This window comes from Natrix helvetica, assembly GCF_964273705.1.
Source record: "Natrix helvetica genome assembly, chromosome: 1".
NCBI lineage: Eukaryota > Metazoa > Chordata > Lepidosauria > Squamata > Natricidae > Natrix > Natrix helvetica.
Genome location: NC_138548.1, coordinates 279590326 through 279656604, shown reverse-complemented (window position 1 = coordinate 279656604; position 66279 = coordinate 279590326). Strand labels below are relative to the sequence as shown.

The following is a 66279-nucleotide window of genomic DNA, read 5'->3' as shown; positions in this document are numbered from 1 at the left end:
AAAGGCTGCAAAAGCCAAGGTATCAGATGAAAAGATAATTAAAAACACAGAAATTAAACTGCTTAATAGCAAAACAGAGCGGAAATATATGAAAAGGCACACTGGTCTAATAAAAATAAATAAAAGACCTGCTGCCAGCAAAGTAGGCTTTAAGTGGATCTCTTTTGGAGAGACACTCCGTATCATAGAGAGTAAAGGAAGTGAGAACATTCTCCTCTCGGACAACAACAATTTCAAGGCTTGGGTAGAATTGCAAAAAACCGGGAGAGATTTAGCTGCAGATTTTACCATAAATACCCAACAACGTGTATTTCCATCCATTTGAGAGGCAGTAACAATTACTGCTAGTCCTGTCAGAATTAGGCTTCAATTAAAAGCTAGAAAATCTGTTTCTATCAAAGAGTGCTTGAACCTCATGAGCTGTCACCCCACTGGAGTATCTTGCCTGGTCAGGCTTTCCTTCTTTTACTGAAATCCTTATACATGATAAAGCTGCCACCTTCAGACTCAGCTGTTGTGAGTTTGGAAGCAATATCAATGTGTAGAAGTATCAACCAACTGAAGTTAATCCGGCATGTTTCTGAAAGTCCTTCATAAATAAGATTTTTGTAGGTTATCATATCCCACATCCTTTCAGTATAGAATCAATGAACAAGTATACAATTCTCATGGGCCGGCAAGGGCATTTCTGTACAATTGATAAGCTGAATATGACTTAATCCAAGAGTTCAATAAATATACCAAAAATAATAATAATGCTTCCTTAGATTGTAGAATTTTTTTGGAGGAGATTTGAGGACAGGTCTCTCAGATTATATATATATCACTCAGGGCAGTGTTGCCTCCTTTAGATGAACAGTTTATTATTTTGAAAAGGAAAAAAAAGAGTCTGATTCCACCCTTCAAAAAAGTCATCAATATATTTATGTGCATATACTATTTCTGATTATTGGTGTTACATATTATAACTAATCTATCATATTACATATAACTAATATCAGGATCATAACTTGTGCCCATCAGCTTTGAACCATGTCAGTTTTCTCAAGTATCCTCCACACCGGGGGTGTCAAACTCCCAGCCCGCGGGCCAGATGCATCAATTACTGGCCACCCCCACCCCCATTTTAGCCAAGGAGAAAAAGTTGTGATACTTCACGTGACGACAATGTGTCATGAGTTTGATACTCCTGCTCTGAACTGATTTCGTGCAGCCTCAAGTTGTTTTCTTAAGCCACACTAATGGATAATTTTTTTGGTTCAATGCTATCCAGCCAGGCCAGGATAACCTGGAACATGCGCAGGCTGGGCCATGGAATCATACCAGGGTCTGAGGGGTCTGGGATCAGGAGTTGAGTGGTTCACCTGGATTCATCCCAGAGGGACTTCTGGCAGCATGGGGTTCAGAGTTGATGCCTTGAGGCCTATTCTGAGAAAGTAAGTGCTGTTTTTGTGGCTGGTCTGGGTGTTTGGGCAAGGGTAGAGGCAGGCAAAGTTTAGCCAGGAAATATGGGATTTCCCCATCCTCATTTGATGGATTTGCTAGATTGTATCATTCATTCTGGGTAAATCTTGGGGAAAAAACAACCGAGTAATAAAACCAAGTCTAGAGTCTCTGGTTTGAAAAATATTGCTAGATATCACACTAATATACTTTTCATTTTTCACCCAGTAGAGCAGTTTCTGAAACTCAGCAATTTTTAAGATGTATGGACTTCAACTCCCAGAATTCTCCAGCCAATATGGCATCTGGGGAATTCAGAGAGTTGAAAGCCTTGTGTTGGATCTGGGCAACGAGAGACAGACTGCCGAATTCCTGGGGTGGATCAAATCCGGAGATTCTGGAGGTAGCGTTCTTCGTCCTATCTGCCTCTCGATCCCACCTTCGTCGTCAATGTTGGATCTGGGCAACGAGAGACAGACTGCGGACACGAAGTGACTTAACAGCTCTTTATTAGTAGTAGTAGTGATCCAGCTTGCTCTGTGGTCAGAGGGTTCCCCTTTTATAGGGATCGGGTACGCCCCTCGACCAATCAGAACGATATCTGTTTCCCGCTGTAGCAGCGGACCAGAGGGGAGACTTACTACGATATATGCTAATATCTAACACCCCTCCCCTCCTAGATGGAACGTTGCGGTAGGTAACATAGTCTTTTAGGTATGTTGGTGTTTGTCTTGCTCGGGAGGAGCGTCGTAGTTCGGGTTGGTTAGAAGTGGTTGCAGGATCGGGTGCTTTTCCTGTTTCACGTTCGGGAGGTTTTGTGCCTTCGTTGCTAAGGCATTCTGGAGTCTGCTCGGTTGCGTTGTCTGGGGTTTGCTCTGCTTCGTGCGTGTTTTCTTGTTCCAAGCTTGGTTCGCAGGTGTCGTAGTTTTCTATGATGGGGCTCTCGCGTGGCTGACTTTCTGTAGGCAGGGAAATCTCGTCTTCGTTTCGAAGGTCTGAGTGTGCTAGGCGACCCCGAAGTTGATCGATGTGCCTTTTCCAGTTCCGCCCATCTTCTAGTTCCAGCAAATACGATCGTGGACCCGTGATGCCAATGACCTTTGCCGGCATCCACAATGTTCCCCCTGCATAGTTGTGGGCGTATACTGAATCCCCTATGCTGAAAGACCGAATTTTGCTTGTGGAGTCTGGGGGAGCTGTGGCAGAGTAATTTGGGTGAAGACGGTCCAGGTGAGACCGTAGACGGCGGCCCATGAGTAGTTCAGCGGGACTCCTACCCGTCGTTGCGCTTGGGGTAATATGCTGAATTAGGAGGTAATGGTCAATGCGTGTTTGCCAATCACCTGGACCCATCCTAGCGAGGGCCTCTTTTGCGAATCGCACCATTCTCTCCACCTGTCCGTTTGATGCCGGATGGAATGGCGCGACGAGGGCATGCCGAATTCCCTGACCTGCTAAAAACGTTTCGAAATGCATGGCCGTGAATTGGGGCCCGTTATCGGAGACTAGGAGGTCGGGCAGGCCATGAGTGGCGAAAAGTCGCCGTAGAACCTTAATGACTGCCTCTGCCGTGGTTGAAGTCATTAGGACTACATCTAGCCATTTTGAGTATGCATCCACAACTATAAGGAAAGTCTGACCTTGGAATGGCCCTGCGAAGTCGATGTGTATTCGCGACCAGGGTGCTTTAGGTTTCTCCCATTCTGTGGCGGGCGCTTCCGGGGGTGCTGGTCTCGATTCCTGGCATGGGTCGCAAGTGGCCACCCACTCCTCTATTTCTTTGTCCATGTTTGGCCACCAAACGTAACTTCTTGCTAACGCCTTCATTCTAACAATCCCCGGATGACCCACATGTAAAGCATCTAATACATTCCTACGTAAAACATACGGAATAACAACTCGATCCCCCCACAATAAACAACCTTGTAACACTGAGAGTTCGTCCCGTTTTGACCAAAACATTTTGAATTCCGGGCCCACGTTTCCTTTCGGCCACCCCCTCCAAACCCAAGTTTGAACTTGCTTTATTACATTGTCTTTAGAGGAGAACCTTGCAACGTCGTATAAAGAAACCGGTCCAGAGTCCAAACAGTCAATGAGCAATACCGGTACTTCTGGAGTGGGGTCTGGCAGAATGTCAGGTAATGGGCAACGGCTGAGTGCGTCTGCGTGTCCGAGAGTGGAGCCCGGTCGATGAATCAATTTGTATGAATACGCAGCCAGGAAAACAGTCCACCTGGTCATGCGTGGAGAAAGGGAGACCGGGGTGGGGCGGTTTCCCGCCAAAAGTCCCAACAACGGTTTGTGATCTGTAATTAGTTCAAAATCGCGGCCATAGAGGTATTCGTGGAAACGCTTTACTCCAGCTACAGCAGCCAGCGCTTCCGTCCATTTGGCTGTAATTCCTTTCGGCCGATGAAAGAGTTCTGGAGTAGAAGGCGATGGGTGCTTCTTTTCCGTCGGGCATCCTGTGGCTGAGGACTGCTCCAACTCCGAAGGGTGATGCGTCGCAGGTCAATACCAGCGGTAGGGTCTGGCTGTATTGAACAAGCAGTGAGTCAGTGGTGAGCAGGCGCTTTACCCCGGCGAAAGCTGCAGCTTCGGATCGTCCCCATTTCCATGGTGCGTTCCTCTGGAGTAGACGGTGTAGTGGCTCAGCAACGGTCGCCTTCTGCCTCAGAAAAACGCTGTAGAAGTTAAGTAATCCGAGGAAGGCCTGCAACTCGGTCTGATTTCGTGGTGTGGGGGCGTCCTGGATCGCCTTAATTTTCTTTGAAGTGGGGTGTATTCCCTGACCATCGATTCTATAACCCAGGAATTCTACGCTAGGCACGTTAATTTGGCATTTTTCCTTTTTAAGGCGGAGACCCTTTTCTCTGATTCTGGCCAAAACAGTTCTGACTCTTTTATTTAATTGCTCCTCGTTTGCAGCGGACACCAAGATGTCGTCAAAATAGGGGACGACTCCCGGTATCCCTTGCAAAAGTCGTTCCATGACGCTCTGGAACAATCCTGGGGCAATGCTCACGCCGAATTGTAGCCGGTTGCATTTGAATGCTCCTCTATGCGTCACTATAGTTTGGGCCTCCGCTGTGGCGCTATCAACTGGCAGTTGCTGGTAAGCTTGTGCCATGTCTAACTTAGCAAATACCTTTCCTGGCCCCAACGAGTGCAATAAGTGTTGTACTACAGGCACAGGATATGCGCTGTGTTGTAGCGCGACATTAATTGTGCATTTATAGTCTGCGCAGATGCGGACTGATCCGTCTGGTTTGACTGGGGTCACGATGGGTGTTTCCCAGCGCGCGTGATCTACCGGCTCAAGGATTCCTTGCTCCACTAACTTATCTATTTCCTTATCTATTTTTGGGCGGAGTGCAAAAGGCACTCGTCTCGGTTTAATTCGGATTGGCGCCACTTTAGGGTCTAAATTGAATGATATTGGTTTACCCACATACTTACCAAGACCGGGGCTGAACACATCCTCGAACTCCTTAAAAATCTGTTCAGCGCTGCTGTTTCTCACGGCGTTAATTCCGGTGACTTCTAACCCCAGGGCTTCAAACCAATCAAGCCCCAGAAGGTTCTGTAATGGTGCGCTGGCGATGGTCACGGGCAGCTGGGCTTCGATGTCCTTGAAATGGATGTGGAATGTGCCTTGGCCCACGATGGGGACTTGGTTCCCCTGGTAGTCTCGCAGCAGGACGTCTGGAGCGCGTAGTTGGCTCTTTCTGAGGCTAGGGATAGCCTGTTTCATGGATGCCCATGAAATAATTGTCAGGGTCGATCCTGTGTCAACTTCTAGCTCGCAGGGTGAGCCCTCCAAGAGGACTGTGACTCTCAGCCTTTTTGGCCGCTTAGGGCGGACCTGATGTATTGTGGTGAGATACGTTCGCAACTCCTCTCTCTGGGTAAACTCTATCTCATCGTCTACATCCTGAAAATACTCTCGTTGAGCGTCTTGATAGAACGCTCTTTCAGCTCTTTGTGTGTATTCTCTCTGGGGATACGCTCGCTCAGCTCCTTGTGAGTAATCTCTCTGGGGATACGCTCGCTCAGCTCTTTGGGAATTTTCTCTCTGGGTATACACTTGTGGATTTCTCTCTGGGCGCCCTTTCTGATTCCGCCAAGCCCCTGGGTTGGGCTTCTGTTGGCGGTACATGGGTGGCTGCCATGAGGCAGGGACTCCGCTCCGGCACACTCGTGCGATGTGCCCAAGTTTGTTGCAGTGCGAACAAACAACGTTCCTGAACCTACAAGTAGACCTGGGGTGATTCCCTCCGCAACTTGCGCAGGGCGGCAAACGGGATCCGGGTCTCCCCCCAGGCCTCAAGTGACTGCTCTGCATCATGTGACTGTCCTCGAACTCGGGATTCTCGTAGTCGGGGCTTGTGTCCTCGTAGTGTACTCTGGTTTGCCTTGGTGCTGGCTGGTTTACGTTGGCCCCTCGTTGTATGGTCACCGATGATTTCTCTGCTGACTCTGACGCTCTTGCTTCGTTTAGCGCTATCTGTAGGGTTAAATTCGGGTTTTCCAACAGCTTCTTTTGTAGAGAAATGTCTCTTAACCCACAGATGAGCTGCGCTAAGATGTGCTCGTCCAGATCCCTGAACTCGCAGTGAGTTGCTGCTTTTCGTAGGGCTGCAACATATTGATTGATGGATTCTCCCGCCTTCTGGTTCCTCGTGTTGAATTCCTTGCGGCAGACATGGCGGGAAGGTTTTGGCGCGTAATGAGTTTGCAGGGCCTGTTGCAACGCCGTCCACGATACTGCCTGTATTGGAGTAGGCGCGGTGAGGTCTCTGGCCGTATTGAAGACTTCCTTTCCGCAGTAGCCGAGGAAGATGTTTTTCTTCCTCGCGTCGGTGATCCCCGTGTATTCGTTCGCTTCGAGGAAACACTCGAAACGAATCATGAAGGCTTCCCATTCGTCGTTTGCTGGGTCGAAAGGAGCGGGAGGAGCATGCATCGCCATCTTCTCTGTTTGAATTTGCCGCGCTGCGGTGATCTGAGATGGCTGCCGGAATTTCTGCCGAATTCCTGGGGTGGATCAAATCCGGAGATTCTGGAGGTAGCGTTCTTCGTCCTATCTGCCTCTCGATCCCACCTTCGTCGCCAATGTTGGATCTGGGCAACGAGAGACAGACTGCAGACACGAAGTGACTTAACAGCTCTTTATTAGTAGTAGTAGTGATCCAGCTTGCTCTGTGGTCGGAGGGTTCCCCTTTTATAGGGATCGGGTACGCCCCTCGACCAATCAGAACGATACCTGTTTCCCGCTGTAGCAGCGGACCAGAGGGGAGACTTACTACGATATATGCTAATATCTAACACCTTGCATCTTAAAGTTGCTGAGGTTGAGAAGGATTGCTTTAGAGACTTGTAACAATATATGAAAAAGATTCAGTCTTGCAGCCTGATGGACTTCAGGCTAATGAACTAATTCTCCTCCAGCACTTGGGTGGATTTTAGATGGACAGCCCTGCTTGATGTCAATCTGCCAAATTCTCTATAGAAAACTAATAATAGTACATCCAGGTAGATGCACCCTATGCCTCTTGGGTTGGTCAGCATATGCATATCCCCTATACTGTGGGAGACTATTAATTTAGGTTTTCCTATTGAACTAAAAATAAAAATCCTTTGTGGCAATCCTTTTTTTCAGTCAGTTCTAATAATATTAGTTCTGACTCAAAAATCTGGTGGTATAATTAATTAATATTAAAAGTGTCTCTAGAATTTTTAGTTTGCCCACTGTACATTTTTGTTATACTCAGCTGCAGATTCTAGGCATATACCAAAATGTTGATTTTTAACACCACCAGCTACAGACAAATGTAAAACTCGTCTCATGGCTGTAGCCATATGAAGGGTTAAACTCAATGGAAAACCAAGCTTGAAACATTTGTTTTAAAGAAATCTGTTCAAAAGAAACTGCTTTTCTCGCCTTCTACAATACAATATAAATAAGCATTAAGATTATTTTAAAGCAAGTCATTGTAGGTTGTTGGGGTTATTTCTTTTAACTATCTTGTGCTTTTGAATAGAGAAGACGTCATCTGTTCCCCTGCTGGCACACATTACATTTAAGTAGCTGGATACATACAGCATGAGACAGTGGAGTCTCTGCAGCAGCAAACAAACAATTAAATATTAATCTACTGCACTTTTCATGGTAATGCTTGTAGCTGAATGGAGCCAGAATGCAGTTCCTTTTTATTTTTTAAGAGAAGCTTGTTACAAAATGGACTCCCAGTCTTGCTCAGCTATTTAGGATAATTGGCTGAAGCACAAAATCAGTAATGCTAAACTCTTCAACCTAGTATCAAAATCTTCTTTAAGGATTATATAAATGTTAATTTCTTTATGCACATGCCTGGTGGCAGCTGCAGTTCAATATTTATGTTTCTTTAAAGAAGTCTTTAATATTTATGTTTCTTTAAACAAATATTTATCTTTACAAATCTCTGTTCCTAAATTAATGGCCTAGATAGAAATGTGCATGTATATAAATGATTGTTCCAAAGAATTTGGTGAGATTTATATAAATAGACAGCTATGTTAGTTTATGATAGCCAAAAAATCAGGAGGAATCTGGTACTCCTTTTCAGACCAACATATCTTAATAAAGGGCATAAGCTTTCATGAGCTGTGGCTCACTTCACCAGATATATTGGGTGAGTAAATTGATCAATTTTGCCCCCTGCATATGATGAAATGAGCTCACAAAAGCTTATGACTTTTAATAAAATAATTTAATAAGATATTAAAGGGCTACCAGACTCCTCATGACTTTATACAAATATAGAATCCTGGACAATATGCCTGTTTGCCAGAGCTAGTTTGGTGTAGTGGTTATGGCATCAGGCTAGAACCAAGGAGACTGTGAATTCTAGTTCTGCCCTACACACGAACCCAATTGAGTGTGTGTGACCTTGGGCCAGTCATTCCCTTTCTGTCCACTCTAGGAAGAAGGCAAAGACAAACTGTTTCTGAAAATCTTGCCATTAAAACTGCAGTTCTAGTCCAGACAGTTGCCAGGAGTCAACACAGAATTGAATAAATAGATACCTGTTTTCACACCAAATTGCATTTACATCAGCAGAATTCATTTCCATATAACTATGGAGCATTGTAGAGGGAAGTGATTACCAACTCATAAGTACATGGTATTATCAGGCCAATGCAGAAATACTTCCATACAGACGAGAAAGGATGTAGACTATCCAAATTTTGCAATACTTCATCTTGAATTAGCATAGTTCATAAGCTACTTTATCTGATTCTGGATCTAGTTCATGAGATGAAGCTGAACTTAGTAAAACTGCTTCAAGGACTGAGAAAGGCTGTGCTTTCAAAGTGTCAGAAGGCAGCATACTGGCTCAGCTTGTATAAGACTAAGCAGCTTCTTTAAGGCTATATTGCAAGCCAGTTCAGTGGAAGATACTGGTAGGCTACTGCCTCTACAAAGGTCACACAGAACAGGCTCAAGTCTAAGTGGGGGAGATGTTCCTGGCTTCAGAATGCTCAAAGAAGTTGGTTTCTGAGATAAGCAAAAAGGCTGGCAAGTGAGGGAAAGAGATCAGATCTGGTTCTCCCCTTGAGTCTGCAAGACTTCAGCTATGGATGGATAGAAAAAGTAGGAACTATCCAAGAAGAGATGGAGAGATGAGGTTTTTCTTCTCATTTTATATGAGATTTCTGTACTGAAGCAAACATATTACTAGTTCAGAAAATCTATTCTTGGGAAAACTGGAGGACAAACACACAAAAAGGGAACCAGAACCATTTCCATCTTCCTTTTTGTTACTTAAGAAATTTCAAGGAAGAACAGATGAATTATCAACAAGCTTATGCCTACTGCTCCAATCAAAAATTATGACTCTGAAAATATAACCTCAGTAGATACCTCTTTTGCTATATTTACTATTTTACCAAGGTCCAACGACCAGTACTAGACTTTCCAATCTTCATTTAGGTGGTCATTCTTGGAACCTATTAAAACCATTAGGCTTTTCTTCAAACTGGAATCTTTTCCAAGACTCCTTGTAGCTCATAAATGTACCAGTTTTACTGAGAAGAGGAATTATTCCAGCAGTGTTTTTGACCATAATATTAAGTGTACGTGTGTGTGTGTGTGTATAATTGCTCTTTGTAATGCTGTAATCTAAACCAAATACTTGATTTAAAAAATTAAGATTTGGAATAGCAATGCCATGGTTGCCTTACCTATATTGGTCCACTAAATAATAGAAGCAATATAAAATGGTTTCAGTGAAACCTACTTTTGTACTCCATAATGATTTTGTTAATTATGTATGAGATTTCTTTCTGCCTCACTGATTTTAATCTCTCATCTCTGGCGTCCATTGAAGGCTGCAGCAAAACAGCAAGTATTCAAATCATACTTCAGTTGAATGTGGAGATAGACAACTGTGCCTCTTAGAAACGTGCTAACCTTCCCGTACAGTAAATATAAATCTGTAAGCTGAAAGCTTTTTAGAGTTTTTCCTTTCTTGTAAGACTTGGACCACCTTGTATATTATAATCATGGAGATATTTTCCTTTTCTTAAATAAAATGTACTTTTAACTGCTTCAAATGTCAATAAAAAATCAATACCAGTTACTGAAAAGCAGCTTCTTTAATGTTAAAAAAAAGTGATATTTTCATCATCCTGCAAATTTCTGGGCCTGGGGGGGGGGGACTTCTCCTTACAACCAGATGTTGAATTGACCTTCAATTTACCACATCTCAATTTTAGTTTTGAACAGTTGTTTACCTACAGTAATACTGGTTATGTACCATGAAATGAGTGTTGATTCTTTTATCCACCAGTTTCTCCAGGATTTTGTGATATTATCAAAATGCATTTTCTTCAGGAAACTCTTCTACAGTCTGCTTTTTTTTTACTCAGGATTACCTTGAGATAATTAGCTATATATACACTAAGTTTCATAGACTGAAATTTTATTTTCAGTTATTTCTGAAAATAAGAAAGACAGTGCAGATGCCCAAATGTACAGAAAATTTATTCATTAAATGTGAAATCCAATATATAAAGGTTCATACATGACTACACTATTTCGCTGTATTTTATAGGGAATATCCAGATATTTTTGCATTTCATTTTAATCTATCAAACTAAGGAACAAAAATACGGATCCAGAGTTACTATCCCCATAATTACCATTTATCTAAAAGCAATCTGAAATGCATAATATTGTATCAAATGTCCCATAATATTTTTCCATCGTTAAAATATATTTTTTCAGTTAACTGTGCTGAACAGAAAGGCATTCTTCCTGTCCTAAACTAGGGTGAACCAGCAGTTAGAATTTCTTCTACAAAAACCTACCCTTTAAGAACACAAAGTTGTTTAAGCAGATACCATATTTGGAAGTGATCTTGGTCAAGAAAAATAATCACAAGAGCAGCACATTCCTTTTCACTCATGTGACTGGGAAAAGTAAGCAAGCAAACTTGTCTTAAAAGGTGGGGCAGAAACAGATCATACAAATCACAAATGTGCATGCACACACAGGCATCACTTCTCTTACAATGTTTAAAAAGTCAAATGATCCCTGTAAGGGGAAGCAGGATAACATGAGAATATATCTACAGAAACTTCTAAGTCTAGTCACTTTACAAAGGTCTTGTCTGACGAGTTACAATCTTAGGCAAAACACAGCAGGGAAAGAGACTGGAGCAAAAGGATACATATTATATGGGATTAGTTAGTAAATGCCATTGTAAAGATTCCAAAATCAGGGATTTAATTTATGTAAAAAAGTGCACACCTTGCCCTTACCCAGTAGCTTTCAGTGGAAGCCTTGTCCTTACTTATGCACATAAAATTTCCGTACTGGATGTGGCTACTACCTCTCATAAATATGCAAATAATTCCTGTAAGCAGACATTTTGATGTTTATTTAAAATATTTTTATTCCACTTTTCTAAAAGTATTCAAAGAGACTAAATCAATTGAGTAAACAAGGTCTAACACAGTCTTGCATTCAAACACTCATTTGCAGATGACGAAAGAAAATACAGTTTAAATAAGTGTTAAGGTTTCTAGATTGCAGATTGTATCCAATTAGGCTGATTGTTCTGTAAACCATTGAGTCTGTGTTGATTTAGCAGTATATCAGTAGAATGACTACAGTACATTTATTTCTGCTATACAAACAAACACTTCTCCCAAAATTTTAATTCAATGGAAACTTCCGTGAACAGAAAAATAGGTGTTTTCTGCAAATTTCTTTTCCTATTTAACTTTCCACTTTGTTCCAAAATTTTCTCCAATTCTTTGGAGTACATTTGGAGAGAAAGAGGTTTGACGGGTTGAAGCACCAAAAGAGAATTAGCAAAAATGCTTCCTTGTATCTCACTAGAATCTCTGCTGAATCAGAGCTTCCCATTAGCAGAACTGGACAGATATGAAACCAGTGCTTACAAATTTATCACTGAAGGTTTTTAAAACCAACAGACTTCTTTAATGAAATGGTTATGTATAAATAATAGTCCGTGGCCATGAAAGCAGGATAGTTTTTTTCTTATTCAATATGTACAGAAAAGAATTAGACAATTCTATTTATTTAATGCAGTTAGAAAACATGTATATAGTGAAACACATTTTTTTACAAAGACTTATATTCCTTCTAAAACTGATTTTTTCTGATTAGCTTCATACAACTTCAGCTTCATACAACTACAGCTTCATATTTTTCTGATTAGCTTCATACAACTTCTTCTCCAGAAACTCAAGGCAGACACCTAATAGTCCCATTCCAACTTTTCCCCCTAACAATAACCCTGTGAAGAAAATTGAGTTGTGAGAGATAAGACAGGGAGGGGGAGGGAGAATCTACAGCTGAGAGTGGATTTGATCCGTTTCTCCCTGGTCCCAGCCAACAACTAAACCACTGCAACACATTTTTAAATATAGTTAAGAATTAATTTTTGCCCATGTGGAAGTGCCATCAGAGTTTTTCTAAGAAATTTCCCAACACAAGAGTATTTCAAATCAAAACCATACTCTTACTTTTCTCTTTCCAGTACTTCAAAATTAAAGGTCAGCTTTAAAACAAAAACATAAAAGCGCCACAATATACCACAAAGAAAGGTGTCACTGTCTAAAAATGAAACAATTAACAATTCTCAATCTGTTCAACTTAATGTTTTGAAAAATATGAGTGTTTGACATTTTAGAGAGGATGTCCCAGGGCCATCTATCTGAATTGGCAACAGAAAACTTTACTGAAAAAGCGTTATAGGTAATAGGGATGAAAAAGTTTGAGATCCATTGGATGAAACTTCCAGATTCCTCAGACACCCCAGCACTTGGAATGAGGTACAAAATTAGTCCTAGAATTGACATATATTTTCTTCTTTCCATTAAAATCTACAGGTAAGTTTTAAAAGCCAGTGAGCAAATGAAACCTAATATTAGTCCTTTCTTCCATTTTTTTTCTCTTGGATAGTGAGACAAGCAAGTTTGAGAATCAGAAGTTCCTTTATCAATAATTCCCTCCCCACTGCTATAGATTCCAGCTCTGCCCCCCCACCCCCAATTCTTCCAATTTCTGGGCATATTCTGCATGCTTTTAAATTTAGAACTTTGCTCTAAATTGGTTTTTGAAAATTGGTTTTTGTACAGAGGAGCATGCTTTTTCATAGGAAATTTCCAAACTGGACTACTACATACCTACCGATACCTCCAATTATAGAATAATACTAAAATTAAAACTACAGGAATTTGAAAAAGCTATTTTGTAAGAATTCATATGGGTACCAACAGTTTAGCAGTCTGAAATCAAATGTGTTGCTCAAGCAGGTTGCTGTCTTCCAAAAAAAAAAAAAACATGCTAAAGGTGCTTGAGTAATTTTTTTTATGTAATCATGAAAAAATTCTGGAAAAATAAACTCCACTATTTATGCAGTAAGACAGATTAAATCCATACTTCTCTATAAAAAAAAGAGTTAAAAAAAAGAGTTACAGAAGTACAATATTCTTCTTAATTAAATATACATTTGTATTACTTGGTTGTTTTCTAAAATGTAATACTGTTATTCATCAGCCAACTCAACTCTTTTGACATGGCATTTCAGAAGATCATAAAGTTCTTAATATCACCAGGAAGTGGAGGAAAGGAGGGGCAAAAATCTAACACACAATAGAGGAAATTTTAATTTTCATTCTAAATCATTTTTCTTTTCCTAAAAATGACCAAGAAACAGCTGTAACATCCCACTCCTGCCTGAAATATTTTGAACTGAGATTGTACTATATACTTTTCATGAATATTATTATTATTAAAGTAGTATTAACTTACTACTTTATGTAGCAAGTTGAAAAACATTATAAATTAAAAAAAATAATTATGCCCATTTGAAACTGTGGTTCTACATGCAGAAAACAATCCCCCACCAAAATAATTGTGATCTTGATCTTTAATCAAATTACAATATTTTTAAAAAGCAATGTACAAATAAGCAGTTAACAACAAAGATAAACAAAAATGTTTCACAAATGAGAAACTAGTAGAGAGAAAGTTGCTCCAAATATTTATAAAACTTTGTATCTTCCTTTGTTGGTTGGTTGGTATGAATTTTGCTGCAAGAGAACAAATGAGTATGTTATTAATCAAAGATCCAATTGATAATGATTAAGAGAACAGTAAGTCAACCTGACTATATAAAGCAACAGAAACACATGTTTAATTCAGAGTTGCACAGAACAGACCTCCACAAATTGGATTATTATGAAGCAGAGCAGGGGATGCAGCTTTCATTAATTCCTCCCAATAGTCTTGAAAATCCATACTAAATGGTGAAACATCTTTAAACCATTATATATGAACTAGCATTTGGGGGGTGGGGAATACTGTTGAAGCATGCAGAAACTAGGAAAAAATTGCCCTCTTCTTCTAATACAGAAAATTCCGCTACCATCAGAAGGACACTTCTGTTCAGACAATTCTGAATGCAATCTTATGAAAGGAGTATTAAACAAAGTTCAATGAGCATTTAACTGTGTTAAAGCTATTTCGCTTCTGACATCATCACATTAGATAAAGACTCCTTCAAAATAACACTATACATGTGAATTGAAAATACAGTGATGCATAAAATAAGCAAATTTTTACTTAAAATAAAGAAAATTGCTCTACTTTTACAGAAAAATGTAATATAATTCTAAAAAAAAACTTCCCAGATTTTAACTACTGAAAAAATGTTTGTTTTAAAAAAAGGCATCCTGTAATAAAATGTTCTTGATATCTTACTGCTAACAGTGGCTAATATGAATTATAAAGTAGAAATTCATTACTTCAAGACTTCAGAATTTGCAATATTGAATAAGTAAATTTAAGGTATTATGATAGATTTATATTACCATGTCATCAAAAATTCAGTAAAAATGGTGCAATGTGTTAAATCAAGAGAATTCCCAAAAGAACAGCATCATCACTGAAAAACAGTATATTCTTACTTCAACCTCCCTCAACCACTGGAAATGCCAAAACAGCTGTTCCAGCAGCTGTTCCTTACAAAATCTTACAAGCTGATTCTTTACAACAGGTGGTCCTGTAGGTACCCAGGTGTCAAGCTACAGAGGGCTTTATAGGTCGAAATAATGATCTTACATTGAATTCTGAAACTGATCAGCAGCCAGTGCAGGCCTTGCAAAATTAATCCTGGAGCATATAATCATTGGGAGCTTGTACATACAGATGCCTTTTAACATTTCATACAGAAATCATGAAACCATATTTTACCTACCAATCGGATAAGCTCTTCTTTGATCAGCCTAGTGATTTCTGCCTTTGCTTTCTGAACAGCCAATTCGTTGGCACCTGGAAATGCAAAGCAACCCCCATTAAAACATCTGATTATTTAAACATAATCTTAAGTAGTTTGAAATATTTTTAAATAATCCATACATTGCACGTGAAATGTATGCTTTAAAATTGATTAGTATCATTTCGTACTATCTCACAATAGTTGGTCAGAGTTGTTAGGAGTTAGGCAGCCTATACAGTGTACAAACAAACATACAAATAGATAAATAAAATAAATCAAAAGTCCTTTTGCATCAGGATATACTCATTTAAGTAAATATAAATAACAGATATAAAGCAACAGTTGTACCAAGTTTCTCATGCAGCTTTAAAAGTCTCCTTAACTTTAAAAAGCACATTCTCTGATGCTATACATCTCTGGAAACTTTTTTTCACATTCTCTTAGTATGGAAGGCCAAAAAAATCCAGACTCTTTTAAAGCAGAAAGATTGTGTATTGGCTGTTTCAGATCATGCTCCAAGAGAGTGTAATCCTTAGCTCAGTGATGGCTAACCTTTTTGCCATCGTGTGCCAAAAGCATGGGGGGGGGGAGTGTCATGCGTGCATGTGCCCACACCCATAATTCTATGCGCCCACCTCCTGTGCATGAGTGTGCGACACCCACCCACCCATGCTCCCCCCACTTTTGCCAAATGATGGCACAGTAGACCCGTTTTTCTCCCCAGGCTCCAGACTCTTTCTAGGAGCCTGTTGAGGGCAAAAAAGGCCTTCCCTGCCTCACCCCCTCCCCGAGGCCAGAAACGGCCCATTTTCTGACTTGCCCATTGGGCCCTTTTTCACTCTCTGGAGGGCGAAAAACAGTCCAACATGCAAACTGGAAGTTTGTCCCCGAAGCTCCCTGAAGACTCCGGAGGGCAAAAACCAGCCAAAAATCAGCTGGCCAGCGCACCGGAGCTGACAGGGCAATGCCTTGTGTGCTCTCAGAAATGGCTCCACATGCAACCTGTGGCACACATGTCATAGGTTCGCCAACCTGCCCTTAGCTCATGCTAGCTCACAACTCATGCAAGGGCTGCGAGTATGCATGTGCTGGCCTGCCACTCAACACACCCAGTTCCCTTGTTCCCCCCACCCAGCTGGGCTGCCAAGCCACAAAGGTCAGGGACCACTGTACTATGTCATAAAACAGACCTGGGCATTTTACAATTCCGGGACCATATCTAGCTCTTTGGTTGTCCCTGTCCAGCCCACATAAGGTCAATCAGAAATTAGAAATCAAATGTAAATAAGTGTACTTTAAGCATGTAATAGAACTTCATTGCTTTTATTTTGAAGGCAACAATTTCCCCCCCCCCACCCCCAATTTACATATATGGGTGTGTGCCTATGTCCTTTTGGTTTGGACCCCCACAACAGTCCTAGTTTCTTATGTGGCTCCTTGGGAAAATTAATTGCCCTGGCATAAAAGAACATCTATGTAATTCATCTTAACACTGCAAGCTACTTTCTTAGAATTGTTACGGTTTTCAAAATAGCCTACAGTGCTTAATTGTTTATTTATAAGATTCACTTTATTTTAAAGGAATAGACTTTTGCAAAATATATTCAGCAGTCATATGTTTTCCATCAATAATTACCTATTCCATAAAATATTCTATCTTCTCATTCCTTTTACTGAATATATTTACTCTGACTGAAAAATGAGAGAAAAGGAGAAAAGCCAGGAGGCAGAGATTGTTTTTTCTCCAAATATTTAAAACAAGTCTTAAGAATATTTTTGCAATTGTAGATATTAATTCTTTAGTGACAGGCAATTTAGAGTTATTTTAAAGAAAAGAGAGCTAATTCAATTTGCAACTATTGGACAATATCCAAATAAATGATAAATGAGCTGTCTTTCTTGAAAGGCATCAAAATAATGTATCAAATAGCATACAGCTGAACTTCTATCATGCTTTTGTTTATATTGAATGGTCATTTTAAATATGGAAAGAAAATTCTACAAAATCCAGATAATGAAAAATATTAACTTCCGTTTGAGGGTAAATAAAATATTAGAACTATAGTTCATACTATAAAATAGACTGTGTGTCACACACACACATGTGGATGTGAAAATCCCCCAAATCTTTTCTCCAAATAGCCACTTTCACTATTTATTACACTATTTCTATACTATCCAATTCCAAATTGACTCTAGACACTTTACAATAAAACAAACATAAAAATAAAGCACTAAACCAAACAGATTATAAGCAATGATTTCATAAAACTTTCAAAATAAAAATTACATGACCATAAAAATACTACATGCAGGCTTATGAGCACAAAAAGATTTCCCCTGTTGCAGTAAGTTCAGTTTCTTTGTATTTACAGTCAAATCGTACTCTGGTGCAGCCAAATCCATTGAGTTCAGTGGGCTGTGGTTATTTATTCTGCTTGTATCAAATTCATACTTGAAATATAAATCCTAATGTGCCTGGAACAGATTGTTTTTAGTAAACAGCCATTACACTACTTTATCCTTTTAAAAAATAATTTTACTAAAGCGCAACAAGGAAACGTACCAGGAAAAGATAAGAAATATCCCCATGCCTCTTACAAATTGCTCAAGAGGCAAAAAATAATCGGAATTGACAAAAATGAACAGAAACTATAGACTTATTCAAGGATAAAAGCTGTGGTTCATGACACCAAGGCAGAGTAACCTATACATCAGGTTACAAGCTAGAAATAGCTTGTGTTCCAGGCTAGAAATAAAACAATCTGTTACTAAGCTATCACATGAGACAGAGAAAAAGTAAACTCTAGACAAAAACACGTTTCTGCAAAAATAGACAGCTGAATCTCTAGCTGCCTTTCATGCAGGAAGGCAGATTCTGTTATCTTTCAACAGAACTGGGAAAGATACGTATTGCTCCCTAAGACTCTTATGAGTGGAATGTAACTTGGCTGGTACAGGAAGATGAAAAGGACAGCTGCTGATAAAAGCACCATGCATTATTTCAGCAATTGGGCCAGCAGGGATGGATTTTGACTTTCGTAAGCATGTTTGGGGCAGGTAGGTAGTGGAGAGGCGAACACTATAATCTTTCTCTTATCAGCAATTGAGAAAATATTAATCGCTAAGGTGCGGGTTCCTCATTAGATCACAAATGTAACCAGTGCCAAGAATAAAGAATTAAAAAAACAAACAAACCAAACCCGATGCCCTGTGGCTATTTTTTGGTTTGCTCAGCTGGACAGAGCTTAAACAAAGAGTTAGTTCTCTTGCAGTCAAATGTGCCCGCTTGCTCTGCTGAAATGTAAAACTGCCTGTTTTTGTGACTTTTGTCCCCCTCTCTTTATGTCTCTCTCCATTTCTGTTGCATCTGTGCACACCATGTACTTTTGTTTAGAAGAGCAAACTGAATCATCAAAAGATTAACCAACAGGGAAATGGAATCTGGGGCACGATTGCAAGGGAGAGCTATTATTGTTTATTTTGCTCAACTTGCTACTTTTCTTTCCTCATAGTAACAGTTTTAAGATTCTGGTTAGCAACAGTGGACACTTCCCATAAACAATGTTCTGAACACCTGCTTACTTAACATGTATAATCAGGAAATATACAAAGCAATGCTCAGTTGCAGATTTTTCACACCTAAAAAACTCTTTCCCAAGGTTGCAGCCCTAGTTGATATAAGGTATAAGGAAGCATTCTTAATTTCCTTCTCAGAAAGTTGGGGTATTAGTCATACTCACTCTCAATAGCCAAGTAAATTTTTCTTTCCCCCTCCTTGGGTTCTTTGCCTGGAGGGAAATAGGTTCCTCTGATTGTAATGGCAGCTTCAGAATATTCACTTATTCTGTGCAGTGCTTCCTTTGAAGTCACTTTCCATCTAGCAGTCTGCAAAAGAAAGTGATAAAAAAAAAGACACGTGAAATTCTAAATAAGATGAATTCCCTAAAGTTGCATGATAGAATTATCAGATACTTAAAATCGCATCTACGCTTTTAGGTTCTATTCATTGGGAAAACTAATATAAGATCCATATGCATAGCATTTTATAAACATCGTTAAGAAAGCTGGATTTAATAAATTTATCTTTCTGGAAACACTATTTTGAGCTGACTTTTAAAATGTTTAACATTTTTTCTATGCCAGAGTTCATCTATGCCCTGCTATCGTGTTATTTACTTAATGCCTCATCTCAATTCAAAGAATAAAATTTTCCCCACAGGATTTTGTGGGTTTCATTTACTAAAGGCAGAGGTTTTTTTTAATTTATATAGTTATTCATTATTTATAATATATATGTAAGCAGCTTTCAGCCAAACAACACAATTTCAAAGTGTTAAAAGGCACTACAGAGCTTTATGCTTGAAAGCATGAAACTGGACTTTGTATTCCTACTAAAGTTTATGCAACAGTCTGGATAAGAGCCATATTCTGACCATGTGTGCTGTCAAAGGGCAAGCAAAATAAAGTAAAACAACTTGATAAAGAGCCAGAGTAATGAAGAATGCACACTAATAATTTTGCAAGACTAAAAAAGGCAAAGAATAGGGACCACTCACATATCAAAGCTCTTTTGTATGTTAAGCAAGCATCTCCAAATTGCATATTAAAAACACACCCAATTGCTTGCAGCATTTTTCTGAATACATATAACACTGGGGGCTGGAATTCTAGGAGAGCAATTGTAATTTCCAAGGACAACATTTTCACTGCCAATATAGCCAAACTGATTTGTGTGCTGTTGAATAGCATCCAAATGCCCCTCATTGTACACAGAATCTTTTGTTTTTCAAATACCCCATCATTCTCCATATTTTATTTAGGATGAAAGCTTATTGAGAGCCAGTCTGATTTAGTGGCTAGGTCACCACACTAGAAAGCAGGAGACCATGAGTTCAAGTTCCGCATTAGTCATGAAAGCAAGCTGGGTGACTTTGGGAAAGTCACATTCTCTCTCACCCCAACCCACCTCACAGAATTATTGTTATGGGGAAAAGTAGAGGACAATATTCTACTTAGTTAGAAAATCTTAAGGATACTGAAGTACAATTGCTACAGCTGAACCACTTATAGTTCTTGTTTTCTATCTATCTATCTATCTATCTATCTATCTATCTATCTATCTATCATCTATCTATCTATCTATCTATCTATCTATCTATCTATCATCTATCTATCATCTATCTATCGTCTATCCACCTAATTTTATATCACTCATTTCACTGTGTGACTCTATATAATCTGCAAATAAAAACTCTAACAGGGATGATTTCCCCTCAGTAGTGAAGGGAATAGCAGGACATCCTCCGCCAAAATATAGCTCTGCAGACCCTTATTAGCCAGCAGGAGAGAATAGGAGAGAGTGTCAGGTAATCCATATAACTGAGGAGTTGTCTTCATTTAGTGACATTGGTTGCAGAACTGATGATTAAATAAAAGATCCTTCAAGACAACTCTCATTGGATGGTGCTAATTTTGATTACCTAGCCAAAATCCCCAGGCACAGATGCAGGATCTGTATGAGATAAGCCTGGGCAGAGTCCTGGTTCCCTGTCGCTGGTTTTAAAATCATCACAATGACATTACATCACTAGATTGTGAAAATCAAGCCATGTGACTGGCCCTGAATGATGATGAAATCTCTTTTTTATCCTGGAATATTGCAGGTTGGTCAGTATCATAAAAATATCAAAAAAAATTGAGGATTCCTCAAATATTATTTTTTTCCGGTAGGAAATCTATGTCGTATCAGATATGGTGTTGGAAGGTTACTGGATTAACTCAATCCTGATACATCTAGAAAGGCAGGAGGAAGACCCAAAGGCAATATAGCGACTATAGTTAGTATTGCCTTACAAGTCAATTTTTATTCTGATACTAAGATTTTTAAAATGTGATGTGATTATAATCAACAACATTCCTTAAAAATTAAAGATCTTACTGAATTATACAAACAAGCAACAGAAACACAACAGAAAAAAACATGGGAGCAGAAAAACATTATTATAAGAAGAGTGGTAGCAATTAAAAATCTCTGCAATTTAAATGAAAATGAGAAAAGCAATCCTTGCCTGAGGGAAATCATTGATCTCCAGTTCTTCCTCATATCTCTTAAAAGATTCATTTTGTCCGCCCTCCTGCTTCTCCTCCTCTTGTTTTTCGATGGGCACATAATTGAGCTTGGCATTGATCTTCTCAGCGAGTTGCTCTGCAATCGTTTTTGCAGAAACTGTTGGAGCCTGAATTGTGCCGCCCCTCAGAATAGCGTTTGTCGCTTGCTGCATCACATCCTGAAATAAGGTATTTAAAATAAAAAAAAACCTAATTTCAGAAACATACCACTTGCGATTTAATATACCAAGATTTTGTTAAAAATGTATAATACAATTGAACAAAATGAGAAATGAAAAGCTTGTCAAATAAACAAAACTGGACATAGCTACTACCTATGGGGATGCTAATATGACTTGCTTTATTTCTGCTTGCAGAAATAAAGGCCTTCGCAATGTTTCAGTCTCTTAATTATTCAAAGATCACTGTGATTTTAAAGTGTGATACTTCAGTCACCTATCTGTCAATGCTGGCAGATGGGAATAGAAAGCAGATTGCTGCTTCATATTGCAGTCATAGCATCAGTTCCTACATGCTGTCTAGTACAGAGAAGGAAGATGTAAAGAGTGGGCAAATTTGGAAAAGTCAAGGGTCTCCCGTCTCTTATTGTAACCACGATAGTTTCAAATCAGAAACCTGATTTCAGAATTTTTCATATAACATTTTTAGCAACAATTGGCAACTCTTATTTCTATTCCAATTATCTCATTTCCCAGTCTCCAAGTATATAGGAAAACAGAGATAAAACAAAGGGTTTATTATAAATAAATTACCAGTTGTACAAACAAGAAAAGGGCTTGCAATACCTTAGAGACCAATCAATTTATTCTGGAAGAAATGATATCTACTTCACTAAAATGAATGTGTTAGTCTTTACAAGAGTCTTTGTTGTTTTTGCTGTAACAGATAACATTACCATCCCTCTAGAAATTATCTGGAGGGCTGCAGATAATTACAGCATTCAAATTGGCTTTTTTTTCCAGGCAAAAAAAAACCAGGCACACAGGACACATAACAAATCTGGTGTGGGGCCACCAGAAATGTACTATCTAGGAAACATCACAGAATCGACTGGAGGGAACACTGCTTTTGTTTCCTTACATTGGCAACTTTGGCAGCTCCAATGAAAGTCCGAAACTTAACTGGACTACTAGCACCTGAACGAAAAATTAAACTTTTCCTTCGAATAATTACCAGTGACTTTGGGGGGAACAGAAATTTGTATTTTCTGAATAAGAAAAACAGTGATGGAAGTGAGCAAATGATGGGAACTGAAAATAATGAAAGAAGATGGCTAAAATAGGGAGGAAATAGTGAAAAGGCCCTACAATCTCTTCAATGGCTATGGAACGGAGCATACTAGCCCCTTCCTGCTTTTGGGGGGGGGGCTTTTGCTTGTGAGTCTTACACTGAAGAATTTTGTCTTTCTGTGGAAGCTGTCTACATAAATAAGTATTCTGAAAAGTCAGAATCCCTGATCATTAGGTAATCTCCATGCATAAAGAGGCTTACTACAGACATTCTCAAAACAAAAGTATCTCATGTATAATTGTAAATGTAAATTCTTATGCCTATTTATCAGTGGTTATTCTTAAGCACGCAAACAGCCATCTACAAAAATGTTCGTTCAGAAATAATGTTCATTTCTTTTTATATCAGAATACTTAACTTCCAAAAACATTCAATGCCAATCAAATCATGTTTATCAGAACTTTCTATGTCTTTGTAAAGCACTAAAATATTTATTAAACTATCTAGATAATTTTCTTTTATTAATGATAAAGCCACATTTTGAATTTACTGATCAACCATCAGATCAATAACACTTCAAATATTGGCAATAAATACATAATAAAACTTCAGTTATCCGGATCCCCCATATACAAGTTTATGAATACTATCTAGGTTTAATGTACCATAGCTTCTATACTACTGCCAATCCAAATACCTGGATGGTGTTTTGCTATTATACCAAATACTTTCATTACACAGATTATTCAAAATATTTTGAAATATTTGTAATAATTTCGTGTATCATGTACACAGTTAAGAGGAATTTATAATTTATAATGGACTGGTTCATATTTTTCTGAATAGAAATTCAAATTGGGTTTCTAATTCAACTGCAACAATTTTTTCTTAAATGAATAAATAAAAGTGTTTCATCCCCCTTTCCTGCTAATGTCTATGCCTGCAGAGCTGTGTGGATAGTGAAGATTGTACTATATGAACATAGCAAGACTTAAAGCATTTAACATGAAGACTATAAAGATTGATTTGTAGAAGAGGATGACCTTAAACTGAAAAGAGACCAATACTTGTGCCTCGGCTCCAAGATTCTTCTGTGCATTGATTCTCAATGCCAATCTCTTAGCAATTTCTAATTTCTCTGCATTTCCTGCTGTTGGGGCAGGAACATTAGATGAACCACCAGACGAGGCCATGTCCTTCACTCTTTTCTTTGAATTGAACATGCTTTCAATCTGCTCGTCAATCTAATAAAAAAGAAAAGAGAAAGTTCATATTTTTAGGGTAAACACAGCAAATGATTAGAAGCAACATGCTAATGGTTTAGATACCTAAACAACTGATTTCGTTTTCAAGTACTAACCCGAAAATAAAATTTGTTTTAAAAATATCCGAAGTAAATAAAAAAGTAGAAAAAGAAATTGTGGTTGACTTTTATGGCAACATCAAATATTTCACAAATTGTGAAAATGATAAGACACGTATTGATGAATGAATTTTTTTTACCAACAATTTAAAAGAAATTGGGCTCACAAATTCACTTCAATATAAGAAATTTGTATAAGATCAGCCAGAGGACAAGAAAACAAAAGTATCAGCACATTTTACATCTGAAATGTCTTAACTAAAAGAAATGCATGAAATACTTACATCAACTGCTGTATCTTCATCATCTGAATCCTGCAAGCCAAGTGCCGCTTTTTGTAACTTCTTCCGCTCATTAGCCAAAGCTTCTTCTGTTTCATCAAATTTGAATCCTTTACCAGAGAAGCCGCTACTCTTTTTAATTGTTTTCCCCTCCTATAGATGCATAATTAAAAGTCAGCCATCAAATATAAAAATGTTCTAAATGTTTACTGGCAAAAGTTTTAACGTGTAAGGTATTTTAATATGCCATTTTAGAGAAATGGGGTACCTTGATACCTTATGGTATCTGGTACCTTGGCTGATACCAGGTTGGCTTAGTAAGAAGTGGTTTTGGGGAGATGAATACTGAAGTACTGATGAGATTTTCTGCCAATGCTTTATATTGCACCCCACAGAATCTTCCATAGAAAGAAGGATTTGCCTTTCAGTATTTTTAGACTGTAAGATATGAACCCAGAGGGTTGGGGGGTGATTGGAGGTTTCCTGGGAACTATTAATTAATGACTGCTGGAAACTTGACTAAATAAACTCATCTGTTTGTCTGGTTTGAATCAGTTGCCTATATGAACGATTCCTGTAACAACCTCCCAACTGGGATACAGATGAAATATCTGGGGGGGAAATTGACAAGTACCTCAGTATTAATTTCCCGAAGACCAACTATAAATAGATAAAGAAATGTGAGAATTTAGTATGTACCACAAAACTAAAACAGTATATTTAAAACTGGAATTTTAAGAGATCAATTAAGTTATGTTCAAAAATTTAACCATCATTCAAAGAATAAAATATATTAGTTGAACAAACTAATTCTAAGAACTGTTCTTTGCATACATAAGCAGGATTTAAGTAAGCAATCTGAAACCAACAACTATAAAATGGATAACTCACAGCTTTCTGCTGATCTTTGAAATCAGTCCAAAGTTTCTCTAGCTCAGGAGGAACTGCGGTACCTGACAACTCCAAAGCTTTAATTATATCACCAGCATACCGTGCTTGATCTTCAGTTATGAAAGTATAGGCATAACCCTGTAATAAAATATTAAGCATAAACATAATATAACTGAAAGTACATTTATTTCAAGTTATTTTTCTTTTTGTGAAGTTTTCACTATGCTGGGATGAATTTGCAAAGTCTGATTTCCTTCTACAAAATTAGTTATCTTTCTCTATTTTCAAAGAAACAAATCCACACCAACCTCTTATGTCTGATCATTGGTCAATTTAAATACATGTACGTATACACACACACACACACACGTATAGAAACTTCTAAGTAAGATAAAAAAATAATACAACTAGTACAAAAAAGGAAAAAACTCAAAGAAAAAGATAAAAGATCCAAGAAAGAACAAGAAAAATTCAAAAGAAAAAAAAAGATAATAAAGAAGTAGCTTCCAATATTTTTCTTGGCAGTTATATAGAAATATATTTGAATTTATCTCTCTATTACTCTTCTTTATATAATCTATACTGTTTAACAGAACTATAAATCACAATTTTCTTTTTTCGAATGCAAAATGTTCATAAAAGAATGTTATGTTTTTCATATTTTTACATAGCCAGTGAGATCAACTAAATTTTAAGACAGTGTGAAAGATGTGCAGCATTTAATTCATGATTTCTAAAGTACTCAATATATACCAAACAAATGAAGTAAAAAAACAATCACAGCATAAAGACTTGAGTCTTAATATTATGAAAAATTTCTGATGCTGATACAAATCAATGAAAACAGGCATTAGTTTCTGATGAATTAGACAACATTCCAGAAATGATTAAATATGTTAAGCTTTAAATAATAGGATATAATATATGTCTAATCTTAGTTTTATTTTTTTTAAAAAAACCTGATTTAAAATAAATCTGAAATCAATGCAAAAATACCGTGCATGATTCAGAATGTGTATCCTGTGAATGAAAGAGTGATACCTATCTTCAATTGTTCAAAAGTCAAATGAGGAAAAATATAACCGTTAACATTTTTTTTCTCCCATAGCCTGAGTAATCCAGAAATGAGTTCTCCCTGGTTCAATGGGACATTTTCAAACAAGGTTTCACAGAGCTGAATCCTCAAAGCGATTCACTCAGGATCTTTGCATGTGCACGTATCTTATCTATATCTTATCTATAAACTATATTATAATTCTACAATCCAGTCTTATTAAGCACATGGTCAACAATTTTCAATTTGGTTTCAATCCCAAAATCGCTATGTAGTTGAAAATGAATGGTACAAATAACTGAGTCAATACTATTAGGTCAAGGACTGAAGTACATTAAATCAAGGATCACACACAGTCTGAGGGTTTCGAGTTATTCACCACTGCTCTATTTAATTGGAAACGAGCACATTTTTATTGTTAGTAAAACCATTTTAGATCAAACGGCTGCTCAGAAAGTATATAAATCAACAAAGCTATAACCCATCCGAATGAGATTTTATCTTTTAAGTCATCAGTGGGGGGAAAAAATATTTACATACTTTGTTGCCTGCACGCCCAGTTCTGCCTGCCCTGTGCACGTAATCCTCATAATGATTAGGACAACTGTAGTTGATTACAAGCATAAGATGCTTTACATCAAGACCTCGAGCTGCTACTGATGTAGCCACAAGCAGTTTGCATACGCCACTCTTAAAATCATTGATTATGCTGTCTCTGTCATATTGGTCAATGCCTGCAGAAGAAAACATGCAGAGGATGCTGATGAACATTTAAGGTTCAGTTATTTTGTCAAATAATTAAAAGACGAGGAATGCCCACTACCTCCATGAAGTGAAAGACAGGGGTAAGAAGCTCTCATCAGGTCTTTCAATAATCCATCAGCATGCTCCTGTTTATCCACAAATATAATGACAGCTCCTTTTTCCTGATAATGTCCTAGTAGCTCAAGCAATTTCAAGAACTTGCTCTCTTCCTCTATGACAATCTGAAAGATCAGAATAGTTGGTGAAGGAAGCAGTATAGTTATCTCTAATGGAACAGCTGGAGATATCAGTATAGTCTATAATAGCAACAAACCTGATTCAATCTTCATAGTAAATGTTCAGTGGAAACTTACTTTAATTTTACAATAAAAAGCATTAATTTTTGATAGATAATATGTAATTGCAACTAGCAAACAGAGTAAGATTCCGCTTCATTTTTCTTGTCTTTGGGTGGGAAAAGGCTGCCTAGGTACAAAGTGAGTACAGCAAAGATATACCATCAAAGACCTGTTCCAACCCACACAAATATTAGTTTGCTCGTTAAATGAATTTTAGGGCTTCCATTTCACTCACATTGTGTCAAAATTGTACAATATCTACTGTATTTTTCGTAGTATAAGACACACATTTTTCCTCCAAAAAGAGGTTGAAAATATGGGTGCGTCTTATATACTGAATACAGCAATTTTGGCCTCCTGAAACCCCACCCCCTTCGCAAAAATGGATCTGCAGAGGGTTTGGGAGGCCTATAAAGTGCTCCTGGGGGGTTGGGGAGGCCAAAACGAGTGAAAAACAGACCTTTTTTGCTTGTTTCCCCCCCCCCCAACCCCCAGGAGCACTCTAATAAGCTTCCCAAAGCCTATGCATGCCCTGGTTTTTTGGGGGGCGGGGTTTGTTGCAAAAAATGGGCTTGTTTCTGTGAAAAATGGGCCGTTTTTTGCTCATTTTTGCCCCCCCCCCCGACGCACTCTACAAGCCTCCCAAAGCCTATGCATGCCCTGTTTTTTGCAAAAACTAAGGCGTGCAGAGGGTATGAGAGGCCTGCAGAGTGCAAAAGCTTTGGTGCGTCTTATAGTCCGAAAAACACGGTAAATTAACCTTAACTCAAATTAAAACTATAACTGCATAATATACTAAAAAAGGACACAGAAATTACTCATCTACAAATCTACAATAATTTAACTGTGTACCCAGCCTTATCCAACATCCAGGCCAAATGTATTAGCCCATGAAACTGCTGAATCTGTATTTTGGCCATCCACAGCATATTTGAAATAATTTATGAAATTATCTCCAATTTCTAAAGCAAATTCACTATGGCTTACTAGTGGGGGAAAAAAAACAAGCCTTAAACTGTATTTCAGATCACATAAAATGTAAATTCTGGCTTTTGACGCTAAACTGATAAATAGTAGCTATGGATAATATTTAGAAAAAAAGCCTTGGATCCAACTTTTTCTTCGATAATGCCACAGTCTTCTTTGAATCTGGTACAACAGAACCTCTGGTCACGACCATAATTCATTCCGTAACTTTCGTCACAACCCAATTTGGTCATGACCCGAACCTAATTTTGGAAATTTGGTGCTTACAAAAAAATGGCGCGGAAGGGGATATCGGCTGTGGGGGAAAAAATTGTGAATTTTTTGGTTGGAACCTGATTTGGTCATGGTCAGAAGCGTTCATGACCAGAGGTTCCACTGTACTTTGTGATAACGAAGTGCCAGTTCCAAACTGACTATGTTCCTTTATAGTAGCACAGGGGTGTCCAAACTTGGGAACTTTAAGACTTGTGGACTTCAACTCCCAGAATTCCCCAGCCAGCATGTAGTAGCATATGGATTCCTTTGGCAACAGTACTGTATGAACTTTTTAGCACAACAGATTATTGGATAAATTTTACAATAAAAATTATGTATAAGTGGTATCACTCTGCAGCACAGGAAAATAAATGTTATCACTAGTGCTTTGATGAACTGCCTCATCAAAGACACACAAAACCACAAGAATTACTCTCTACTTTATACGGTTAATACATTTCAGAAGTCAATGCCTGCAAAATATTTACAAGTAAAGCTATCTTGGATATATAGCTTTGCTCTAAATCTATCCTTTGAAGGCTGTCATTAAGACAGGGAATACAAAGGTTACATTTCTACATCTTACCACTTTCTGTTCAACATCTGAACAAACAACACTCCGGCCACCAACTTGGACCTCAATTGGTTTGCTGAGAATACGGCGCGCTAAAGCCTCCATGGCTCTAGGGAAAGTAGCAGAAAACATCACGGTCTGGCGATCAAGTCTCACATTGTCTACAATGCGCATAACCTATCATGAACAAAAGTGGGTTAATAGTGAATTTCCCAAATCAGCTACTTATTGCTTTCCTGTGGAAAGAAATTCTTCTACAATATTCAGTGTTCACACCACTGGTAAGCAATTATCTACTACTAAGGTATTTACAAGCGGTTAATAGGTAAACTCCATTCTTTTTTTCCTTTTTGTATAATCTTGTACCTAATTTAATGAATTGGATAACAGTATCCAATTGTAGTATAAGTAGGTATCAGACAATACTTTGGACTCTTCCAATGCCCATTTCGGTACTTACATTAGAGATTAAACATTTACTAGACAAAAATAACGTTCTAGTAATCAATAGCTATGCCATCATAGACCAGAACATGAAATATACTGTGTAAGTCTTTGTTAGGAAATCTGTAAAAACTAGTCATCTCTCTGGTTACCTGAGGCTCAAAGCCCATGTCAAACATTCTATCTGCTTCGTCAAGGACAACATATGTCACTCTCCGAAGATTTGTCACCCGACCTATAGAAAGGAGAGAAAACAACAAAAGGAAACAAGAATAAATCTAAAAGCTATTTTTCTTCGTAAATTATATAAATAAAATGGTACATATTCTGACTAGAGTCTAAACAAAAATTTAATCATTTATTAATTTTAGAAAAACAATTCACTAAGTGCCTTATCTTTTGTACTGGCAAATGTTTTTGCAATTGTGTACTGATGCACAAGGCCCATTATTTTGTCAATTACTTCTCTTGCATATCAGTACAAGGCCAGAAGGACCTGCAAAATTCAGAAAACAGCCCTCACCAAAACACATCATAAAACTAAGACTAAGGTGAAGCAACGAGCCACATCAGCCATTATCTGTGAGCGCCACCTAGAAAAAAACATATTAGAGATTACAGCGCATGTGTGGAAAGCAAAATTCAAGTGATAACTGAAGAAACCTTACAAAATCTTAGCATCACTATTGGAAATACTTGATTCAAAATTTAATTACACTGAAGTCAGAAAAAGTATTATCTCCAATTTTCTAAGCAGCAAGTCTCATACTGGTTCACAGAACCTATTCACAGAAGCTACCATCATACTAATATAAACAGAACTGCACATTTTTTCTGATCTACAAATATACCTTAAAATTAATGAACTTAATCTTAAGAATAGCTATCTCACACACAGTGACAAATAGACCCATGCAAAAGACATCTTTGCCTTATGTAATGATCTTGACCAAAAAGATTTTTAAAAATTTTAACTAAAGATTTTCAAAGGTGATGATAGAAAGTATACCTAAGCCCCATTTGATTGTTTGAGAATCAGCAATTCTATACTAAATCTTGTATTCAAAAGCACAATGTGCATACATCAGTAATTCTCCACCATTATTTAATGTACTTTGTATTTCCTCCCTGTTGATTTATACTGTATGGCAAAGAAGAGAGAACATACATGTGTATTTAACATACATAATGTTTAGAATTTAATTCTATGGGTTTTTTTTTAAACAGAAGGAAGCAGTTTGAGGATTTGACCCGAGAAGCCATGAACCCTTAAACTGGAAAGAATTACAGATTTCTACTGTGGTTTTCTATTGCTCTACTATTTGATGGAGCTAGACAGAGTACAGAAAACATTCTTGACTACTTTTGCATATAGAGAGGCGAGAATCATTTCTAGCACAAACAAGAAGTTACAATCCACAACATCCTGCTTTCTATTACTTTATATAAACTGCTACTCCCATTTCAATAAAATGATATCAAAGTGAATGTATTAAAAACAATAAAAACACATAAAATATCTGCAGAGATGCCCTAGCCATGTCACTTCTATTTCACTTAGTGAATGTATACAGGAGGTCTGAGTGTCACCTCAGCCACTGATGCTTATTGGTTGGAAGCTGGATTGAGTTAGACCTTACTGCAGCATCTTCAAGCAAGTGGATAGCTCTTTTTAAAAATCTGAAGGAGGAAATGCTATTTTAATGTGGTATAAAAGTAAGTAATTCAAAGTAAACACAAGATTTCTATTTATTTTACCTTTACTTCTAAACACATTTTGTAGCATGTTATTTCTGATAGATCAAAATAAGAAATTTGCAACACTTTTTTTTAAAAAAATGTTTCTTACTCTACAAGTGTACATTATTTTGGAACAGCATTGCTGTACCTACCTTTGATGGCTTAGTCTTTGGAAGCCCAGTTCTATAACTCTTGAAGGAACTTTTTCCACAGAAGTCAAATGTCAACAGTTTAGTAAGAGTTTTTACAGAAAAATACATAAACAATCAATCAAACATTGTGTGATAAGCACATAATGTTGCAGTAAAAATGTACTTTAAAGCTGCAATATCTCTTTTTAGGTTATTCGTTACTGAAACATTTTGAGGAAAAAAAAGCCGGTTTTTAAAAACTCAAATCCTTATGTTTTGTTCCCAAATTTAGAGATTAAAATTTCTTTGTACAAAAAATGAACAATGTCCACAACCATTAGATAGGGAACATGATTTTAATATAAATGATAGATGACAAACAGCTTTTTTAGAAAATCAATTCTGAAGTTGAGCTATAATCCCAAAATGAGTATGTTTATTTTAAGAAATGCTTCAAAGGTTTCCATTCATCAAATACTTTTGAAATTTATAATGAAAAATATTGAAGAGTCATTTTAAGACCACATTCTACATTAGAATAGATACCACAGCTTCAACAGATCTACGAATTTCATTATTGAAGGGGAGGTAAACAATGTATCATAATTTTTTTTACAAATTAAAAGTATTTTCTTACCATTATTAGCTGCTAACATATCAATCATACGGCCAGGTGTGCAAACTATTATTTCCGCACCCCTTTTCAGTTCCGCAATCTGAATATAAAATAAGCAGAAGAAACTATTTTAATGTGTAACATTTATAACAAATAATACTTAAAATTATCAATACTATGAATATACGGGTTTAAAATATGCTTCCTTCTGTTCTCAATTATTAAATTGATACATAATATCAGAGAAATATACAGCTAGCACACAGATTGGGGGCTCACATCTACCTAATCCCACATTTTAGATAATGTCCATCTATTTTCCCTTATCCCACCCTCTTCCTAAACATAGGGAGAAATGAATTGTCTCTGAAAAAATGTGCAAAAGCAGTTAGAGAGGAAAGGACGGATTTTCTGTACACTGCCATCACATTGTTTCAAATGGGTTATTTTAAAAATATAATTGTTGTGTGATATGTAGACCTATCTCCAATATTACTTTGTTACCAGAAAAACCAGTCACTAAGTAATGTGAACCTTTGACTGAGAAAACCTCACTAATCAGGTTTTATAGCATCTGTTGAACAATTGACTAATTCAAATCCACTATACTCTTGAGTATTGTAAAGTTGTATACATTCTTTCTCTTTGGAAAGTTGGCTAAAACAAATCTATGTTTTCCAGTGCTTGTGAATGTACAAAGTAACACTGTGCAGACTTTTAGATTCAGTTTGAAAATGGTACTTTGAAATGCAAATATTGCACCTGTCTGCAAAACAGCTGGGTCTTTCCCCAGAATCAATTAAAGAGTGCAGAGAAGCCCAATATTTGTAATATTTGTAACACTGAAGTCTCTTTGGAATCTGATTATTTTGGCGAAAAGCTTATTTTTTTTTCTAGAAAAAATATTTTTCTGTTAAAGAAACACTATCTAGATCTTCTTGTATCTCTTAACCATCAGAAGCAGCCTGAGGAAGGATGGTAGATGCAACAGAGGACAATCAGGAAATTTCACTGCAGGAGTTACTTGTTTCTGGTATCTAATCCAGTACTTTTAAGTACAAAAAACCTTAATAATTAAGTTATGAAGGAACTGCCAAAGCTGACTGTAAAAAAGACAAGAGTTGTTTATTACATAGGTGGCAATATAATCCTATTGCAGCTCTTCAGCATTTCAGATTCAATCTAGGAAAGATGTTTCAGTATGTCTGCATCACCTTATTTTCCTAGTTTCAGGTGGCTACTTTTCTGTCCATCCTGGGAAAAGGTATGACTGTTTAAAATAGGTGCTGCACTAGGAATGCATGTTCCAAAGCACTTTTTGGAGACCGAATGTAAAGTCCAGCAATCCTAGATTCTGTCAATGTGATATAAGTTTGATAACATACCTGTTCACTTATTCCCGTTCCTCCATATACACACACGACTCTAACCCCAAGAGTCTTTGAGAATTTCTTACACTCCTTTGTAATCTGTAGAGCTAGTTCTCGAGTAGGTGTCATAATGACAGCTGGGGAAAAAAAACAGAAATTTTAATCCAAAAGTCTTCATCATGTGCATACCAGAAGTTTCAATAAAACTGAGATACTCCTCAAGATTTTCACATATTATGTGACAAGAAAAAAACATCTTGTTTTGTTATACTTTACAGAACTCTCTTTCTACTAAAGCAAAACCATCACTAATATTTTTCAGCATGAAGCTTTTTCCAGCATGAAATTAAAAATATGGTTATTTTCAACTGATTAGTTTATGCTCTGCATTGTTTCAAAAGCTGTTTTATTATTGCATTTTGTTTCCTTTTAAGGAACATTTTAGGAGCCTGTGCATAATAATCCTGTTTCTCTACATGAGTGATTGGATTAACAACCACATTCATACAGCAGCAGGTTTCACATTTTGTTATCACTGGTTCGCAGTAGGCGTACTCACTTCATGGGCACACACGCCCTTTATGCACATGCGCCTGGCCTTTCATGCATGCACTTTGCTTGCGCACCTTCCGCGCATGTGCCTGGCCTCAAAAAAGTGCCTAAATAGGATGACATAGAGCCGGGGCGAGTGGGCAGGCCCACCCGCAATTTCCGCTACCAGTTCAGGCGGACCAATCCGAACCGGCTGAATACCACCTCTGCATCCATACCTATTGGACCTTCGCCCTCTTCTAATGATCTCTGATCCATGATGTGTCTGAACATGGGCAGCAGAAATGCAATAGTCTTTCCACTTCCTGTTTTAGCAATGCCGATTAAATCACGTCCGCTCATAACTGCAGGTATGGCTTGGGCCTGGATAGGGGTGGGTTTCTCATAACCATGTCTTTAAAAGGAAATAAAAAGATACTTTATGGACATGAACAATATCATACATGGGTCTACTAAAGTACTGATTTTCAGTTCTAATATCACATAACATACTTCACAATGTACAGCTATAGATTAGTGAAGAAATTATAAGTATAGGGATCTATTACCTATTCTGATACCTTTAGATGATGTCAAGATGTAATTCATAGTAACTGCACCCAAGCCTAGGAGGTCCTGAGGATTATACTTCAGCAACACCTGAAGAATCACAAGTTCCTAATTTCTGGCATGTGGGTTTGTGTAGCAGAAACTGCCTTATAAAATATTTGACTGGAGCTAATAGGTGTTTACAGTGTGATATGAAGCAATATACCCTCCATTTTTGCTGTACATTGCAAATTTCTTCACAATTTTTCCTAATCATAAAATATATAAGCTACTATTCCATTTTGCTTACTTACTTTTTCAGGGAATTCAAGATTTTCATAGAAATACCACACTGTACCCAGGTTTTGATTGGCTTGGGACATCCTTTACCCTTGACTATAATTCCTTCCATTTCCAATCTGTATGCATTTACCTCTGCAACATACAACCTGAATTAATATATGAATCACTCGTTTGTTGACTTTTGTTAATATGTCTTCTATATGAAGAATGCTATTCGTGTTCGATCACTTTTTTACAAGATGGTATATTGAGATATCTTTACGAGCAATATAAAACAAAGTTTTTAACATAGCTGATGAAACTCATGCAATCAGCATCGTTACCTACAACTATTGTGTATCTTCTTTTGTAATACAAAATAATTAGCAGCTTTTTAATTAGATAGCCTGTTAGCCTGGTTAAGACCATAGTAAACCATAATCTGATTAGACTGATTCTGGATAAGTAGACACTCTCTTATTATGGCTTGCACAAGCAATGCCTAAAAAAATCCTGGCTTTGCAATTCACATGACTGCAATTAACTCTGGAAGCTTTCAAAACTCTGAGACTAAACAAATCACTTTGAATAATAATTCTCTCTCCATACTTTATTTTTTAACACGCAAACACACACACACAAAAACCTGAAGGTTTTTATTTAGGGCAGCAGGTACTTAGGATTTAGACAGGAAAGAAGAGAAAGGACCTACTTTGGGCTCTTCAATAAGAAAGCTGTGGGCAAGAATCTCAAATTGATTTTTATTGTCCCAATATGGGGAAAAGGAGCTAAAGACTACAAATCATATGAAACAGATGGCTCATAGTATACAAGAAAGAAGCCTGTTTGTGGAATGGCTATTCTGAATCCAAACTAATGACATTCTAGCTGTTTTTCAATAGAAGTAATTTGTTCTCCTGTTAGCTTTGAAAAAGAATCAAATACTATGCAGATCTATGAATCTCTGTTTCTTGGCTAGATTTTTTCTCATTTTTTTGACCCTGATGTGATTTCATCAGGTGCTTCTTATTCTCTCCCAATAATCTTTCCAGATATAAGAGCAGGAATTTGTAGTTGTGGTGTAGAAAGTAAAATACCATATTTTTCGCTCCGTAAGACACACCTAAGTTTAGAGGAGGAAAACAAGAAAAAAAAATTCTGCTCTGTTGCACCCACCACCAGTCAGCTAAACGACGGCTGGATCCTGGCCTCCAGTAGCCCCGCTGATCAGTGGGCTGGCTGACCAGAAATGCCGCCATTGCTGTCTCCTCCATGTCTGCTGCCTCCGCCAGGGAATGCTGGAGCCTTTGCCTCCCAGAATACCGACAATCAGCTGTTCCAGGCGGCGCTGACATAATATTAGCTCCATAAGACGCACAGATATTTCCACCCACTTTTTTGGGGGGGAAAAGTGTGTCTTATGGAGCAAAAAATATGGTACATTTATTATTAGACCAATGTTTTTCAACCTTAGCAACTCTAAGATGTCTAAATTTTTAAATTCTCAGAATTCCCAGCCAGCATGCTGGCTGAGATGTTGGCTAGTTAAGGAACTTCGGGAGTTAAATACCACATACTTCAGAGCTGCCACAGAAAAACTGTATTACCACATAACAAAAAGACAAGACAATCCAGAAAAGACAGCAGGCTGACAGGAGTGTAGAGGATTCTCTATAGCCTCCTACATTATTTAAGGAGATTTCAGCCTGAAAAATTTGAGAGATACCAGAGTAATGGGATAAAGAAACTGCCACTTCCTCATTTAATGAGGACTTAATTTGATGAGGAAGTAGCACATTTCTTGAGATGAACCCAATTCACAAAATCTCACAATTTAATTTACTGAATTTGGTAGCAGTTTCTTTGACACTGCTGATTACCTTCCAGGGTCATTTTGGCTAGCTCAGGAACTTCAACATAGAAATTTTTTCTGTAAGCCTCATATTCAATCTTCCCATGATCCACTGGTTCCAGCAGTTTCCTATGTTTCGTTTGGTAGCCTGTCAGTGCAGTCTGGAGATCAACTTCCTCCTCTTCAGAGGAATACTGGTGGGTTACAAAGCAGAAAAAGTGACCTTTAGGAAGATTTTTTTTTTATATAAAGCATTTCTATATTTTTATAAAACATTTGAAATTCTGCAGCACTACACATCATAAAACCAGATAATAAAAAATAAAACTAACAAGGTAACTACAAAAGCATGACAGTAGTGATTAACAAAGATTTGTTCATTATGAAAGTTGTTAGAATGTTATTTAATTAACTTATATATTTAAAACTTCAGAAGCCACCTTTTACAATGTACTTTTTACTAAGGTAGCTTGCATGATTCTTTTCCTCCAAATCTACACATTTACTAGCTTTATCCTTCCCTAGTATCTGTACTTTTACTACAAAACATATTATGTTTAGTGTATAGAATACTACATATTCTACCTATCTGTTTTGCTTTTGCTTATTAACTATTATAGCCCTAAGCTGAGGTAAGGAGAACTGTCCAAGCAGTGAAAACAGCACTTGACATATGCGCCCCTTTTAAAGGGGAACCTACAAGCTCTTCAACTGTCCTCTCTACATTTAGCCGATGGAGGAACATAAGCTGCAAAAACTCATTTCCCATAATATTAATAGTATTTCTGACTATGCTGAGCAATCCCACTGGATTTCCTTCTGCTCCCTTCAGGGATACCTCATTTTGAAAAAAGTTTAAGTCTTAAGCATTCACAATACAAAAGTAACGACAAATTTTCTGATTCCAATGTAAATACGTTCATTATTATACAGATTGGGAAACAAAATAAAATTATCCCCATGATTGAAACTATCTATCTCTTAAAACACATAGTATTTCCTGGAGTTTCACATGAAATAATGCAACACAATTTAATTACCTCCATTGCATCTTGATCATTCACCATGAGTTCTCCTTTCTTCTTTTCAGTCTCTGGAGAAGCTTTTTTGGTTTTCACTACAGTTACTACTTTTGTAACTGTTGGACCTGATTTCTTTTAAATGAAAAGAAAAGGGGGGGGGAATTTACTGAGTTTAGAAGCACACAAAGCAAATCAGAAACATGAATTACTTTAATACTCTAATTTTGAATTTATGTGTCATAATATTCAAAAAGCTATTTCAAAATCTGAATCAAATCCAATTTACCTTTTCACTTCCAGCTCCACCTTTTACACTTCTCATATTAAACTTCTTGACCTCTTCTTTTACTTCTTCCATATATGCATCTAGTGGATCTAACTCTTCATCTTCAATTTCATTACCTTCTTTTTCTCCTTCTGCAGTTTCTTCATCATCATCTAATGTGAAAGATATTTTTAAAACCATACTGGGATACAATCTGTTCCTATATATGTAACTCATATTTTCCTAAGTATATTTTAATGGTAAAAAAGATGAATCTTTTCTATATAAACAGTGACATTGATTTTCCACGCAGTCTAACTGCTGAATGTGGAGATTGTTTATTTTTTTTTCTATCTATAAAAGTACCGTATTTTTAGAGTATAAGACGCACCAGATTTTGAAGAGGCAATTTTTTAAAAAACGTTTTTGCATTCTGCAGACCTCCCAAAAATGGCCTGTTTTTCGCGAAACCGGGCCCATTGTTTTTTTTCCCCCAAAAAAAGGGCACAAATAGCCTTTAGGCGGCTTATAGAGTGCTCCTAGGGGCTGGTGGGAGCAAAATTGAGCAAAAAAAGGCTATGCATGGCCATTTTCGTGAAGGGGGCGGGGTTTCGGGAGGCAAAAAATGCTGTATTCCGTGTATAAGACGCACCCAGATTTTCAGCCTCTTTTTAAAGTTCTTATATACTTTGAAAAATACTATTCTCTACATTCAAATTCTCTACAAAATATAGACTGTGCATAAGAAATAAAGTGTAAAAACAACATGCATACACTGTTATATGGGCAGAACACCTAGTTTCAGATGGCTTGGGAACTAAAACGTGCAACTTTGGGGTGTTTTCATTTGTGCAAGCCTAATTTGCTCTGCACAGTAATAGCAGAGAGAAGCATATAAAAACTCCAAGGTTTCAGCAGCTTCAGAGAGACATGGAGAGGAACAGTTGAGAAGTTACAGAGGGATGTGCAGGCTGGATTTTGTTTCATTCCAAATCCATAAAAACAAAAAGCATTTTAAATTTCAGTTGTCTAACTAGGGTTGATCCAAAACAAATTGATATAACCCCTAGAGAGCAAAGGGATTGAACAACATATTTTCCTCATTTCATACACAACTTTAAGAACCACTGTGGCGATTGTCTTCAGTTATGTTCAAAAGAATATAGCTTCTTTCTTCACAAATAATTTTAATACAAAGACATTAATACCATCATCATCTTCTAAACTCCATTTCTTCCCCTGCTTCATCTCTTCAATTTCTTTCTTCAGTTCTCCTATATTTTCCATAGCTTTCTTGCGCTGCTCTTCTCTCCATTTTTCTACTCGTTCTTTTCGTTTTCTCATTTCCTCTTCCAATTTATTTTGATCAAAATTCTATTCCAGAAAAGAAAAATCATCCAAAAGGTAGCATCAAATTTCTAACATTAGAAACGCTTAAAGAGAAATGAAATTGATCTAGATCCTGGAAGCATACAATTTGTGAAAACCTGGTTTTCAGTTCTATCCAGTATAACAACTTTTTCAGAAAGCAAACTTTCTTCAGAACGAAAATGTAGTACAACTACATTCTAGACCAGTGGATAACAAAGGAAAAGGAAATATGAATATACAACTATTTTGTTAAATGGAGTAGTATAGGTAGCAGCATGCTAGGAGCTCTTTACTAAATTAGATAGAAAAACTTATCTTTCTAAAAGTCTACATGGTGTTTTTGATAGATAAACAAAAATAAGTAACAAATGTCAGAAAGATAAAATAGGTTAAGAGGTTGTAGTTAACACATTATGCAAGTTATTCAGATTTTAAAATACATAATCATTATGATATCAGCTACTGCCTGGCTACATTGAATAGAAACAACCTTTAGAATTGATGCAAACATTACAATTACTTATTTAAATATTTGTTGTGCTATTTCTCATTAAAACCTAAGGAATTCTACAGAACCGTCAAAATTATGGTTTTAAAAATGGCTTGTTACTCTTTATAGACATAGAACTTTTTCTGTACTTACATTTACATCTTTATCCTTTTCTTCTTCCTTGTCCTCTTTCTCTTTTTTCTTGTCTTTACTAACTTCCACACCTTCCATCTTTTCTGTAGAGCGTGATCTGAAAGACATAAAAAGCATTGTGTATTGCAGAATGCTTTCTGTTCTCTTGACAAACAATATTAATGAATACAAATAATTGTTTTTATTATACATTGCTTCATTGAATGAAATTAAATTATAATAAACAAGTCTTAAGTTTCTGAACTCATTTTTCTGCCCTTCTGGCACATGCATGCAAGAAAGACACTTCAAGTTTTTAATTGAGATTCAGTATTATGTCTATATCTAGACAAACTCATTTATTATAAACTGGGTTAGGGAAATAAGCCAATTTTAAATTGTGCTTTCCTAAAGTTAGAACAAATTAGATTCCCTTTGCCAGTGTTTAGACAACATATCCAGGGCCTAATACAGCTGCCCAAATATTTTCATAGTTCTTTATGTACAGCATAATCTTTACAACCCTTTCATACTCATGCTTAAAAATTGCAGACATTAAATCTGTAGGTACTGGGAAAATACAATCAGTCTCCAGTTGCTTATTGATGGTTCAAAGTTACAACAGATCTCCTCAGAGCTAGTTATGATCCAGTTTTGGTGTTACCTCAACCGAATGCACATTTCTGTAATGACGTGATGGCATTTTAACCACTTGGCAACCAGATCACCTTTATGGCTATTTGCAGCACTATGGTCAGATGGCTGCAATTTGTGGATTTTGTTTTGCTAGTTTCTGGCATTCACTTTTGGTTCCTGGTAAAAAACACCCATTGCAGAAAATGAATTTTACAATCACTGTGTTTGCTTAACAACCCTATAACCTTCAATTCAGTCACATGATTCCTGTATTCCATACATACCTTTCCCTTCACCTATTTTGTGAAAGGGGTTCCTAAAGTGTGGATGCAAACTTAAATTGCAATTAATCAAAAATTGAAAACGGAGGAGTCAACGTCGCGACGGAATGGACGTGCGGTCTTGATGCTCCGAGACTGCCGCCAATACTTTTGCTGGGTGGTCCAATCGGACCTAAACCGTCTCAAAGAGACGGTGAACAGGAAGACTACATCTTGCTGATCTCAGGGACCCTGCAAAGTCTCTGATCGATCCAAGAGAAGGTTTTCAAGCTGGCGACAAAAGGCAGTCTAGGCTGATGAAGTTGGGACGGGTCCGGAACGGAAGGAAAGTGGAAAGAGAAAGTGTGTCCATTTGGTGAGGAATCCTTTCTGTTTTGAAAAAGACTGCCCCCCAAAATTTCTCATTTTAAGCTAAATTAAATCCTTAAGCAGAAGTAAGCGGCGAAATTAACCTGCATTGGATTGTTTTGGATAGTATTTTTTTTCTTTTTTTGGTAATTATACTTTGCGGATTGAAGTGCTCGCAACTTTTTTACTCTCCTCTTTTTAAAGTGAACGGACCGGTTTTTCTTCTTCTATTTTTTGTTGCTTTACTTTTTAACTTAAGGATTAAAATCTCATTCTCTATTTCAACAAAAGTTTCTACTATTTGCTATTAAATTCCATTTAAGAACTTTGTATCCCTTAAGCTTGAGACATTAGAGTGAAAGGAAGCAATACTGCCGCTCGGAGGCTAGAGTTTCTGAAACTAAGAATTTTATCCTGTTTCTCCTTTGATCTTACTGTTTCTGTACTTCAAAGTTCCATAATCAAAAGTGATAAGAGCCAAGGGCACGAAGTGTTTACACAGGTGTCCTTTGAGAGCTTTATCGGCACTGGAAGACGGGAAAAAAAAACTTTCTTGTGAAGATTACAAATGATCTTGCGTTTAAGTTAAATATTAAAAAAAAGTCTGGAAAGCGAGAGTGGTAGCAATTTACAATTTGGAAATATGGATCAATTTTCAGAAGAGGAAACTTTAATTTTGCAAAATATTTGGGATGGAATTCAAAATTTACTGAAGGTAACTGGGAGAATTGAGAAGAAGATAAGAGTTTTCACTAGAAAAAAATGATGGAGATGGAGCACCAAAAATTGAAGAGAAAAAATGAATACAAAGATAAGAAAACTGATGATTTGATTTGTGGAGTGAATGTAGTTGAAAGCGAAAAAATGGGAGTAAAAAAGGGAATTTGATGGACTGGAGCTGTACCCCAAATTTCAAGGCACAGAAGAAGAAAAAAGGGGGAAAATGATGATTTTAAGGAGAGTAACCTTACCAGAAACACAATCGACAACCAAAGATAAATTAATTAAAGTAGCAAATGGAGGGCGCCGAGATTACCCGAGAGATGCAACAAGTAACAAGGTGCGAAGAGATGTCCATAACAACTTTACTAAGGAAATAAACAGAAGATTAATTCCACAAATGGCAAAAGAAATAAGACTATATGTCTTTTGGAAGGACACAGGTTGATATATGAAAGTTGATAATAAAAAAGTAGCTAAGTCTGGTGATTAGTAAATAGTAATTTAGTAATTTTTAGATTGCTATTTTAAATAAATAATTGATAATGGCAACAAGGTACATTTTTGTGTTGGCTGGATGTGAGGAAGTTGGATATAAATAGTAAATGATTTTGTTAACAAATATTAATGATAACAATAATAATGAAATGATAAGAGATAAAGTTAACGATATACATATGTACTGGTTTAACATAAGGAATTTGGATATAAATTGCAAACAGTGACTTGGAAAAAAAGGCTTAGACATTTTATTAATTAATCATTTTGAATGTATTATAAAGGTGTAATGTTACTGGATATATACAAGTTGATAACAAAAAATTAACTAAGTTTTATAATTAGTAAGTAATAATTTAGTAACTTTTAGATTGTTATGTTAAATAAATAATTGATAATGGCAATAAGGTACACATGTGTGTTGGCTTGATGAGAAGAAATTGGATATAAACAGAAAAGGATTTTCTGTTAATCAACATTAACTATAACAATAAATAATGGAATGATAATGATAAGGGATATAGTTAATGATATGTATGTATGTATGTATGTATGTATGTATGTACGTACGTACGTACGTACTACCATAACAAAAGGAACTTGGACACAAATTGTAAACAGTGACTTGGAAAAAAAGGCTTAGAAACTTTGTTAACTAATCTTTATTTAGAATATGTTATAAAGGCTTAAGGTTATTGGATCATTTTTGTAATAACTAATGAAATGCCATCAGGTGGTTGTGTTTTTAACTATGGATTATTTTAGGCAAAAGGACATTAAAACAACTTTAGTCAAATGAGAATTATGCTATGTTGACAGTAAGATTCATAAAGAATTTTTGATATCTGATATGACTATAAGCAATGACTGTGGAAGAGATGCATGAAAGTTATTTGTAACCAATTGACACACTTTCTACAAGATGTAATGTAAGATGATTCTTTTTTTCTGTTGTTTGTTTAATGAAAAAATTTTAAAAATTGCAAAAAAAATTTAAAATGAAGGGAAATTTCTATCTGTTTTTTGAGTAGATGATAAAATAAAATTCTTGAAGGCAAAATTCAGCTCTTCGGAACAAAAAAGGTGACCGTTCTATCCAATGCAGAGTTAGCCACACTTAGGTCCGCTGATTTTAAAGAATTAAAATGCATCAAAATCTGCAAAGAAACAGCTTTATGTATACTTATAGCCCCCCTCCCCCAGGTTTCACTGAGTTCAGTGGGATTTACCATCAAATACATGATTAATGTAAGCAAGAAATCTAACAACAGTACATAGATTAGTTTGTTCAGTTCCTTTTCATAAAGTCATTCCAAAGATCAGATAATATTGCAGAGCAAGCTCCAGACTGCAGTATATGAGTAAGATTATGATTTTTTTCTAGTCTATTCAATTATACCAGTGGTTTTCACCAGGTAACTCCTGGAGCCACTAGGATATTACAAGGGAACCTCAGGAGAAAAATATGTAAGGGAAGGCACGGCATGGGCCACAAAAAAGCCAAGTAAATGTTGACAGTGAAAACACACCAGTTACTGTCCTGTGTCTGTATCTGAGACATGGAATTGGGCATCATTATCAGCCTAGTTATTTAGCAGATGGTGGAAGCCCTCAGTAAACAACTGACAAGGGAGTGTGTTGAGTTACTAAAGTTATTATAAATAAAAACATATATTCTGTACAAACCAAGTGTGCAAGTGATGATCTTCTTCATGATAATGGGACCTGGACAGGGGATCCACAGGAGAAAATCAAGGTTGGAAGGGGGCCACAGGCAAAAAAGATTGAGAAACACTGATTTGTATTACTGTACTCACAATAAGCATAAAACTAGATGTACGAAAAGGATATTCTCATATAGTGAACCGGGTGTAGCAAAAATACATTTTTGGCATATCAAAATACAATACAGAAACAGCATTCCACAATAGAATTTCATAGCTATATAACTGGAATATGATCAAAATAGCAGCTACATTATTAGAGTTAGAAAAAAATGCATACACTCAATTACCTGTTTTCTACTTTCTTGTTCTTGCCAGGGCTGGAAGATCGAGACCGTCTGCCTCTGCTCCGGCTTCTAGATCGTCTTCTCTCTCGGCTGCGTGATCGTCTTCTCTCTCTACTCCTTTCCCTCTCTCTACTTCTTGAGCGCCTGTACAAAGCAGATTTGAGGTACAATCTTAAGTAAAATATATTTTTCTAGTTCATAAGACATCACTCTCCAAGAGGAAGTAGAAAATAATCATTTCAGAAAATAAAAGAAGAATGAATTACAATAAAGCAGGAGTGTCAAACTCATGGCACGCGAGCCAGATGTGTCACGTGCTGGCAATGCCCACCCCCATTTTAGCAAAGGGGGAAAAAAGTCACAATATGCCACGTGACGACAATGTGATGATGCAAGTTTGACACCCTTGCAATAAAGGAACAACGAATTATAATGAATTAAGAACCAAACCCAATTTTTACAGTGACCAAAAAATATTCCTTCTCTACATCGTCAATTGGTTTAGAAAAATGTTCAGCATTTACTAAGATTTTTTTTCTTGCAGGAGTCTATTAAAGACTACAACTTACCTCACCCGTTTTCTGTCACGCGATCGAGACCTTCTCTTTTCCCTGCTCCGCGATCTCTCACGCCTGCGGTCTCTGTCTCTACTCCTAGAACGCCTATCATCTCCACGTTTTGCTCTTTTGTCAGATGGTGAACGACTGCGTGAACGGCTACCAGAGCGCCCTCGTGATGAGGAGCGCTTCCGATAATGCCTGCAGTTGTATAATAACAGAAGGGTGAAGACAAAGAATACCGAAATTCAAGTATAAAGGACGTGATAAACAAATACTGAAGACTATGATTAAAATTGTTCAAAATGTTCCAAACTAGACTGTGAAAATATGTCATTTATTTTCAGTATTTTCACTACTGAATTGATGTGATTTTCTTATAAGAAGGGTTAGTCCAAAACTGAGACCAAGACTGAAATCTTTACAAACTTCTGAGATTCTCTGGGATAGCTGTTTTCTAGCAATCCATTTGATTGTAACTGTTAAAATACTAATTGAGAAATACTAGCTATGGAGTCCTAAATTCTTCTAGCAGGAGTAAATAAAATGAAATATAATTTGTTAAACAGAGGATAATATTATATACATTCCAGGCTATTAATTTCTGGATTCTGTGCTCCCAAATGGAGGAGAGGGAGACTATATTTTCAGCCAAACGTTATTGAGGTGTTGGTCAAACATGTATTTTACTTCTAGCATATATAAATACATACGATAACAATGCTCAAATAAAATACAATCAGATTCTAAAGTAGCCAAGTTTGCTAAACACAATGCACCCAAAATATAAATATAGGACTACACAAGTAAAACAAATTAAAAACTACCCTCTTTCCTATTTAACTAACTATCCTCTTAAAGCATTTTGCAAAGCATAGACTATAGTGGCACTTCATATAAAATATGAATCCATCATACACTGAAGGAAAAACAGAATCATGAAATCCCAATGAACTTCTGAACTAAATACCACACACAAATATTGAAAGAGGTGGCAACTATTTGATTAATACAATCATTAATCATTTACATAGTACATTTGTGCTTAGAAATTGTGAGATTAAAAACTATTATTTTAAATAGATGAACTTACTGTTTTTGTTTGGACAACTGTTGCTTTGTTGATCTAAGAAAATGAGAGAGATTAGGTAAGCAAGATGGTATCTTCAACTAAATCCGTTTTGGATGATTTCAGCATGAAACTTTTCAAAACCTGCCAGCTACAGTTGGGCTCTGCTTATTTTATATAATACTGAGCTTCCCCTATGAAATATTCTATGCAAACTACTGCAAGTTTATTATGTGATTGACCAAACCTCATATTTGAAAATCATGGATGTTTTCCAAGATTGTGCTATGCAACTGACTTATCACTAATGACTATTTCCCATTTGGACAGACTCCAACATTTGCAAAACAGCCTCATTGGACAAGAAGGATCTCTCTATTAGAAGGAAAGCATAAATGGTGGAGAGGACAGTTGTGTTCTCAGATATTTGAATCAATTGTTCTGAAATTTATTTATGCAATTGTTCTGGCAAGCAATCCCCAGCAATCTAAAACTCATAGGGTTATCAGTGCATTTAACATAGATGTTTGTGCGGGTAAGATTATCAGTCCTGCTGTCAAGCAAAATCAAGCATTTAATAGTGAGTGCCATAGCATGTGCATGAATCATGCAAGTGGCAAGAAAATAGGGGCAGTCAGGCATAATACAGGTTATGTAGACGGTAAACACAGGGTCAAATAAAATGGACTCAAATGTCTATACACCAATGCACAGAGTATGAGGAATAAACAGGGTGAATTGGAAATTCAAGTAAATGAGGGCAGATATGATATTTTTGCCATTACAGAAACTTGGTGGGATGAAACCGACAAATGGAACGTACAGCTAGAAGGATTTAAATTATTTAAAAGAAATAGACCAAATAAAAGAGGAGGTGGAGTTGCATTATACATAAGAAATAACTACATCTCTACAGAAATAGAACACAACAATGAAGAGAACTATCTTGAATGCATTTGGGTCAATATTAAAGGTTGGGGGGGGGGGGGGAGATATTGCCCTGACATCAACTGGGAAACAAACTTTGCACCAAGTGGAAGATCCAACAGATTCCTAACGAATCTAGCAGACAACTTTGTTTCCCAAAAAGTAGACACGGGAACAAGGGGATCAGCCATATTGGACTTAATTCTCATTAACAGAGAGGAAATGATAGAAGGTATTGAAGCCATAGGAACCCTGGAGGCAAATGACCATGCAATATTGGAATTCACCATTATGCAAACACAAGTAGTAGAACAAAGTCAAACTAGAGTCTTGGACTTTAAGAGAGCTAATTTCAATAAACTTAGAGAGAGCTTGGGAAAAATTCCATGGATGAGAATCCTCAAGGGGAAAACAACTCAAGAACCTTGGGAAATTTTGAAAAATGAGATTATAAAAGACCAGTCTAGCACAATACCAATGAAGAAGAAAAATAACAGCTCCCAAAAGAAACCAGCATGGCTGCATAAAGAACTCTCTGACAAATTGAAAGACAAAAAAGATAAGTATAAAAAGTGGAAAAGGGGGCACATAACTAAGGCAGAATATCAGCAAATAGCCCGAGCATGTAAAGATGAAGTTAGGAAAGCTAAGGTTCACAATGAAGAAAGGCTTGCCACAAAAGTAAAAAATAACCCCCCCCCCCAAAAAAAACTTCTTCCAACATGTTAAAAACAAGAAAAAAAGTTAAGGAAACAATTGGTCCATTGCTGGGAGAAAGTGGCAAGAAGGTGACAAGCAACAGGGAGAAAGCAAAACTATTTAACTCATGTTTTGCATCTATCTTTACACAAAGGGATAAAACAGTCCAACCTATCAAAAACAGCACCACAAAAATCAGATTAGGAACACAAATTGAAATAGGGAAGAAAATGGTAAGTGAGCAACTGTCTACTCTAGATGAGTTCAAATCACCAGGACCGGATGGATTACACCCCAGGGTTCTGAAGGAACTGGCAGACGAGATCTCAGAACCACTGAAGTATATCTTTCAGAGATCCTGGGGCACTGCCAGAGGACTGGAAAAGAGCTGATGTGGTTCCCATCTTCAAAAAAGGAAAAAAATAGATCCAGGAAACTATAGACCTATCAGCCTGACCTCAATACCAGGAAAGATTCTGGAAAAGATAATCAAGCAACGAATTAGTGAACACCTAGAAGCAAACAAAGTAATAGCCAAAAGCCAACATGGATTTGTCAAAAACAGATCATGCCAGACTAATCTTATTGCATTCTTTGATAATGTGACAAAATTAGTGGACCAGAGGAATGCCGTCAATATAGTTTACTTGGACATCAGTAAGGCATTTGATAAGGTAGACCATAACCTACTACTAGATAAAGTAGAAGAATGTGGGTTAGACAGCATCACCACCAGATGGATTCGTAACTGGCTGACTAACCGCACTCAACATGTAGTCCTCAATGGAACTGCATCTACATGGGGGGAAGTATGCAGTGGAGTACCCCAAGGCTCTGTTTTAGGCCCAGTACTCTTCAACATCTTCATCAATGATTTGGATGAGGGAATAAATGGGGAACTCGTCAAATTTGCAGATGACACCAAGCGGGCAGGAATAGCCAACACTCCAGAAGATAGGCTAAAGATACAGAAGGATCTTGACAAACTTGAACATTGGGCACTATCAAATAAAATGAAATTCAATGGTGAAAAGAGTAAGGTTCTACATTTAGGCAAGAAAAACGAAATGCACAGGTACAGTATAGGTGGTACCTTGCTCAATAGTAACTGTGAGAGGGATCTTGGAGTTCTAGTGGACAACCATTTAAATATGAGCCAGCAGTGTGCAGCAGATGCCAAAAAAGCCAACACAGTTCTAGGCTACATAAGCAGAGGGATAGAATCAAGATCACGTGAAGTGTTAATACCACTTTATAATGCCTTGGTAAGACCACACTTGGAATACTGCATTCAGTTTTGGTCGCCACGATGTAGAAAAGATGGACTAAAACATATGAAGAATGGTTGCGGGAACTGGGTATGTCCAGTTTAATAGAAAGAAGGACTAGGGGAGACATGATAGCAGTGTTCCAATATCTCAGGGGTTGCCACAAAGAAGAGGGAGTCAAACTATTTTCCAAGGAACCTGAGGGTAGAACAAGAAGCAATGGGTGGAAACTAATCAAGGTGAGAAGCAACTTAGAACTGAGGAGAAATTTCCTGACAGTTAGAACAATTAATCAGGGGAACAGCTTGCCTCCAAACATTGTGAATGCCCCAACACTGGGAATCTTTAAGAAGATGTTGGATAGCCATTTGTCTGAAACGGTATAGGATTTCCTGCCTAGGCAGGGGGTTGGACTAGAAGACCTCCAAGGTCCCTTCCAACTCTGCTATTGTATTAAGTAGCTATGAATGACACCCCCCCCCCAATAAAAAACCCACCTGCAACATTTTAAAGCCTTATTATACTTCATTGTACAGGAAAAAAATCTAAGAAGCAGAACTAATGTATTCCTATATCCATCCATCCAAATGTATATAAAGTGCATTGCAATAATGCCCGAATAATGTTAGCACAAGGGTTTGAGAAGTCTTGGTGAATCAAGATGTTGCAATAATGGTGTTTTTTTTTTTGCTTATAATAATGCAGTAGCATCTTTCACAAGGAGCAATCTGACAATCTTTTCCTGAACTCTTATGTGTTGTTCTCTTAATATTATCACTCTAACTCGTTTTACATGGCATCCTAACTCACCTAGCAGACGAATATATCGTTAAATGTGCATAGCAGACAAGGATTAAAGTGGAAAGCCACCGCCAGTAAGAAACCAACCAACTTAAATAAAATCTGCGATAATGTTTGAAGCCCAAATCACAACTGTAAGGGGCATCAAATACGAGGCCGCAGGGGAGGAAACGTGACTACAGACTCGTCCCAATAAAAGTCGCATTTAGACAGACGACCTAATTGGGCTTTAACGACGAAAAAGAACGTGGCCCCATGAGGAAAAGGCGGCTAGAGGCTACCCAGAGAGAAGCCAGAGGCCTAAACCCAAAGGCAACACGGGCCGCCTTTATTCTCCATGTTGCAAATCGCCTCGTGATGAAGGCTTCTTCCTATCTTGAAGCTCCAGAGTTTAAACTGGCGGCGTTATATAGACATCCAATCTTCAATCCGGCGGCCACCCCAACGTCAACGAGGCCTTCTCCTGGACTGTCCCGGCCTCCTTCCTACGCGGCCTGCGATCCCCTCCCTTCGGCCCCAGTTGAGGAATTCATGCCGGCTCCTGAAATCCGCAGCCCCTTCGTCGCCCTTTACCTCGATTCCCGACCCATGGCAGCGACCCCCGGGGCAGCGAAGGAGGACGGCTTTCTCTTCCGCCTCGGCTCCTCAAAGCCAAGCGGCGCCCGCAACCATTTCCCGAGAAGCAAGCGAAGCGGAAATGCATCACCGACGCCGAAAGGGGAAGAAGGCGAAGAGGGCCCGGATCATGTCCTACAGCCGGCCCACAGCAGCCTCTTCTGCCCGGCGGAGCGACCAGCAGGCGCTCTCCGGGGCAACTGCGTATCCCGCCGGAATTTTAAGCGGGTTGTAACTTTGTCCTAAGAGCGCTTGGTGTACAGTGACTAACTCGCAGACAAACGACGGTACCCCGTGTTGTTAAGCCCATCATGAGGAGAGAACTGAGCATACCTGTGCATTAATATTTATTCGTAGTCTGCTGCCAGCTGGTCACACCCAAAGGGTGCTTTTTCAAGAGGCAACTGGACTCCCTGCTTTTTTTCTTGAGGAAAAAGAAAAGGAAAAACCAGAAAGTCCAGTTGCCACTTGAAAAAGCAACTTTGGGACGACCACGATCTGGATGACTGAGAATCCCCATAGACAACTGGGCTACATGTTTATTTGTTGTACAATGGAAACAGGTAAGACTTCTGGACCTTGGCATGAAATGTGGATCCTCGATTTCATATTTTTGAGGGATATGCCTGGAATCTGATTACAATTCTCTGTGGGGCGTACATCCCAACAATTTTTCTCTGTCCGGTTTTGATTCCACTGCGGCTTTAAAAATGGATCAGAAACAACTTTTCTCTTAGTCCCATTAAAAAAAAATCAAGGTCAAATCATGATCCATGTGTGTCCAAGCATAAAAAATTACCAAATTACTGTTGGGCAACTTGGGGCCCTGCAACAATGCAAAAGAAATGTCCTCTTGACTTCACTTAACTTTTGATGGGATTCTAATCTGGATCAATTCACAGAACACATTTGTTTGAACTGGGTGAACCACTGCAAACAGTTTTAAGTTCATATGTGGTGCAAAACCAGGGATTTGAGACCAGGTTGCCTTCATGTGTTACTATTTTTGTATGTATCCGCATGAAACACAAATCATAGTTCTTTTACTTACAATGTTTTGTAATTAGATTCATTCTTATTGTATGATTGTAATCATACAATGATTCTAATCTGATTGTATCTTACTTGAGTAGTTATCCCAGTGATGCCAACATGTGGATCTGATGCATGGCTTCACATGATTTTACATCTAACCCAGATGAAATCAACGTAGATAAGACAAATCAGAACTCTTTGCAAAGAACCAATCACCAGAATCATAACTCTAAGAATTTTTACCAATAGTACAAAAAACTTGAACTCAGCACACAAATCATCCTGGACATTATGTGCAACTTTCCAGAAAGACCACCAAACCGTGTTGTCTTCTCTTTCTCAATAGACAGGGAAAACCAGAGTTGGTAAAATTGGGTATTAAAGTGGCACAAAATCAAAGGAACTAATTTTCTAAAAAAAACTAATTGCATCTATTTTACCTGAAATCCTAGACTATCTTTACGAATGCACTCTTCCATTAGAGTCAGTTCTGGAAATTTCTTGACATTTTCATGGCAATAGCTGTATCATATTCTCAAGAATCTTTATGGTATTCACATTAAGAGATGATCAAATCAAAGATAGCTGATTTGAGGAATTAATTCTTATGGATCATATGGAGGATAAAGGATAAAGCTGTTCTTATATAACAAGTTACTATCAAAGAAATGTAGAAATAACCAGACTTTCTGAACATTTTGTTTTGTTTTATAGATCCAGGAAGTGGATCCAGCAGATAGTAGGTAGGACACTGTTAAGTTCAGCTATAAAGGTTTGATTTATTTCTTTAATCCTCTTGGAACCAGAATGTTGTATACTAAATTAGTAATTCAGAAATAAGGAAAGTTAACAAAATCTGATCATTGCAGACATTTTAATGTATATTCAAGTAATGCCAAAGCATAAATAATTATAACATATATAGCTTCAATTAACAGAATCAATGCAACAATTACAACGTCAGATTTTTACAGAGAAGTCAAATTATGGGAAAGGAAATACACAAAGCAGCTTATTATTTCATCATATACATACTTTTAGACAGCACCGGAGAGCTGCTCCTTCTTTGTGCTTGGAGAAACTTACTTTTAAACCACCAGGCTCTCTGCCAAATTATTTTCTATTTGCATTTAAATATGTAAAATATATTAAAAATAAGGATGCCAAAAAAAAACCTGCGACTATAGTGATACTAGCAATTTTCTTAGAAAGGGGCCACACTTGAAGATATTTTGCACATTTTTCAATGCAGTACTGATTTTTTTAACTTGAATCTTATTGATGATGTTTCCTATCACCCTTCCTCCCCCCCCTTTTAAAAAAGTATAGATGGGTGAATGGCTAAGTGTTTTGTTGTGGTGGGTTTTAACACATCAGAATCTTTGTTTTTATGGAGCAGGCATTTGGGAAAAAACATGTAGTTCTCCATCTTAATGTGTTGGTCATTAATTTTCCTACTTTTATCTGTTTTATCTCCTATGGAATGAGTGGGGTTTTTTTTTTTTGCATCTTCTAGAATCACTATCCAAAAACAGTCTATCCTGTACCTGGATCTTAGATAAGATTTAACTGTCAGAAATGTCCATATTCACCATGCAGTTATTGGACAAAAATGCCCAAGATGCTATCAAAATATCAAGAATTGGGATTGATAATTCTATACCTACATTTGCTTTTTGAAGTAAAAAATATATCAAACAAGATATTAGATTTATGCTATTTTATCAATATTTGAAGGTCCATCATCAAAAATATGAATTATAGGAATTTAGAAAAATTAAATGTGCAGAATAAAAACCTAAAAATAGACTTTTTTCAAGGTATTTCCATTATAGTTCATGTTGTAAAGAGTCAAATTTGTTTTTTAAACCGAGTGAAACTGCATTGCCAAAATATGCACATTTCTTTGTGTATTTCAGCCATGTCTTGGTCTCCAAAACACCTATTTCAAGGAGCAGTGGTAAATTTTGGTTCAGTAAATGCAATCACTGAAATTACAATGTAAGGAAATTTATGAGTCCATTACAAAGGAAGAACCAATTTAACTTTCTATCAAGTCTTTAAAAACCCAATTGTGTTTTAATTTAGCCTGTAAAATTAAATTATCTGTAATAATTGTAGGCAAAGCAAAAGACATTTCCAGTTTAAATCAAGCTATTTGACAGCAGACACTTCAAAATTTAAAATCCAAGAAAAAAGTAATCTCATTTTTCAGAATAATGAAAATGTTCCACTAGTTTAATTTCTGTCTTTGATTAATTTCCAAATCTTTGCAAGATAGAACCATTTACGGGTACTGAGAATGGGCTACATATACATAACAGTGACGAGATGAAGATAGGGAAGAACTGTAACATAAGAAAGGATTGCAAATACATGACATATCTCCTTCAGCCCATAATGGAGTCATAAAATCTAATGCAAATTAAGATCAACTAATAAAGTCTGCCACATTTTATGATTTATAGCCATTGTGATTGGCTACATAAATGTGAAATGAAAACATGGGAAATTGCTTGTATAAATACAAAACTGTAAAAGGGTACCAATTTTAAAACTGAGTTAAGGCTTGACTATAGAGAAGGCCAAGAAACAAAACATTTCAAAAAGGAACATCAGGATTTGCTAACTTCAGTGGAAGATATTTCAAGTAATTGTTTTCAGATGGGTTTATAAGAACCAATTTATATATTTTAAAATTAGCATTCTACTATATAAACAGACCATATTTTCAGCTACCTGTTTTCTAAAATAGTATGCATATTTGCATACTATTTAGAGAGAGTGACTAACACTGGGGTAATTTAGAGAGAGTTGACTAACACTGGGGTAAAATACTAATTTGCACCTTCTTGCTCTGCAGTGTAACTTGGTGTTTAGGTAAAGATGCTAAACATCACATGCACATATTCTTGAAAGGAAAATATATGGGATAAGATACCAAAGTTTAACCTAACTGTTATGTCATACAAAGAAAAAATCTAAGATTGACTGAAATGTCAAAAAGATGAATAAAACTGGTGACACTTAACTGTTCAAAGAGCTAATAACCCAAAGACCAGTATTTCAATCTTCAGTGTCCATTTAATGCAGCATATTCATAATTCATGTAAACAAAAGTAGAAAGATTCCAATTCAAATGGGAATGTACACAAATGTCAATGCACTGCTATTTTTAAATTCAGCTTTCTATATTATCAACAGAACATTACCACCTGTAATGAAGACAACAAAAAAATAATTTGACAGAGTCTAATTACATTCCTAAAACCAGAAGCCTCTGAATTTTATCAGCATTTTTATCAGCATATGCCACTTGCTCAAAGTATGAACTAGTATATTGAAGTGACAAATATTAACACAGAGGAACGATCTTAAGAAATCATTCTGGATTAATCCACAGATGATCTCTTTCCATTTGTGGAAAAAGTCAAGTTTTAATAACGGGGTTCCGATGACAGGAAGAAAGAGAAGCACTACCTACTACTCCTTTCAACTGCCTGTGCCCTTTATATGATCTTGCAGAGGGTACTTATCCCAGTATTTCGAGGGGCACATGAAATGGAGGAACAGGCCAAAATAGCTTTCCAACCTTCTGCTCAACAGGAGCTTCAATGTAAGTTCTGTAGACAAGAATTCTGGAACAAAGCCATAAAATGTAATTCAGTCAACCACACAATACAATTCTCTTGGGGTTTCATGTCCAAAGAGAAATATTAAAGTACAAGGTGACATCTGCAATAGTGGGAAAATTAATGTCTTCCTTAGTAGCAGGAAAGACCTGCTTTTGAAACATTGTTACTCTGTCTTCCATGTTTGAGATCACACATATGATATTGTATCTAACCTGTAATAATTCGCCCTCATAGTTGGGAATGCAGCTTTTCCTTCATAGCTGTGATTAAAGTATAATGAATTAAGAAAGAAGAAAGAACTGACGAACATTTAACCCTGTTTGTATATTTACAGAGGGATGTGAATGAATTCAAGACTAAAATAGTCCTGCTGATGTATCGAATCCCACAGCTATTATCATGGCACTTCTGAGCCAAAACACACAAGCAGTTCATGACAGAAAATGAAAGTAAAGAAATAAACACAAAGGTCTGTAAAGACATCTCCCATTTTGCTGTAAGTGTCCATGGAACGACTAATTACTTCTGCAGGGATCCCAGACAATAAAAGAGCAGCAGTTAATACTGTAGTTTTTGTCTTCTTTTCACTCTGCAAAAAAAACCAACAACAAAGTATAATTTTTCAGAACTTTCATCTTAAAGCATCTTATTTCATTTTAAATGTTATAGAACCTATTCTTCTTCCCCCACAACTTGTTCCAAATAAGGAAACAATTAGCCTTGGATCACCCAAAGGACTCTATAGTTCAGTGATGGCGAACCTTTTTTGGCTCGCGTGCCACAAGTGGGGGGAGCGCAGGGGGGTCGAGTGCGGGCGTGCCGCACCCATAATGCAACGCGTGACCCCCCCAGTGCTCATGCGCGCACAACGCACAACGCGCGCCCCCCCATTTTTACATTTTTTTTTGCCCTCCCCAGGCTCCAGGGATTTTATAGGAGCCTGGGGAGGGCGAAAAGAGCCTCCCCCGACCCCCCGGAGGCCCTCCGGAGGCTTCAGGGACTGTCCGGAAGCTTCCCTGAAGCCTTCGGAGCGCTTAAAACAACCCTCCGAGCAAACCGGAAGTGACTTCCGGGTTGCTCGGAGGGTCGTTTTAAGCGCTCCGAAGGCATCAGGGAAGCCTTGGACGGTCCCTGAAGCCTCCGGGGGGGGGAGGGGGAGGCTCTTTTCGCCCTCCCCAGGCTCCTATAAAGCCTCTGGAGCCTGGTGAAGGCGAAAAATAGCTTTTAAAAAGGTGAAGTCAGCTGGCCAGCGCGCGCATGCACGCTGGCCAGCTAACAGGGCAGCGCCTCACGTGCCCTGACAAATGGCTCCGTGTGCCACTTGTGGCACGCGTGCCATAGGTTCGCCATCACGGCTATAGTTGACTGAGAACATGAATCTCCCAAGTCTAAGTTTATCACATCAGTCATCACTAAAGGGAATCCTCCATCCTTGGTCACTCCAAGTTAGAAATGTTAAGGATCTGGTTTTTCTAATAAAACACTTACCTTAGGGAAATACTTCGACAATCCCATATATGCAAGTTGTAAAGTAAGGAATGGAGCAAATATTGACTGTAGAGAAAAAAATGAAATAAAAAATTATATACTTTACCAGATAATCATGAGAAATCGTACCAAATAGATGCTTTCAAGGAAAGCTTCTATTTCTTGTAGAACATAAAAAATGAGAAATCACTTTTTAAAAATGCTGCTAATCAAACATATTGCATTACAGAATAACTCATAGGTGTTAAATATATTTAGACACTGCTACGGAGATGGGTGGAAGGTGGATATCTGTGATAAATTAAATATTAAAATATTAATGATAATTAAATCAGGTTATCACTTATTTCCAATACAAAGCTCTTTGAACATTCAGTGCATAATATTAAAATGCATTAGTTAGGATTACTTTGAAGGGGTAATTGTCAGCTGTGCTTTAGGACTTCAAATGGTTAACAAAAAAGAGGGTACACAGCCACTGCTTTCTACCTGGATTTCCATCCCCTTCTAATGCTTAATTGATGCCAAGAACGAAGTGCAAGAGAGGAAGTCCTAAACTTACAACCAAAGTTGAGCCCAGAATTTATGTTGCTAAGGGAGAAATTTGCCCCATTTTTTAACTTTTCTGGCCACATTTCTTAAGTGAATGTGGCTTCCCCATTGACTTTGCTTGTCAGAAGTTCACAATAATCATATGATCCTTGGGACACTGCAATCATCACAAATATGAACCAGTTGTCAAGCATCCAAATATAAATCACATGACCATGGGGATGCTGCAATGTGTGAAAAATGGACGTCACTTTTTCAGTGCCATTGTAACTTCAAATGGTCACTAAATGAACTGTTGTAAGTCAAGGACTACCTGTAATAAGTTACAATTCCCTGACATTGTTTCTAGTACAATTACATCACCATCACATTTATAAGAGTCACAGAATCCCATGGATATGTAATTGCCAATGGTCAGCTTCACAGCTGGATTCTGACAAGTAAAGACAATGGAGAAACATGTTATGCTTAATGAGCACAAGTGATTTGCTTAACAACCATAGAACAACTGACATCTGGCATGATCACCTGATGTTTTGCTAAACAACTGCATCACTTAGCTATGTAGTAGCCGGTCCCAACTCTGGTCATTAAGTTAGTTACTGTAAAGATGCTCTGAAGTACAGACTTTCACACAGTTCTTAACAATTACTGCTAAAACAATAGATGGGTTTTATGGATTTGAACTGGAATCTATTTAGCCATGAGAAAATAGTTGTTCAGCATAATTATCCCATACATATACTACTTTACAACCTGTCAGCAAGGTAACCAAGAAAAAGGGAGAAAAATGAAAATAGTAAGATTTTTTTTAAAAAAACTTACCAAATATTTGCATACAAAAACTCTAACGCCAATGGCAAGGAGTGCACAGCCCACCAATCTAAAAATGTGAAAGGAATCAAATTCCTCCACAATGCTTCCATTTTCTTGACTTGGCTTCTCATTCATCAGCTGGTTTCTAAGCTTCATCGCTTCATCAAACCTTGATAAATACTGATCTAATCCATGGCGTGGTGCTCGCTGTGGAACGTCCAACAGTTCCCCTCTATTGCGTTGCCGGAGGTCACTGCCGCCATCACTACCAACTTCATGAGCTTTGCTAAATAAGTCTATTTTCTCTCCTTTGTGCTCTGCTAAACTGCTTGTGTGGTCAGCCGTTCCTGATAAATTGCAGACTGTATCACCAAGCACAATCCGTTTGGAAACAAGAGCAGGAAGGGAAATTGGTTTATCCTGTTCCAGTTGAAGCTTAGTTTCTGAATGAGTGTCATCTTCTAAAGAGAACAGAACAAAAACTGAAATCATACCACAAATTTGAAGTTGATAATAAATTTCTTAGAGGCGTAGGATAAAGTACAGGATGTCAACAACTGGTAAGATGCTTCAGTTAGTCAGAGTCCTTTTCTACCAAATCACACTTAAAATTCATACTTTCCCATGTGCATTTCTTTAAATATAAATATATTATAAATTGCCCATAATTGCAACAGATTCAGCAGAGGAAAGTATAAGAGGTCCTTGATTTGAAGGTGGAAAATGGTGAGCATATGATCCTGGGACACTGAAATATACATAAATATATGCCAGTTACCAAGCACCCAGATTTGATCACTGAGGGAACTGTGATGGTCCTAATAGTCATAATATTTTTCAGTATTGTCATAACTTCAAATATTTGGTAAATGAATAGTTGTAAATCGAGTATACCTTATCGTATGTATGTTCAACAATATTTTCAACAATGTACTTTTTTCTAATAACTTTATAGCTCTCAAGAGAAATTAGCAAATATATTTATGCAGTAAATTTTAGAAGTGCATCCCAATCTGAAAAGGATTAAAACTGTTGAAATAGAAAGGAGTACACACAGATACTCATAAATATTGTTTATTTTGTCACAACTCCCTTAATTTTTTCTTGCTTCTCAAAGAACCATATGCCCAAATGTTCCATTGTCAATAATAATGAGAAGTCACAGAAATTATCTATGTACATTCTAAATGTCATTATAAAACAATGTTTTATGCAAAAATACAGTGGTGCACATCTTTTGATTGATCAAAGATATGAACAAATCCCCCCTGTAATAATAATCTCTCAAACAGTTTCACATTGGCTTATCATTTATGCATTGAAAAAAGTATTTAAAATATCTAAGATAATCATATAATATACTGCCTAGAATAGGGGTATTGAACTGGCAGCCGTGGACCGGATGCATCACGCACAGGCCCCGCCCACCCCAGCTCCGTGAATGGGAAAACCGTCACAAAATGTTACATGACGACAATGTGACGCGGCGAGTTTGAAACCTGTGGCCTAGAGAGTTACACTAGTCACTTATTCCCATATCCTGTTAAGTATAGAATTAAGATATTCTCTAACCATGCTTAGAAAACCTCATGAAGTCACTTTTAATGCATCTGTAGCTCACAATAAAGTCATCTTAAAATGATACATATTCTGTCACAGAGAATACTTGGCTTATATAATTCTGATCTTTCTAGATAATAGAGAGATCATGGTACAAGAACATATTTTCCAAGACCTTCACGGTTGCTCTGCCTTATTCTGTAGCATGTCTTGACTGCTGATTTCCTTAACTGTTGATGGTTGATCCAAAAAGCAGAGGCCACCTAGCACTGCAATATCTTCCAAGGCTGGTTACTCTACCAGATTTAGAGTCTTCTTGGTCTTCTTTATGTTCAATTTTAGTCCCATTTTTCCACTAGGGTACAAGTAATCCTCCACTTATAACCATTCATTTAGTGACCATTTGAAGTTACAACGGCACTAAAAAGTGACTTATTACCAGTTTTTCATACTTACAACCACTGTAGCGTCCCTATGGTCACACAATCAAAATTTGGGGACCTGCCTGGCAACTAGCATGTATTTATGGCAGTTGCAATGTCCCAGGGACAGGTGTTCACCATCTGTAACCTTCCTAGAAGGCTTCCAAGAAGCAAAATCAAGGGGGAAAGCCAGATTCACCAAAACCCATATGATTTATTTAACAACTGCAGTGATTCACTCAGCAACTATGGGGGGGAAGGTAATAAAATGGGGGCAAAAGTCACTTTAGGAATGTCTTGCTGAGCAATGGAAATTTTAACATTAGTTGTGCTTATAAGTCAAGGACTACCTTATTTGAGTTTTGTTATTAGAGATTGCAGATCCTTTGCATTTTCAGCTGCAAGGGCAGTGTCCCCAGCTTAGCATCCATTGCGGTTTGGCAAGACTAAAAATGTAATAATTCTCTTACAAATCTCGACTCCTTCACTAAATTTAAGATAGCAAATAAGATACTACCAATTATGCTAAAATGCTATTCACTAAGGTAAGGTTTTTCTTGGTTGGATGAACTCACAGATACTGCGTTTTTATTAAAGCCATTCAAATTTGACCTTTTTTCCTTCCAAAAATGAAGAATGCGGTTCCCGAACAGCCTACACAGTGTAAATATTTGACTGGGCCGGTCCCATTTAAACGAATAATGGGTTTAAAACGTATCAGAAATCAACTCCATTCAATTTCCATTATCCAAGGATGACGACTCCTTTTATATTTGAGGAGCTCGAAGCACTAAACATCTGGCCGCTACCTGAAGTCAGCCGTTTGCAGTGTTGCTGGAAACAAAGTTTTGCTGCAAAGAAACACCCCGATTTTTTAACCTAGGGGAGGGGGGGCGGCGGCGAGGAACCGGGCGTGAGGGTTTTGAGACGACGGAGGAAAAGGGCCCAAACGCCGAATCCCCGCCTCCCTCCCTCCGGCCGCGGCCTGGGCTTTCCTCGCCTGGGGCCCCCCGACCCCAGGCCACGCCCCGTCCTTACCCGCCTTCGGCCGATTGAAGCCCATGATGCGATTGATCCGCTCCTCCGAGTTCATCAGAAGCTTTCTCCGGCGGATTTCGGCCCGCCGCTGAGAGGCGGTGAGTCCGCTCAGCGGTGGGGAAGACCCGCCGGTTCCTTCGCGGTGGCTGCTACCATACCCGTCCCCTTCCACAGGATCTGCCTCCATGACCCGTCCCTCGTCGAAAGAGCCGCGACCACTTTCAAGGCTTTTCTCTCCTCAAATAATACAATGGAAATCAACAGCCCTCCCCCCACTCTCCGACAGCCGCCCTCTAACGCGCAAGCGCAACTGGCGCCATTTGAAGACCGCCTTCGGACGCTGAAACGAGCGACGCCATCTTAGATGAGGGTCTCCCTGTTAGAGCAAAAGCGGCAGCGTGGTGACGGCGCCAGTTTAAAGCCGTTGTACAGAAGCCGCCGACCCTAGCAAAAGATGGCGGAAAAGGCTTCGGGAGTGAAGCGGGTGAAAAGGCTGAAGTTGAGTATGATCTCATCGGTTGGGGGAAAAAAAATCATAATCGCTTCCGTCATGGTCAACTCCGGGCTGCTTCAGGCGGGGCTCCGCGGATTTCAATTGGCAGTCACCTGATCGCGGGAGTTGATGGTTTATCCCCCAAATAATTAAGGAAACACCGAAATTGTTTTCCATTTTAATCCCAAAAGTACTTAAGCAAGGATTTTGTTTTCCTAGCCTTTGGCTTGCAGCCTTATTTTATTTTACTCGTCTTTTATATTGAGTTTTTTTTTAAGCGATTCTGTGCTAGACTTGTTTTTTATTAGTTTATTAAAATGGTTTAGATTTATTTGGTGTTTTTCATGTTTTTTCAATTTCATGTTTTTACTGAGTTACATGTTTTGCGAACTATAGAGCTAATGTAATTTAAATAAAAATGCCACAAATGTAATGTTTTGAAATACTTTAGGATAAAAATGGTTAGGGATTATTTATTATTAATTTTGAGCGCTACAAATAAATTCCAATATATAGGCATGGTTTGGAATAAAGAATGGTGAGGCAAAGAAATAGGAAGTGGAAGCAGGAGTGTTGAGAGTAAAAGATTCATTGTTGGAACTCTTGCTTTTAAGAGGAAATAAAGCTGAGCATAGTCTTGGTAGAAAAATCCATCTGGTTCAGTTCCAAGCCGGCAGAAAAGCACTGAAGACAAAATGGAGGCTGGAGACTGATTGGAAAAATGGTTTAATGATGAAGAACAACAACCAAGCAAGTGTGATTGTGGGCAGCTGACCACATGGAGTTGAGAGTGAAGGGTATTTATACCTTTTCTTGGGCTTTGAACTTAAACTTTCTGTACCTGTGCAAGAACATGCATTCTATTGGCTATTGTAGGGGTTATAGCTGGCTCTGTATGTTGTCTCAACTCCCAGGTTTGATTGAATTTTGGCTGATGCAATGAAGGGGCTTGTTGGGCAATTCCTATTGTGGCTGAGGGCTAACCCTACCTTTGTTCAGACCTTGATGCAGGGAATTTGTTTATGAATAGAACATCTCTTAAGTGCTGACATCTGCTGTGGGCTCTTAAGGAAGGCAGGCGGGGACTCCTTTCCAAAGCACGGTTTTCCATTTCTCATCCAGGGAAATATAATATTCTACCTTTTTAATATTCATTCTTCTAGGAGAAAAGGTGCTAACTTTATAGAATAGCAAATCATGTTATGGAAGATTTTAATAAATTCAATAATAAGTGTTATCCCATGTCAGAGGAAGCTAATGGGGAAAAGCTCAAAGCCTAGAGCAGGGGTGGGCAATTTTCTCAATGGGCTACATGAGAAACTGGGACCGTGAAGGTTCGTAGGCATGCACCCTCACATACGCACCGGAATTGCAGTCGCCTTCAAAATGAAAGCAACTCAATTGTATTGTGTGTATGGACTACACTTATTTACATATGATTTTTAATTTCTTATGAGCTGTATGTAAACCATAAAATACCCAGGTCTGGCTTAGAGAAAGGGATTTTAAAAGAACTTAGCAAACAATTTCAAAGAGAAAAGGTAGGACAAGTCAGGGCTAATGAAGAGAGAAAAAGACAATTTTTAAAAGTAAACTATGTTAGGATCATGAGCATTTGGATGTATCATAACATTAATCATTGCGCCTTTGGTACTAATGTGACTTGCATGGAAGTATGGAAGGGCAGACTTGTATTGCATCTTATGTTTTGCTATTTTGACAAAATCTCGGCTTGCTAAAAAAAGGTCAACAAAAAAGGCCTAGTAACTCAGAATAGTAAAACCAGTGTCCAAAAATCAACATTTCAGAATGAGCTGAGGAAAAGATACATATAATAAGAAAAAGGGCTTCTTGGATCCTTTCAAAATAAAATATTCACTATAATAGCTGCTCAATAAAGAAGTTCAAATATTAACAGATAGAAAAGAAAGCTCCTCAACTCCATCTTTGGTTCATACTCAAAAAAAAAAAAATGACGGGCAAAATTGAAGTTTGAGTTCAACATAAAGAGGATCTAGAGAAACCTCCATGTTTTGGATTATTTTAAAACTTTAGGATCAGATGTTTGCATCCAAGGTTATTGAACAAACTACAGTAACTACAATCTAGATGAATTCTTACATACTATTGGAAAATCTGGAAATTTCTAAAGTGCCAGATGGATGCAGAATAAATGTTGTGTATCTTTTTTAAAAATCAGCATATTATGGACCATTCTGACAGATTCTAGAGTAGAAAATAAAAAGCTACTGTAGTAATTGCCAGATGCTAGCATGGATTTGATCAAAACAAATTCTTCTCTAAGAAGTTTATCAATCCCAATCTGACAACTTCCTTAATAGATTATTAAAATGCTGTTGAGAAAATATGCTTTGAGTTAAATGAAGTTTTTGATAAAGACTCCCACATTATGCTGAATAGCAAGCTAATTTAAAGTGGGCTTCATGGTATGAAAATAGCTGTCTTGAAAATTGTAGTCAGAAAATGCTTTAAAATTTTTGTTCTTTAGATTTGAGGTATCAAGTAAAATACCGGTGGGAACAGTTCTGGGTCTTCTAATTTTAATTATTTTATTTAATGATTTGGTTTTAAAGATCAGTGTACTATCATATTTTTAGCCAAGGGTTGTAGGTTGAGTGGAGATTTATAGGTATTCCTCAATTTACAACCATTCAGTGACTGTTCAAAATTACAACAGCACTGAAAAAAGTGACTTATGACTGTTTTTCACTTACGATATTGCAGCATCGCCAGAGTGATGCTCGACAACTGGCATGTATTTATTATGGTTGCAGTGTCCAAGGGACATGTGATCACCTTTTACAATCTCTGATAAGCAAAATCAGTGGGGAAGCCAGATTCACTTATCAACCTTGTTACTAACTTAACAACTGCAGTGATTTGCTTAATTGTGGCAAGGATTGTAAAATGGGGAAAAATTCACTTAATAATTGTATTGTTTAGTAATGGAAATGTTGTGCTCAATTGTGGTTGGAAGTTGAAGACTGCCTGTATAGGGGAAGGATACAAAGGATTATAGGGGAAGAAAAATAATACCCCACCACCACCATTGGATCTATAGCTTTAAGCTTGTTCTTCACTGAACCCAATCATATATGTTGTTACTTATTTTTAGCAACTTTGTAACCTCAGAAATATAGTTCTAGATGTTAATTTTTGCCTTCTGTTCCATCGTTCCTTGATATAAATACTTTCCCTCTTATAAACTCTATGTAATATGTATTCTCAAGGCTGAGGGAATTGGTAATTTATCATGGCTTTGATTGTTGTAGAAAGATCCTTAAATATAAGTTTTCTATCAAGTTTATCTTTGTAGACGATAATAGGATCGTGATAGGAAAAGAAAAAAAAATAGTACAGATAAATAATATACTACATATAATTGATAAAAATCTTCCAAGCCAAACTAAATTCCTCATGATTTTATAGATATGTGTTGATAACGAAGTGATTTGCCATTGGTTTTTTTTTTTGTGAGATAACTTTCCAGTCTCATTTTAAGCCCTTATTTTTCCTTAAAGTTCCCTGTCCAGTTCTAATCAGGGTCAGAATATACCCAGTTAAATGCTTTCACTGCTAAGGCTTGATAGTATCTATAATATGTTGCTTATAATCAAATGTGTTTCCTGGATACAGGACAAAATGATTTAAGTAATATGCAGTGTAAGAAAAAACTGGCTGAGCTACCTTTGCAAAAAATAATAAAATATTTCCAAAAATCTTAATCTTTCATGAAAAAGTCTGAGTTAATTTAACAAAATGATATACGTACTATTCCAAATAGATACTGAAGTTTTTAATTCACTTTCCAAAGTTTTTATGTACATAGATGTACTGGTTAGAATTGTGGAAAAGTTGAGATATAATATTTTCTGATATTGTGAAGAGCCTACTATGATTACTGAAATTTAACTGGCTTAAAGTTGATTAGTTACAATTCTCAGAGGAGCATTCTAATTAATGGTCAGACCATCATATTTTAGTCAATGACTCAGCAATTGTTTACTGCATATTTATTGAAACTAATTACTGAATGTGAAGTTTCAGAAGAATACCTTCTTATATTAAAATGCTTGTATTTCAATCAGTTCAATTAATTTGCACTGCATTTAAACAGCATAAATCCCCAGGTCTAATCATTCATAGAAGTACCTCTTTATGCACTGAAAATCATTTTATTCATTAAATGGTCAGATAGTCTCTGCATATTCCATTTTGTTTATAAAAACACCAATAAAATTTTATGCAAGCTCTTTCAATTAATTTTATTGAGTAGCCAAATTTGATAAATTAGCACAGCTAAAATAAGCATTTGCATGTGTTACAAATGACTTTTTACAGGAATAAAACAGTGAAAATTACAAACTGTAAAAAGGGGAACAAGTAAAACCTTGTCTTCAAGTCAGAAGAGCAAGGTTTACAATTGCACACTAAAGATCAATGTCTGAGATCAGAAAACAAGGATTAATATTACAATATTTTACACTACTTTACAAAATCAAATTGACTGTAAGTATTTAATATGTAGTTAGTGGAGAGAAGGCTGGTCACATTTGATGGTCCCTTAATATTCTGTGTGTGTGTGTGTGTGTGTGTGTGTACACATATACACACAGACATAAACACAATGCGCATATATATATATATATATACACACACACACACACACACTACAAATATATACACACACATGTATGTATGTATGTATGTATATATATATTCTGTTATATTAACCTTGAATAAACAAGTTTTTCCGCATTATTGCAAAACAATCAGAATTTATTCAAACGCAAATTAAGTTACAGAAAAGTAAATGCTAATATGTTGTTGCACGATCAAATGTAGAATATTGGTAAATCATACTAATTATTCTTTAAAA

The 66279-nt window shown here is 37.3% G+C and overlaps 2 protein-coding genes across 3 annotated transcripts; both read right to left on the bottom strand.

The window, feature by feature from the left end:
• Positions 1-13880: 13880 nt before the first annotated feature.
• On the bottom strand, positions 13881-50427 carry DDX46 (DEAD-box helicase 46). Of its 2 annotated transcripts, none has more exons than XM_081934648.1 (24): positions 50299-50427; positions 46055-46087; positions 44974-45162; positions 44408-44548; positions 39932-40028; positions 39126-39291; positions 37939-38090; positions 37671-37784; positions 36659-36824; positions 34811-34931; positions 34187-34362; positions 33432-33553; positions 32068-32146; positions 29712-29794; positions 29128-29292; positions 27020-27182; positions 26737-26930; positions 25143-25280; positions 24255-24404; positions 23651-23851; positions 21317-21535; positions 18989-19133; positions 15225-15298; positions 13881-14058 (listed from the first exon to the last, which is right to left on the bottom strand). In XM_081934648.1, the coding sequence occupies exons 1-24, from the start codon at positions 50313-50315 to the stop codon at positions 14011-14013; spliced, it is 3153 nt and encodes a 1050-aa protein (XP_081790774.1). In that variant the 5' UTR covers positions 50316-50427; the 3' UTR covers positions 13881-14010. The 2 variants fall into 2 exon arrangements, with proteins under 2 accessions (XP_081790774.1, XP_081790775.1); XM_081934649.1 differs by having other exon boundaries at positions 44974-45087.
• Positions 50428-52216: 1789 nt separating this feature from the next.
• CAMLG (calcium modulating ligand) lies at positions 52217-62217 on the bottom strand. Its single transcript, XM_081937094.1, has 4 exons — positions 60887-62217; positions 57876-58327; positions 56499-56564; positions 52217-55599 (listed from the first exon to the last, which is right to left on the bottom strand). The coding sequence occupies exons 1-4, from the start codon at positions 61071-61073 to the stop codon at positions 55408-55410; spliced, it is 897 nt and encodes a 298-aa protein (XP_081793220.1). The 5' UTR covers positions 61074-62217; the 3' UTR covers positions 52217-55407.
• Positions 62218-66279: the final 4062 nt, after the last annotated feature.

Bases quoted from the DNA above. Each gene is read 5' to 3' on its own strand.
- DDX46 (XM_081934648.1), bottom strand. The intron at 34,932-36,658 runs GTAATCAGCAGT...TGTATGTTGCAG, and splicing joins AGCCAAAATGACCCTGGAAG to AGGTAAATGCATACAGATTG. The intron at 14,059-15,224 runs GTAGGTAAAATA...GTTCTCTTGCAG, and splicing joins AAGAAGAGCTTATCCGATTG to CAAAATTCATACCAACCAAC.
- CAMLG (XM_081937094.1), bottom strand. From the start codon at position 61,073: ATGGAGGCAGATCCTGTGGAAGGGGACGGGTATGGTAGCAGCCACCGC. The intron at 58,328-60,886 runs GTAAGGACGGGG...TGTTCTCTTTAG, and splicing joins CTTCAATCGGCCGAAGGCGG to AAGATGACACTCATTCAGAA. The intron at 55,600-56,498 runs GTAAGTGTTTTA...TTTTTTTTGCAG, and splicing joins TGTCGAAGTATTTCCCTAAG to AGTGAAAAGAAGACAAAAAC.